This window comes from Misgurnus anguillicaudatus, chromosome 18 (genome assembly GCF_027580225.2).
Source record: "Misgurnus anguillicaudatus chromosome 18, ASM2758022v2, whole genome shotgun sequence".
In the NCBI taxonomy this organism is placed as follows: Eukaryota; Metazoa; Chordata; class Actinopteri; order Cypriniformes; family Cobitidae; genus Misgurnus; species Misgurnus anguillicaudatus.
Window position 1 is genome coordinate 35,990,560 of NC_073354.2, and position 60,948 is coordinate 36,051,507.

The following is a 60,948-nucleotide window of genomic DNA, read 5'->3' on the forward strand; positions in this document are numbered from 1 at the left end:
TTATACACACGAGGCCAGGGAAGTGATTAAAACACCTGAATTCCATGATTTGGAGAGGTGTCCCAAAACTTTTGGCAATATAGAGGTGGTTTCCCGGACAGGGATTAGATTAGTCCTAGACAAAAATAAATGTAAGAGCTGTCCAAACTGAAAACAACTTGCACTGACATTGCCTCAAAATGCACACAAGTAATGTTTTTAGGAAGGCATGTTTGTTAAAACTAGTCATATTTCCTAATTAAGGCCTAGTCCTGGCTTAAACTAATCCCTGTCTGGGAAGCCACCCCATTGTGTATGTCATTACTTTTTTAATCTTAAATTAAGGTCTTCAACCTTTTTGTGAGCAAGGGCTACCACAATAGATAAAACAATCTGGATGGCTACCTTTTTGATAAAGTCTACTCAAAACTTATTTGTCTTACCACCTGCTGGAAAAACAAGCATACCAGCAAGACCAGCATGTGTTGTGTTGCTGGTTTGCTGGTGACCACCAGCACAGACCAGCATAATTCCCTTGCTGGTTTGGTGCTGATATGCTGACCAAATTTATGCACCATGTTTGAAACCACTGTACTAGTTGCTCATTTAATTTTTGTGCATTTGGCAAATGCTTTTACCCAAAGTGCATTTATTTTTCTCACTGGGGATTGAACCCCATGACATTTGCGCTGTTAAAACAATGCCTTACCACAAATGCCACTTGTTTTTGGATATTTTGTTACCTAATGCACTTGACATTTGTGACTCTGCCTGTGAAACCCCAGCTAAAGTCTTTTTTTTTGTGACTTAGCCTACTGTTTTCTATATAATATCACTATAAAAAATATTTTTTGTCAAATCAACATATATTTTTATGTAACTTTAACTTAACAAATTAAGTGAAACAGTTTCCACTTGTTTTTTATAAGTTATGACAACTTATCACAGGTGAAAATAGTAGGTTGAATTGACTTGCAAAACCAAGTTGTTTTAACTATATGCTGCAATTTTTACAGTGTTGGATCAACTTTTAAAATTAAGTTAAACTAAAAGTGAATTTTTAAGTAAAAAAAAACGTACATTTTGTAAGTGTTGTAATTTTTCAAGTTGATCCAACTTTTCAATTTTTACAGTGTACATGTTGTTAAATAAATATAACCTTGATATCTTTAATATTGACTTAGATCATGTCAAAGATTGAAATACAACCTCATCTCATCATTAGATTATGAGACTCCACCCTGGATTTCAAAGTTAAGCTGACATTTATGCATTTTAAGGCATTAAATGTCTCCAAATACTCTTTTGGCCCACTGTACTATTTGAAGAAATCGTAAAGTGATGCTCCGGCCTCGTCTCTGTCTGGTTTCTTAAGGTTTATCAGCTCTGCTGTGAATAAGAAGCTTTATGCAAAGTTTCCAGGAACCACGTGACTTCCAGTCTAGTGCTGTAGAGGTTTTCTATCTAAGACCACATCACACGTTGCTAATTAGGCAGTGTGAGCGAGCGAGCGAGAGCGAGAGAGAGAAAGAGAGTGAAGCAGAGCGAGAAAGAGTGTAGTCTCTACACATTCGTCAGTGGACCGTGATCACTTCACATCTCTCCTCTGAGCACATGTACTCTCACTCGCCCTGAGACACACACAGAGAGAGAGAGAGAGGGAGAGAGGGAGAGACAGACAGATTGACAGAGACGTAGCCAGAAGACAGACGCTGAAGGAGGTCAAAGGTTTCAAGGGGACTGAAGTGGCATGGCTCAGGGTTCTGACAATAACGACACCAGTTACACCAAATCTCCTTCACCAGGCAATAAACAGGTAAGAGAAAAACTACCAGCACTGATAAACAACACCTGTAGATGCTCGGTCTTCACACACACTTGAACAAAAATTAATTAAAAATCAATGATGAAGAGGGAATTTTTTTGCACATGATGCACCGTGCACATAATCTGACCCGAACTTACAAAACTTTTGCATTTTACATTATAATCTAAACCAACTTGAATGTATTTCTATAAAACTCACTATGCAAGTGTGGGCTATGTGTTTGTGCAAGCGTGTATGCGCTATGTATGTGTGTGAAAGTGTATGATTCACGTGTGCTGTTGATTATAAAACTTTGAATCAGAACCCCAGACTGAATCATGCTGATTAGAAACCTATATTGGTTTATAGAGATGAAAATGTGAGAAATATCTTCCATCTCCTGTCGCGTTGTGTAAGCGAGAAGGAGTTTGACAGAACGTTAGCGGTTGTGAAAGTGTCGTTACGATGGCACGAGGCCATGCAGGCGAGATGAAGGTGATGTGCAAAGCTCTCCACATCCTCTCAAACCTCACCGGACTCGACACTTTTATTATCGAGGGGACAACGCTGTAAATTCACTTCTTCTGTTTAAGATACGATGGATGTGATGAGTTTATGCATGTAAATATCAAGTTGCATTTATTTTAAAGGATAAACCACGAGCAGAATGTTTAAGATAAAGTTTGAATGATGAAACAGTAGATTTAGGATGACTGTACATCGTTGAGATGAAGTATTGTGGTTGTCGAATGATAGTGGACTCCTGTGCGAGGAAATGACTTCATACATCCACTAAAAATCATACTGACACCAATCGATTGTAAAATCTTTGGCCTTTGCCACAGCGATGAGGAGATCTGATCTATCAAACAAACATGTTTTATGAAATGAGACTTTTTTTAGATTGAAACAGAGAAGTGCTGATACAGACTAAATTTAGTATGAATTCATATGTAGGCCTAAATCAGCTACATAATGTAAAGATCACTCTGTGAAAATATAACCTTGATATCTTTGTTATTGACTAAGTAAGATCACGTCAAAGATATCAAACATATGCTCTTAATCTCAATAATTACTTTACTTAAGTCTGGATTTCATCAGTCTGAATCATGAATATTTATGTATGCACACGTTCTCACTCTCGGTTCTGTAGGGTCTGTTGTTGTGGAGAATTTGTCATATGGAAAAAGTCTTTTTTGTGGGTTCAGTAAAGAGCGTCATTACATGTCAGCTGGGGCTGCTGGGCTCGTGGGAAAAAATTGCCCTCCATCTTTGAATATATCTCACCTTTATCTTGTACCACATGTGATAAACATGCACTCATGGTACATTTCAACAAAGGTTGCTCTTAAGACTACAACGAAGTCTACAGGGGAAAACTATGTAATCTTATGTGTTTATTACATGTTTAAAATCAGGCAATTCCGTGCAAATGGCAACCCAACGTTTTTAAAACTAAAATCTGGGATGTCAATATTTGGTGGTTAAATAACCTTTGCAAAGTCTCTGTTTAAGTAGGTGTATATTTCAGAATTGTCACCTCCATAACGTTGCTTCTTCGTCATAAAATACACAAATTGAAATAAATTAAATATAATTTGTATTTTTAGAGCCATCCCTCCTTCATTTGTTGGGTATTGATTCTGATTCATGCATTTTAATTCACATAATTCCTACAAAGTATGTTGTCTCCCAAAAACTTGTCCATCACATCCATAACGCATTTATGTTTCCCCCATCTAAAATAGAAAACTTGTAATAGACTGACATTTTTCTAATGTCTGGACTTTATCATTAGGGGTTTAGGAATTTATAAACAGATTGTTCGATATATTGACTTATAAGTCATGTTTTGACTGCAAATGTCACATCCATAATCCTGGAGTTGCTCAATTCTATTCCAGTCAAGATCAAATCCAAATTGATCTCATTTACTTTCTTAAAACACATTCCTGATGTTATGACTTTATGAAAACATTATAACTTGCTTGGTCTCTAAAATGACTTTGCAGGTGAGGCCAGAGAACGTAGGCAGGGAACATATAACAAATACTTTGGCATTGTTGACTTAAAACACTTAATTTAAAGCAACACTAAAGAGTTTTTTTACCTTAAAATAACGTTTCCAAAAAAGTTTCAGTCATTCATCCACTCGAAACAGGGTGAACGGCACTTTCACATTCGCTTTGCAGCCCTCTATCGGCCAAAACCGCACTAAATAACTTTCTTTCGAGTGAAACTACAAAAACTTGCTTTATGGCAGACCTACAATCCAATCAGAGCCAGCTTTGCTGCAGTAGGCTACATTAATTACGACAGTGGTAATGGACAATTCTGCTTCCAACCTGTAGGTGGAGCAAAGAGCAAAAACTCTTTAGTGTTGCTTTAATATAGGTAAAGCAATAACTATGAATTGCAAATATAATGCAAATATCATATTGCTAATCAAGTTTTTCCTGTTTACATCATGAACTCGTGCTGGTTTTCAGGGTTCTACGGACGACGTCAGAAAAGTGATGAGGAGAGAAAAGAACCGGATTGCGGCGCAAAAGAGCCGAATGAGACAGACTCAGAAAGCAGACAGTCTGCATCTGGTAAGAGTTCAAGCATCATCCATCCTGACTATATGTTTCATACACTTCGTTTAAAAATAAAGGTGCGTTAAAGATTCTTTATAGCGATGCCATAAAAGAACCAAGTTTCTTAGAAGTACCGTTTGAAACAAAAAGGTTCTTCAGATGTTCTTCATTTGGGCAAAAATGGTTCTTCTATGACATGGTGAAGCACCTTTATTAGTATACAATCTGAAGTTGAACAAAAGTCGTAAGAATCAGAATTCGTAAGTGGGTTTTTTTTGGCTAATTCGTATGCATTCATACTAAGTGAATCGTACAAAACATATGATTATCATAAAAACAAAAATCAAACCAGCCCCTAACCCCAACGTCACAGGGGGAAAGATTAATACATTAAGAATAAATACAGATTAGCCACCTCGCAAAATATGTACGAATTGCCGTGAGATTGCGTTGAGAATTCAAAACAAATACAATCGCATCCTGTTTTCAGCATCGACCTTATCACTATCAAAAGTTGCCATAAAAACAGAAAATAAGATGTAATATAAGTCCTAAGTGGGCATAGAATGTGTCTGTGAAGTTTCAGCTCAAAATACCCCACAGATCATTTATTATAGCATGTCCAAAATGCCCCTGTTTGGGTGGAAGCAAAAAAAAGCGCTGTTTTAATGTCTGTACCTTTAAATGCAAATGAGCTATTGCTTTCGGTTAAAAATAGATCTGATTCCTGTAAATACAGTCTGAGACAATAGCATCTTTAACTGAATTAGTTCTACAACGTGCTAACAAACACATTTTGGGTAAAATTTCCAGTGAGTCAGTGGCTGTAGGCGGGGCTTTATCAGTGTGACATCACATTAACAAGAGAATCAAAACAGCATGTCTAATGAGACTGCTCTGGATTAAAAAAAGTAGGTTGAATGGTTGTTTATGTCCAAAGCATTTAAGCTAGCCGCAAGCATATGTTTTCAATTGTTTCCAATGGAAGCACTGCGCTTTTAAAAAAGCCAGCAACTGTGAGTGAAAAGCTCAGCTCGTCAATGTCAGTTCTAAATCGGCCGTCCAATCACAGTAAAGGAGAGGCGGGATAAACATCACAACAACCAACCGGCGCATCATTTAACAAAGCCGAAGCAACCAAAGCGCTCAGCTGAAAAAAAGCTGGCGTTTTTAGCCGTATTTAAAAGCTTTGGTGTGCACGGCCCCTAATAAAGTCACTTTGACAATCAAGCAAAAAAGTGACATAAAATATTAGAATAAAATGAAAACAAACAAACAAAGCGTACCAGAGGAAAGCATGTAACATGTAGTTTGTCCAGCTGTGTTTCAGGCTTGATGCTGATCTGCTGTGACTGTATTTACATGAAGCCGCACTGACCATGTGGTGATGCGTCATGGCTTCTGTCGTGTTTCACACTTGTCGTGGCTCTGGTCTTGTTTGCTTCAGATTCTGGCATTAATTACATGGCGTGGGTGAAACGCTCGGATGAATCCTAGTAAAAACTCTCTCTGTGTTTTGTGAAGAACCACGAAGAACGAACAACAATCCTCGTTTCTCGTGACTTGTTCTGTGTACGGCTGCCTAAATGCACTCTCTGAAATCATGCTTGGGTGAAATTTAAACATTTTCCAGGTTCGTTTAAATCGACGGTTGGGTTTGAAACAACCCAGTGCATGAGGTGTAGACATCGTCCTTCCTTAGCATGAGCAGACGTCTGTCTAACAGTCATCAAACCGCTTGGATTAAATTTGGCCCTCACTCAAACGCTCTACCACTTTCATTGATGATCTGTGTTTGTGTGTGTGTGTTATATGGGTGTTTCCTATGGTATTACTCATATGCTTTCATTCCACTGAAGGACCCGACACACAATGTAGTGCATACAAGACACTTATTCTTATCTTCAGTCTTAAAAATAAAGGTGCTAAACGATACCAAAGAAGAACCATTTATCCCTTCAAAGGACCTTTCTGGGAAACATTCAGCCAAAAATGGTTCTTCTCATAAGGCACCTTTTAATATTTTAGTGCATGAGAGTGATCAAACTGTGCATCGTGAACCTACTGAATAGTTTCTGGTTACTACTTAGCTTGAGAAACTTGATTCGCAGAAAACTATTTACTTTTAAAACCAACTGCTTACAGTCATGTTCTGACAGGAAGAGAGAGGTTTGATTAGTTTGTTGACCTGCTGTCCCTCTTTACATTTCCCCACAACAGTTCTGAGTATCTTTATCTGATAATACACGCACATATACACGCACTGACCTCATCTGACTTCCCCTGAATTCAACAGGTTAAACGCAAAGTGGGAGACGCTCCCCCGACTGCCACTTACCAGGAACCGCATATCTTTAAATTTTTGTGGTTGTACAGCTTTTGAGAAAATTACATATAGGTCGCACGTCAGTAGATCTGAAAAGGTTATTAGCGTTTGTATAGATCAGGTTCTCAGGCCCGATAGAGTGATAGTTTAACAGTATTTTTTTGACCTCCTTTATCCCAAACCCATCTTGGGTCAATGTTTTGTAATCTTTCTGGAATTACGCTGTGCTTTAATTTCATCAAAACTAATTACATTATATTATATTTATGCAATTTACAAGCTATACATTTAGCCACTGTGTGTTCCCTGGGTTCGAACCCATGACCTTTTCTGATACTGAGCACACGACCACTGAGCTATACAATAAGTTAATAAGTGCATGAATTAGTCGATCTATTAAATGTTGGTGCGTTTGTCAACTAAAGATGTTTCATTCGTGTACATCAGCCGGTCGACTCGCAAAACTTGGATCACCGCTGTGTCCGAACCTCTGCAACACTAAGATCATGGGTTCAATTCCCAAGATAAATACAAACACATAAATTCAAAATGAAGACATTGCATCTCTGCTTTAAATGTATTGTGTATGAAAGAGTTAATAAGAAAGAAGCAAACAGAAACAGAGCAAAAGGTCATGGGTTTGAATCCAACAAATGTGTAGCTTGTAATGCGCTGTAAGTTGCTTAAAAAAGCGTCTGCCGTATGCATAAATGTAAATATTTGTATATTTGCGTTGTGGTTTGTTAAACACCGGCCAAATAACGACACCAGTGTTGTATACTTAAAAATGCTCAGGAGTAAGTCAAGAGGGAGTCTACAGGCTCTGTGTGTGTCTTCTCTGGTCTACGTTTAGTGTAATACGCGGTTTTGCTCTTCACGGCTATGCTTGATAAACAGGAAGCTGAAATTTCCCTGCGTATGACACGTTTCCTGTAGTGTCTTCTCATGCTGTGTTTTTTGCTGGAGGCCTGCCTGAGAAACGTGGGCCGTCTATTGGAGTGTTCAGCTGTCATTTCTGGTAAGGTGTCGCTATGGGCCCGTGGGCAGATAAGTTGAATGACGTTTGTCTGATGGGTTTTACCCCAGAGTGACTGGAAGGCAGTGGTGCATCTAGCAGAGGAGAAGCTCACAGATCGGTGACGTCTGCGCGAGCGGGAACTATCATGTAAATAAATAGAGAGTAAAAACAACGTTGTGGTGCAAACTATTTTATAGAGATATAAATATGCGTGTACACTATTGTTTAAAGGTTTAGGGTCAGTTCATGATCTAGCAATGATCAATACTTCTACAGCATTTATCAATCTTACTTCATGTTAATTTCAGCATTTACTAATATTTTTTTATTATTAGTTAATGCACAATGAACTAACATGAAAAATTGCATTGACATTAACTAACATTAACAAGGATTAATAAATCCATTCTTAGATCATTCCAGCAAATGCATTTAATAATGTTAACAAATACACATTATTGTAAAGAATGATCTTTTTTTCACATTTTAGTGTAATAGTAAACCTATCACAACTATGGAATAACATGAGAATTTAAAAAAAATTTAAGCAAGTTAAAACTATTATAGTACCAAGAAGGATTAGGGCCAAACTAAAATAAAATAATAAAAACATCTTGAGATTAAAGTCATTATAATGCAAGATTTAACTACTAGTTTTTCGAGAAAAAAGTCAAAATAAATAGAATTACAGAAATAAATCAATATAATGAAAATAAAGTCATAATATTTCAAGAATAAAGTCAATATAACGAGAATAAAGTCATAATGTTTCGAAAATAAAGTCAATACAATGAGAATAAAGGTGTAATATTTCAAGAATAAAGTCAATACAACGAGAATAAAGTTGTAATATTTCAAGAATAAAGTCAATATTACGGGAATAAAGTCGTAATGTTTCGAGAATAACGTCAATATAACGAGAATAAAGTCGTAATGTTTCTAGAATAAAGTCAATACAACAAGAATAAAGTTGTAATATTTTGAGAAGAAAGTCAATATAATGAGAATAAAATCATAATGTTTCGAAAATAATGTCAATACAACGAGAATAAAGTTATAATATTTTGAGAATAAAGTCAATATAACGAGAATAAAGACATGTTTGTTTTAAGAATAAAGTCAATATAACGAGAATAAAGTCGTAATGTTTCAAGAATAAAGTTAATATAACGAGAAAAAAGTCGTAATGTTATGAGGATAAAGTCGTAATTTTTAGAGAATAAAGTCAATACAACGAGAATAAAGTTGTAATGTTTCAAGAATAAAGTCAATATACGAGAAAAAAACTGTAATGTTTCAAGGATAAAGTCATAATGCTTTGTGAATAAAGTCAATATAACGAGAATAAAGTCGTAATGTTTCTAGAATAAAGTCAATATAACGAGAATAAAGTCGTAATGTTTCTAGAATAAAGTCAATATAACGAGAATAAAGTCGTAATGTTTCTAGAATAAAGTAAATATAACGAGAATAAAGTCGTAATGTTTCTAGAATAAAGTCAATATAACGAGAATAAAGTCGTAATGTTTCTAGAATAAAGTCAATATAACGAGAATAAAGTCGTAATGTTTCGAGAATAAAGTCAATATAACGAGAATAAAGTTGTAATGTTTTAAGAATAAAGTCAATATAACGAGAATAAAGTCGTAATGTTTCTAGAATAAAGTCAATATAACGAGAATAAAGTCGTAATGTTTCTAGAATAAAGTCAATATAACGAGAATAAAGTCGTAATGTTTCTAGAATAAAGTCAATATAACGAGAATAAAGTCGTAATGTTTCTAGAATAAAGTCAATATAACGAGAATAAAGTCGTAATGTTTCTAGAATAAAGTCAATATAACGAGAATAAAGTCGTAATGTTTCTAGAATAAAGTCAATATAATGAGAATAAAGTCGTAATGTTTCGAGAATAAAGTCAATATAACGAGAATAAAGTTGTAATGTTTTAAGAATAAAGTCAATATAACGAGAATAAAGTCGTAATGTTTCTAGAATAAAGTCAATATAACGAGAATAAAGTCGTAATGTTTCTAGAATAAAGTCAATATAATGAGAATAAAGTCGTAATGTTTCGAGAATAAAGTCAATATAACGAGAATAAAGTTGTAATGTTTTAAGAATAAAGTCAATATAACGAGAATAAAGTCGTAATGTTTCTAGAATAAAGTCAATATAACGAGAATAAAGTCGTAATGTTTCTAGAATAAAGTCAATATAACGAGAATAAAGTCGTAATGTTTCTAGAATAAAGTCAATATAACGAGAATAAAGTCATAATGTTTCTAGAATAAAGTCAATATAACGAGAATAAAGTCGTAATGTTTTAAGAATAAAGTCAATATAATGAGAATAAAGTCGTAATGTTTCTAGAATAAAGTCAATACAACGATAATAAAGTTGTAATGTTTCAAGAATAAAGTCAATATAACAAGAATAAAGTCGTAATGTTTCTAGAATAAAGTCAGTACAACAAGAATAAAGTTGTAATGTTTCAAGAATAAAGTCAATATAACGAGAATAAAGTCGTAATGTTTCTAGAATAAAGTCAATACAACGAGAATAAAGTTGTAATGTTTCAAGAATAAAGTCAATATAACGAGAATAAAGGTGTAATGTTTCTAGAATAAAGTCAGTACAACAAGAATACAGTTGTAATGTTTCAAGAATAAAGTCAATATAACGAGAATAAAGTCATAATGTTTCTAGAATAAAGTCAATATAACGAGAATAAAGTCGTAATGTTTCTAGAATAAAGTCAGTACAACAAGAATAAAGTTGTAATGTTTTAAGAATAAAGTCAATATATAACGAGAATAAAGTCGTAATGTTTCCTGAATAAAGTCAATATAACGAGATTAAAGTCGTAATGTTTCGAGAATAAAGTCAATATAATGAGAATAAAGTTGCAATATGTAGAGAATAAAGTCAATATAAAGAGAATAAAGTCATAATATTTCAAGAATAAAGTTAATATAATGAGAATAAAGTTGCAATATTTAGAGAATAAAGTCAATATAAAGAGAATAAAGTTGCAATATGTAGAGAATAAAGTCAATATAAAGAGAATAAAGTTGCAATATGTAGAGAATAAAGTCAATATAAAGAGAATAAAGTCATAATATTTCAAGAATAAAGTTAATATAATGAGAATAAAGTTGCAATATTTAGAGAATAAAGTCAATATAAAGAGAATAAAGTTGCAATATGTAGAGAATAAAGTCAATATAAAGAGAATAAAGTTGCAATATGTAGAGAATAAAGTCAATATAAAGAGAATAAAGCCATAATATTTCAAGAATAAAGTCAAAATAACGTGTATAAAGTAGTAATATTTCGAGAATAAAGTCAATATGTTATTAAAATATTGTTATATTACTTTAATCTTGTTTTGCAACGAGTTAAATCTCGTTATTTTGACCTTTTTCAGAAACCTCATGACTTTATTCTCGTTATATTGCCTTTACTATCTAAATATTACGACTTTATTCCGTTATTTTTACTTTATTCTAGAAATATTTTATTCACGTTATATTGACTTTATTCTCTAAATATTAAGACTTTGTTCTCGAAATATAGCCTACTTGTTAAATCTCGCATTATAATGATTTTAATCTCGAGATGTTTTATTTTAGCTTGGCTCTAAACCTCACTGGTACATCTATTATGGGTTATTAAGATGATAAATATTCCAGTCACGTGACTCTAAACTTTTGAACGGTAACATTAAATAGTGTACATATTAATTTATATCTCTGCTAGGCTAAATATGCAGCCATAGACATTTATTTAAATATGTGTCAGTCAGGGAACGACGGGCTCCCCCAGATTCCCCAGCAAGTTTCTTTTGAGATCTTGTCAATCTAAGCTAAATTTTTTACCTCACTCAGGAGTTTCACTTCGTGAGCGCGCCCTTTGTAATGTTTTTGCGGTTTTGTTTGTGTTGCAGGAAAGTGAAAATTTGGAGAAAGAAAACGCGGCACTCAGGAAGGAAGTGAAGAGACTCACAGAAGAAGCAAAATATCTGTCCACCGTCCTCAGCAACCACGAGCCGCTGTGCACGGGCCTGAGCGGCGCGTCCCCGGAGATGCTGTACGGCGCGCATCACGGCGCGTTCCACCAGCACATCAGCGTGCCGCACTACCCTCTCTGACCGACAGAGGCCGCCAGAGCTGCGCCCTCGATCCGCCTATGAACGGCAGTCAATGAACTTTGGTTTAGTCATTGCAGTGATCTAAAAATCGACTACTTGGTAATGACTATGAGAGAAAATAATAATGTTATGATTTTGGTGACAATGATATCTAAATGTCATTTTTTTCTATCATTTTAATAGGCCCTTGTCCTTGAACAAAACTAATGCAATCTTTTAAATGTTTAAATAACATGTGGGTAAAATGCAAACATGTTTTTATTTGTAGTGCGCAACGTTGCAGAGGGTGCATAATAATGACACAATGAATGTTTTCAATTTAAATTCCTTTAGATGCCAGTCGACTTATTCATATGATCAATTATTTTAATCTATTTCTGTGAAATGTTTATGAAATGACTGGATTAGATTCTAAGAAAATGATGTTGAGTATCCTATTCACAAATACTGTGTGCGAATGTTTTTCTATAAGACTCATTTAAGAGATCAAACATTCTGAATGTACTTTATACTCACAATTATAATAGATTGTTTTCAATCCAGAGGTGCAAAGAACTGCTGTGTTATATCTCAAATGTGGAGGAGAGAAAAGATTTGTATTGGTGATCGTCTAAGATCACATGTGAACAACTAAATAAAATATGTACAAAATACAATACCCATTTCTTATGCTGAATGGACTGTGCATGTGGGTTATAGGTTATGTATATCTGTGTGTGTGTGCATGATGATATTTACTTTCATAATGTACAGTTTTGTTTTCTTAATAAATGCATAATCTGTTTAGCATTTTCCAAGTTACTAAATCTCATCAGTTGCAGTTTTTCTCAATTGCTTTGGAGTTGTTCTCGAACCATTTTTAAAATGTGCAAAATAATTTCTCAGAACAATTAGTACAATCTGCACGACATCATGGATTTCCTGCAAAAGCCTGTTTTTTAAGCGTGTAAGGTTTACATTTCAAGGACTAAAGATGTGTTGTCATATTAAGTTTTCCATTCTATAATATGCTTTCATGTTTTACATTTAAAGCTAATTCTTAATCACAGTACTGCTGTTCATCCCTGTGTGCTTTCCAGTGTTTCATTTATTACATTTAGGTTTTTGAAAGTTAATGTCCACATAGTTATATGTACACATGGGGGCAGCAAACTCATATGATTATGTTTATGCTGGGAGTTCATACATAATCTTTACAGTTTTTCTCAGTCGCTTTGGAGCATTTCTCGAATCATTTTTTAAATTTGCTAAGTAATGCCCGTATTTCTCAAATAAACAAACTGCACAACATCATGGATGACTTGGGAAAAGAACTTGTTTAAAATCCTTAGTAAATCTCTCAAAGTACATTTTTACATCAGTTAACATATCAATGTAAGTTCTTATGTCATTGTTCATGAGCAAGACAGCCAAAATGTTTAGCCATGTTGTCAATATAACAATTGTGTACACAATTATATGTGTCAGTATTTTCTGATGTAATCTCTGGACAAATTCACATTTCACCTTCTTTTATGTAAACAAATAACACACATTGTGATTTTGAAAAAAATAATCATATTCTACAGTACAAATAAAAAAAATACAAAATTAGAAAGGCTCACACTGTAGTGTACACTGAAAAACTCAAAATTTCAAGATTCACTTTACAACAATTAATCCATTTAGTTCACATTTACAAAAGGCAAAAAAACTATGAAAAAACATGCTAACAGTGAAGATTATATCAGTGGTTCTCAAACTTTTTCAGCATGCGGCCCACCGTGTGTACGGCACATTCCATCGCGGCCCCCTAAAGAAAATTTATGACAAAACCAGTTCTAAAACTTAAAATTTTAATTAAACAAAACATTTTAAATTATACAAAGTAGTGATGTTGGTTAGTAGTCTTATTTTTTAGGTGTAACTACACAGAATTCATGATAAATTAATGTATTTTATAAAATGTCATAAAACTGGGGCCCCCCAGGCACCATCTCGCGGCCCCCAGTTTGAGAACCACTGGATTATATGACACCAAGGTCAACAATTTTGCATGCACAATGAATAAATTCCTGAATATTTTGAGGTGTAATAATATTCAACAGAAACCAGTATACACTCACCTAAAGGATTATTAGGAACACCTGTTCAATTTCTCATTAATGCAATTATCTAATCAACCATTCACATGGCAGTTGCATCAATGCATTTAGGGTTGTGCTCCTGGTCAAGACAATCTCCTGAACTCCAAACTGAATGTCAGAATGCAAAAGAAAGGTGATTTAAGCAATTTTGAGCGTGGCATGGTTGTTGGTGCCAGACGGGCCGGTCTGAGTTTTTCACAATCTGCTCAGGTACTGGGATTTTCACGCACAACCATTTCTAGGGTTTACAAAGAATTGTGTAAAATGGGAAAAACATCCAGTATGCGGAAGTCCTGTGGGAAAAAATGCCTTGTTGTTGCTAAAGGTCAAAGGAGAATTGGCCGACTGATTCAAGCTGATAGAAGAGCAACTTTGACTGAAATAACCACTCGTTACAATCGAGGTATGCAGCAAAGCATTTGGGAAGCCACAACACGCACAACCTTGAGGCGGATGGGCTACAACAGCAGAAGACCCCACCAGGTACCACTAATCTCCACTGGAAATAGGAAAAAGAGGCTACAATTTGCACAAGCTCACCAAAATTGGACAGTTGAAGACTGGAAAAATGTTGCCTGGTCTGATGAGTCTCGATTTCTGTTGAGACATTCAGATGGTAGAGTCCTGACCTCAGTAGTCACAACAACAATAATCAGACACACCTGGATTAATCAGTTTGTCCAATAATGGCAGACAGGAAACAAGGAGCTGGCTGAAGTTCAGGAAGTAGTGCAGCTGGGCATAAAGCCTATTGGGCATTGTTTAAATGCCATGGCCTACCTGAGCATTGTTTCTGACCATGTCCATCCCTTTATGACCACCATGTACCCATCCACTGATGGCTACTTCCAGCAGGATAATGCAACATGTCACAAAGCTCGAATCATTTCAAATTGGTTTCTTGACATGACAAGGAGTTCACAATGGTGTTCCTAATAATCCTTTAGGTGAGTGTAATGTATTTGATAAAAATGACATAAGCATCGAAAATGTAGTAAACAGCAGACAATTGTACATAATCATCTGCATGATACTATTTGCAATTTGTCCAAGACAATGAGAATTTGCTTTAATGTTGTGTCCAACTGACTTGATGATGTGGAGGTTGAACAAAGTGTTTTTAAAAATCATTTCTGATCTGAGGAATGCTCCAAAGTGACTGAGAATTTTTTTAATAATCCATTAAACATATACACTCATAAAAATAAAGGTGGTTCACAGTGACATAGAAGAACCATTATTGGCTTTCTATTTCACAAAGGGTTATTTTGATTATGAAAATTTAATCATTTAAGAAGAAAAACGTAAGCTGAATGAAACACTGGAAAGCACACAGGGATGAACAGCAGTACTGTGATTAAGCAAGCAATTAGCTTTAAACATGACAGCATATTATTGGATGGAAAACTTAATATGACAACATATCTGTAGTCCCTGAAGTGTGAATCTTCCTCCCGAGAGATCACAGTGTAGCAACCTGGAAAGAGTGGGTTTGGTTACGGCAACACTGTCGTTGAGAGAAAGAAAGAAAGAGATTTATTTGTTACTGAGGTTCAGTGTGCTGTCAGGTTATCAGAGCTCTTTCATGGATTACTTAACAAAACTCCTGATAAATTCAATATTTCACTTTGTTGGGGATGGTGTCATTTTAAAATGTATGTATAATTTTTTCTTTTAAAATTCAGTTATTTTGGTTTTAGGAGTTATTTTTGTTTTATGTTATATATTTGTTAGTTTTATATTAATATGATACATCAGTCTTCAGAGGTCAAAGCTAGCCAAAAGCTATTTTCATCTGAATCAGGTAAGATATTCATTTGATTTAATATTAATAAAGATTTAATTTATTGTTGACCTTGTTAGTGTGGCAATAGCTCTTAAAATGATGTGTTGTGTGTGCAAATTATATAACTGTATTCTGTAGAGGTTTGTGGGCCAGATTGTCTTTGAAGACTTTTTAAACAGCACACATTACTTTTTGAATGTACTTGCGATAGAAATCTGTTTGCTGATCTCTATCTATCTATCTATCTATCTATCTATCTATCTATCTATCTATCTATCTATCTATCTATCTATCTATCTATCTATCTATCTATCTATCTATCTATCTATCTATCTATCTATCTATCTATCTATCTATCTATCTATCTAATCGTCAGCCAGTCTATCTGTCCATCGTTCTTTTTATCCCTTCTTCCTATCTATCTATCTATCTATCTATCTATCTATCTATCTATCTATCTGTCTGTCCGTCTATCTATCTAATCGTCAGCCAGTCTATCTGTCCATCGTTCTTTTATCCTTCCTTCCTATCTATGTATCTGTTTGTCCGTCCATCCATCTATCTATCTATCTATCTATCTATCTATCTATCTATCTATCTATCTATCTATCTATCTATCTATCTATCTATCTATCTATCTATCTATCTATCTATCTATCTATCTATCTATCTATCTATCTATCTATCTATCTATCTATCTATCTATCTATCTATCTATCTATCTATCTATCTGTCCGTCCGTTTATCTATCTAATCGTCAGCCAGTCTATCTGTCCATCGTTCTTTCTATCCTTCCTTCCTATCTATCTATCTGTCTGTCTATTTGTCTATCATTCTTTTCAACCTTCCTATCTATCTATCTATCTATCTATCTATCTATCTATCTATCTATCTATCTATCTATCTATCTGTCTGTCTGTCTGTCTGTCTGTCTGTCTGTCTGTCTGTCTGTCTGTCTGTCTGTCTGTCTGTCTGTCCGTCCGTCCGTCCGTCCGTCCGTCTATCTATCTAATCATCAGCCAGTCTATCTGTCCATCGTTCTTTTTATCCTTCCTTCCTATCTATGTATCTGTTTGTCCGTCCATCCATCTATCTATCTATCTATCTGTCTGCTTATTGTTCTTTTGAAGCCTTCCTATCTATCTATCTATCTATCTATCTATCTATCTATCTATCTATCTATCTATCTATCTATCTATCTATCTATCTATCTATCCGTCTGTCCGTCCGTCTATTTATCTAATCGTCAGCCAGTCTGTCCATCGTTCTTTTTATCCTTCCTTCCTATCTATCTATCCGTCCATCTATCTATCTATCTGTCCGTCCGTCCGTCTATCTATCTATCTATCTAACTATCTGTCTGTCTGTCTATCTATCTATCTATCAATCTTATCGTCAGCCAGTCTCTCTATCTGTCCATCATTCTTTTTATCCTTCCTTCCTTCCTATCTATCTGTTCGTCCATCCATCCATCCATCCATCCATCTATCTATCTGTCTGTCTGTCTGTCTGTCTGTCTGTCTATCGTCAGCCAGTCTCTCTATCTGTCCATCATTCTTTTTATCCTTCCTTCCTTCCTATCTATCTGTTCGTCCATCCATCCATCCATCCATCCATCCATCCATCCATCCATCCATCCATCTATTTGTCTGTCTGTCTGTCTATCTATCAATCTTATCGTCAGCCAGTCTCTCTATCTGTCCATCATTCTTTTTATCCTTCCTTCCTTCCTATCCATCCATCTATCCATCCATCCATCCATCTATCTATCTAATCGGCAGCCAGTGTGTCTATCTGTCCATCATTCTTTTTATCCTTCCATCCTATCTATCGATCTGTCTGTCTGTTCTTTTTGTCCTTCCTTACTTTTCATATTTATATGTCTGTCTGTCTGCCTATTTATCCTTTCTTTGTTCTTACGTATGTTAGTCATTCACCCTGCTGAAAAGGCAGCATCAAACCAGCATGGGAATTATGCTGGTTTAGCTGATGGTCACCAGCGTACCAGCACCCAAACACAACATATGCTGGTCTTGCTGGTATGACCAGCATGGGATGCTGGTTCTAATGCTGGTTTGGTGCTGGTTTAGCTGGTGCTAATGCTGGTGCTGATGCTGGTTTAGCTGGTGTTCACTAGCAAACCAGCACCAAAACACAACATATGCTGGTCTTGCTGGTATGCTGTTTTTTTCAGCCGGGCAGCCAGTCAGTCACTCTATCTTTTCATCCTTCCAATACATTTTTAATAAATTGATGTTTTTTTCAGGTTTCTTATTATGACCTTGTATCACGTTTTCTCTCTGAAGTTTAGTTGTCTTGTTTTTGTTGTTTTTTAGGATGTGGAAGAGCAGCATGAGATGTGTTTGTCATGGAAACGGAGCTCGAGATCATTAAAGAATGACAGACTGAATTTCTCCGGTGTGTTTCCACTGGCATCACTCAAATCTAAACGGATTAATAAACCGTGACGGAAAGCAGTATTATAACTCCACCAGAACCGCAGTATGTCGGCGAACGGAATTCGGGACGGTCCGGTGACCGTATCGAAGGCGCACCCGAGTGGAGGTGCGCACGAGATGAGAACGCGCCGGTCCGGTGGTATTGTGACTCTCCCGCGCTTCGTGCGTTTCACGTTCACACCTGATTCCCTGGAGAATGCATATCAGACGTACTTTCTGCGTCAGCGTCAGGAGACGTTACTGGTGCTGATCGTGTTCGCGGCTCTTTTTAACTGTTTCGTGATCATCACGTGCGCCGTGGTTTACTCTCACGATAAACTCAACACCGTCGCGGTGGCCGCCGGTGGCCTCGCGTCAGATATTCTGCTCTATATACTGTGCCACTTCCGTTTGCTGCCCGCGTTTGTGATCCGGTGCCTCGTGCCGTACGCGCTGTGGGTGCTCATCACGGTCCACGTGCTGTGTTACTACAGTTTGAATTTTGGCGGGTTTTACGCCGCAGGTGACTCGGTTGGATGGCAGACATTCTTCATCTTCTCCTTTTTCCTCACTCTTCCGCTGCCACTCGGGCCCATCTCGCTCCTGAGCGCGCTCTCGTGCGCCGCGCACACTCTACTCCTTGGATTCACTGTATCGGAGAGACACAAACTGGAGATCACTATGCTGATCAGACAGGTGGGAAACACAGACACATACACACATTGCAACACTTGCATTGTCATGCAAAACAAAATGGTTTTAATGATTTCCTACTTTTAAAAGTGTTGAAAACGTTGGACACTCACTTTTACGCACTTGGCACTTTACGCACCAAAGTGCATTCAGCTATACAATTTATCAGTATGATATTAATACCTTGGAATTTGTGTTGCTAATGCAATGCTTTACTCACTGACAACTGACAGCAAACTTAAACTGGCATTCATTAGAGATTTTACGTCATTAACCCGCAGTCTGATGAGGTTACTTTACTGTACATAGTGCAGATTCCTCCTCATCACTACACTTGAATGATGCAAATCACAAAGTCACATGACAAAAAATGTGTATACAAAAGCATGCACAGAAATATTCTGATGTTAAAGTCATGGAGGCGGTCTCTAAGCAACCACCATCTCATAAACTTCATTTAGACTTTTTCCTGTTCTCCATATGTTAGTGTAGGTGCCATGTGTTCAGTATTTTTGCTTTTTGTAGCTTGTGGCAAATCTGATGCTGTTTTTCGCTGCCATGCTGGTGGGTGTGATGTCATATTTTATGGCTGACCGCAAGTACCGCACAGCATTTCTGGAGGCTAAACAATCTCTGGAAGTCAGTCTTACTCTAAAGGAGCAAGGTCAACAGCAGGTACTCACACCTTTCCAAACACATTTCACTTTATACTTTCAAAATGTTTAAAAGTTTTTATTTTAGGCTTTTCTTGTGAGAAACTACTTAAATCATATCTGTGTGTGTGCGTAATGTACAGTTTATGGAGATACTCTAATTGGGCTCTGTGGTGGAGCTCCACTCTGGGGCCCAGGTGTGCTGTTGTGGCACAAGTTAGAGATGAGAACACACTGTACAGCATCTCTCTCTCTCTCTCTCTCTCTCTCTCTCTCTCTCTCTCTCTCTCTCTCTCTCTCTCTCACTCTCTCTCTCTCTCTCTCTCTCTCTCTCTCATAGAGGTTGTGTTATGTTGTCACTTTTATTGCAGTAATGAAGGCAATCCCCAGGCTGTTGTTATTGTGACAGCAACCCCAATAAAGACCCAAGAGTGTAAATTTGTCATCACACATTACTTTTTATTGGTCATACAGCATGTACTAATCCTACTTTAGTGTCAAATCAAAAAAGGGCTGGATTTTAGAGACACTTTAACTATACATAAAAATGTTATACAGAAATTAAACATAATTCATAATTGTGTAGTTTAAACTACCAACTCTTTGACAGTGGAAACATTGATTGTTGTTCGTATGACAAGTGAGTGTAACGTAATTTTCTCTGCATTTAATATTTTCATTTCGTTCATTTATATTTCTATATTTAGATTTAAAACTGTATTTAAGATTGTGTCTGGAAAATAAGCGCTGTGTGCACCCTATGGGTGACCCGGGGGGAACCTTTAGATTATGACGTACAAGGGAACAGGCGACGGAAACAAACAACTAAAAATATAGCAAAACAACAGAGAATGTGATGTAGTTCTCAGTCATGTTTATAATTTACAGCAGGGTTACATTGATGCAGATAACGCTGCTTATTGATCTTAAGGGTAAGGTAGTCAAATACGACACATAAAGATAAACAGCTTTTATCAGCTTTCTTGCAAAACAACAAGAAATTGCATATGTAAACAAGAAAATGTGAAAAAGATCAACACAGTAATTTAGTTTTGGTAAACCATTCTCTGAAAAAATAGCTTATTGAAATTTGTCTCCCCTTGTGATGTCAAAAAGGGATTTTATTATAACAATCCTGCCCCTTAATTTGCACTATCCAAACAGAGAGAGAAGAAAAATAATTGACAGCACAATTGTGTTTAAATTCAACAAACCACTATCATGGCGATCAGTGTTTGCATTTCATCAGCTCATTTGCATTTTAAAGGACACACCCAAAAATGGCACATTTTTGCTCACACCTACAAAGTGGCAATTTTAAAGGAAAACACCACCATTTTTCAATATTTTACTATGTTCTTACCTCAACTTAATTCAATTCAATTCAATTTTATTTATATAGCGCTTTTCACAATTTGGTAATTGTATCAAAGCAGCTTTACATTAATAGAAGCAGTGAAAAGCACAGAAAATCGACAGATAGCACAACATAATACACAATAGCACAAGCAGCTAATTTTGCTGCGGCTATAAATCAACATTACAGCGAATGTATTATTAATGTAACGTATAGAAGTTAAGCCCAAGAAGGCTGCCTCCCCGGGTTGAAAAACCCCCTTGGAGAAAAAAAACCCGGATTTTGTAGCCGGGGAAGTAAAAAAAGTCCTAGGAGGGAAAAACCCTAGGGAGATACCTCCATATATATATATACATTGAAACGGATATGGAGATTAAGCGGAGATTAAGCAGGTTCTGCCGGTGGTCATTGGTCAGGCATCAGCTGGGCATCACATTGAACAACAGCCAGTAGATCAGAGGTGTGCCGACTTTCACATTTACCGGAACTGGATCTGTTTGTCTCATTGTCCTCGGGATGGAGGACGAGACAGGGAGAGAGAAACAAAATCTTAGGGGCCGTTCACATGTAAAGCAAGTGTCACACAGTGATGTGGTTTAAGTCAGCTCGGTTCCGGACAGGCTAACTATTGCTGGTTAAGTGTATTACATATAGTTGATGATTTTAGAAAATTTGTGGGCCCAGGGTGAGTCTATGTATGGGGCCCCCCATATGATCTTTAAAACAGAAACTCGTTTGACTAAGGCCAGAGGCCCCACTGCCGTCGTTAATAACGAATTAATACATACCCATCTTTTTTCAATGCGTGCACTTAATCTTTGTAAAGCACGTCATGAATGTGTTAGCGTTTAATCTAGCCCCATTCATTCCTTAGGATCCAAACAGGAATTAATTTAGAAGCCACCAAACACATGTTTTATTCTATTTACAGACTGTTACATGAGTAGTTATGTGACACATAAGTATGGTGACACAAAATAAAACGTGGCAATTTTTTAAGCAGATAGAAAATGAGAACCATATGGAGGAAGAGCACTTAGTTTGCAGCTTTTCGACTTCGGCGCGCAGTAACATCATCACTCCTCACTACTCCCCCTCTCGCTCAAGGGTATACAATGCTATATGAATTTACAGATTCATAAATTTGGACTAACAATATGTGCTATTGTTGATGTATGTATGAGCAATGGAATTCTACATCACTAACTGCAGTTAATTGCTTTCTGCTTATATAGTCACATGGTCTCCAAAGACTTCTGCCATCCCAGAATGCCACAGAAGGGCTTTAGAGAGTTGAGTGCAGCCAACCAATCAGGGCACAGATGAGTGGTTTGGCTCGCTATGGTAACAGCATCAAAAGACAATTGTTCTCTGCGATCAAACTCCCAAAAGACTACATCACTTTAAGAATTACAGAAACACATCATACGTACTTTAGATGTTGTACACAATTTAAAGATTTACCAAGTTAAATAGCTACGAAGATTAGAGCCAAAATGTATACACAACACCTAAAAGTATGAAGATAATTGTATTGTTTGAGTCTCATATCATTTTTTTTACTCTCAGAGATTTTAATTTGAACTAAAAATTCAACATGAGCATGTAACACAGATGATCACAAGATTCATTATCTACATAAGTGTGTGTGTGTGTGTGTTTGTGTGTGTAGGAAGAGTTGTTGTTGTCAATCTTACCGAGGCATATAGCCGATGAGATGCTTCAGGGGATGAAAAAAGGAGCCAATCAGAAAACAGATGCACAACAGTTCAACACAATGTACATGTATCGCCATGAAAACGTTAGGTAAAACACATAAACACCTTCACGTGTATCAAAGTCTACTACTACACCATGTGCAGAATTATTAGGCAAGTTGTATTTTTGAGGATTACTTTTGTTATTGTACAACTACAGTGCTCTTGGTCAATTCAAAATGTTAACAAACCCTCAAACCTGAACATTTAAGTAGTAAAAGTGAAATTTTGGCTTTTTTAAGAGAATATTTCTATGTACATCATTATTAGGCAACTATTAGTGTGCAGAATTATTAGGCAACTAAATGAAAAACCTTCTTCACCTGACTTAAACCCTATTGAGACCTTTTGATCCCTTCTTAAGCAGGACATTTTCAGTGAAGGTAAACAGTACACCTCTCTGAACAGTGTCTGGGAGGCTGTGGTTGCGTCTGCACAAAATGTTGTTTCAGACCAGATCAAGAAACTGACTGAATCCGTGAATGGAAGGCTTGTGACTGTTATTGAAAAGAAGGGTGGCTATATTGGTCACTGAGTTTATATATATTTTTTATTAAATGTTTATTTGTAAATGTAGAGTTTGTTTATTATTCTAACTTTAACAGGTGAAAAAAAACCAAGTGAGATGGTAAAATCTCTGTTTTTCATTTAGTTGCCTAATAATTCTGCACACTAAGGGCTCAGTCACACCAAAAGCGTTTATGGCAGTTGCAGGCGCCTTTTTTGAATGATATTCTATGGGCAGGGCGCGTTTGCGCGCTGTTTATGCGGGCCGAGCGCCTTGCGGTTTTCTGCCGCCTGCCGCGCACGCGTTTTTGAAGGAGCGCTGAGAGCGGAGGAGCGCCTGACGTCATTCGCGTCTTCTATTGTCCAATCGAATGAGGGGAGAGGCGGGCCTTACGTTGTGGCGAGGGAAGTTTACAGTTGCTTTGAAGAACCGGACTCCACTCGCTCACTCTCTCCTGCGTGTTTGTGCTCCTCTTATCCTCAAACAAGGTCAGAGCAAGCGCCCTCTTTTTAAAGTTTCTGCTAATATGACAGTTAACAGCAAAAGAGCGCTCACGCTTCAATATTTGATTGACAAGACAGCTGACTCGGTGGTTGCTTAGCAATATGAAAAGCCGCGCTGCACTGCTCTTTTTTAAAAAAGGCAGTGCGTCGCGCCTTGCGTTTGCAAGCGTTTAAAGCGCTTTTGGTGTGACTGAGCCCTAATAGTTGCCTAATAATGATGTACATAGAAATATTCTCTTAAGAAAGCCAAAATTTTACTTTTACTACTTAAATGTTCAGGTTTGAGGGTTTGTTAACATTTTGAATTGACCAAGAGCACTGTAGTTGTACAATAACAAAAGTAATCCTCAAAAATACAACTTGCCTAATAATTCTGCACACGGTGTAGTGTGGTACTACTACTAGTCTACTGCCAGTGGCTGGTGAGTTAAGAAGATTTAAGGGGATCGCACACCGGCCGCGCAGCTCAGCGCCGCGCAGCGCCGCGTCGCGTCGCGCCTAGGAGAACTCGGAGGTATTGTAAACCGGAAGTGCACATTAAATAGCGCGAGCTTCGTCAGATAGCGTCTGCTTCAAAATGTAAAATATACGTTAGCAGCCAATGTTAATCATTAATGATGTGGGACACTTATGATGTTATTTAATGTTAAACTATGTGAGTGGCGCTCTGTGGCGCGACAGGGATTAGAACAACTTCCTGAGTCACAGCTGGACGGCGCGGACAGGCGCCACCTGGCGGCGCCGGTGTGCGTACACTCATAGAAAACAATGTGTTACATTTTTTTAGAACGGCGCGGCGCTGCGCGGCGCTGAGCTGCGCGGCCGGTGTGCGATCCCCTTTACGGGTCATAATATTGCTCATGTATTGCATAATACCGGCCAAATATATGTTGTTCATTGTAAATTTATGCTAGGTTGATATATGCCTTTCAGTCCCTCTCTTTATTACACATTCAATGATTTTTTTTTCTCTGTTGACATTAATGACATGTTTTGTCTTAATATTATGTTTAATAATGAACTGAAAATCATTCCCAAAAGGCAAAAATATAAAGTATATATTTTCTAATATATTTTAAATAAATTTCAAAATATACAAAAAATTGCCAAAAAAAAAAAAAAAAAATTACAAAAATATTTTGTCAATAATTTCAAAATATATATTAAGATTTTTTTTTATAAATATATTTAAAAGCATTTATATACACTTTGCATTGGAAGAAAAACTTTGTACAAACCTGTAAACATAACATATTTAAAAATATTCGAATTAAATATATTTTCAACTACAAAAATATAAATTTTATACAAACTTTTATTTTTTGGCCAGAAAAATTATATTTTTGTCGTATGGGTGGTAAAATTAGAAATGTATTTGTTGCCCCTTTTAGTACACACATTCAATGTTTTTTTTTTTTTGCTCTTTTGACATCAATGACGTGTTTTCTCTTAATATTATATTTAATAGTGAACTGAAAATAACTAATGTTGACTTGAAACAAGGCAATGAGCATTCCCAAAAGGCAAAAATATATATTTTCAAATATATTTTAAATATATTTCAAAATATAAAAAAAATATATGTGCTGAAATATATTTTGGGGAAATAATTTGTATTTTTTGGCCATGTTTTGTATATTTTGAAATAAATTGTAAAAATAAATATATTTTAAAGAATTTATATTCACTCTGCATTGGAATAAAAACTTTGTATGTTACAAAACTGTAAACATAGGTGGGTCCTTACACCCCCTGTCCTCTCTGTCCAGTATACTTTTTGCAGATATTGTGGGTTTTACTCAGCTGTCATCTGTCGTCACTCCTAAAGAACTCGTCAAACTACTTAATGAACTCTTTGCTCGCTTCGACAAACTTGCAGCAGTGAGTAAAAATATCATTTTTTTATATTTGTCTAATCATTCACCAATTCCATGATCCAACCTTTGGGATGTCCACGCACACAGACACATTCACAAATGTTTCATCAGAGTTTATCCACTTGAATCTGTGTGTGTTTTTATCAGCAACATCATCAGCTAAGGATCAAGATTTTGGGAGACTGTTATTACTGCATCTGCGGCTTGCCAGATTATAGAGAAGACCATGCAGTCTGCTCCATCATGATGGGTCTGTCTATGGTGAAAGCCATCTCGTGAGTACAAAGGAGATTGGGATGTGCAAAGTTATAGTACGGTATGGCCATTGGGTGGGGGCAGATACAGGATTGTTCAGTCATTTATCATTCAGATCGACTGTATTGTTTTAAAGTTACGTGCGGGAGAAAACTAAGACGGGGGTGGACATGCGTGTCGGTGTGCACACGGGGACAGTTCTGGGTGGAGTACTCGGACAGAAGCGCTGGCAGTTTGATGTCTGGTCAACTGATGTCACTGTGGCAAACAAGATGGAGTCAGGGGGCATCCCTGGGTAAGATCAACCAGAACCTCCTGTCGGACAGGCATGTGGTGTGTATTAAATATGCTCAAGTGTAACGTGTGTGTTGACAGGCGTGTGCACATCTCTCAAAGCACAATGGACTGTTTGCATGGTGAGTTGGAGCTGGAGCCTGGTGAAGGAGGGGACCGCTGTGACTATCTGATGGAGAAAGGCATTGAAACGTACCTGGTGCTTGTGCCCACAAACAGAACTGTGTTAAATGGCGTGAGCAACGGTGCAGTGAGTGTCGTGATATTTACTCTTAATACTGTGTGAGTTGTATTCTGCTTCATAACTGTCTGTCTATCTGTCTGTCTGTCTTCTCTGAAACTGTTTTCAGATGATCACCACCACAGAAACCAGTGGCAGTACCACATCAATAAAAATGATAACTGAGGACACAGAAGCACAGGTGAGATGCAGTGAAATATCTGTCTGCCTGTCTGTCTATTAAACAACTGTCTGTCTGTCTGTTTGTCTGTCTATAAAGCGTCTGCCTTATCTGTCTGTCTATTAAGCGTCTGTCTGTTTGTCTGTCTATTAAGCGTCTGTCTGTCTGTCTGTATGTATGTCTGTCTGTCTGTCTATTAAGCGTCTGTCTGTCTATTAAGTGTCTGTCTGTTTATTAGGCATCTGTCTGTCTGTTTGTCTGTCTATTAAGCGTCTGCCTTGTCTGTCTGTCTATTAAGCGTCTGTCTGTTTGTCTGTCTATTAAGCGTCTGTCTGTATGTATGTATGTCTGTCTGTCTGTCTGTCTATTAAGCGTCTGTCTGTCTATTAAGTGTCTGTCTGTTTATTAGGCATCTGTCTGTCTGTTTGTCTGTCTATTAAGCGTCTGCCTTGTCTGTCTGTCTATTAAGCGTCTGTCTGTTTGTCTGTCTATTAAGCGTCTGTCTGTCTGTCTGTCTGTCTGTCTGTCTATTAAGCATCTGTCTGTCTGTCTGTCTGTCTGTCTGTCTGTCTGTCTATTAAGCATCTGTCTGTTTGTCTGTCTATGAAACATCCTACCCAGTCTCACAAAATTACGTACCTATAGTCACATAATTTTTTGATTCTTTGAGACAAACAGACGCTTAATAGCTTCAAAACATTTTCGCTTCGGTTTAGGGTTAGATTTGGTGTTTGGATTAGGATGTCACGGTAAGTATTGGTTTATACTGTTTTTTCAGATTTATTTTTTATATTTTTTAAAGTTTAAACCTTTGTCACCTGGCGTTAGTTAGGGTTAGAGTTGGGTTTTGGTAAGGATGTCATTTTATGTAAATCTAACCCTAAACCGAAGCGAAAATGTTTTGAAAATAGGACAAAACAGCTGAGTAACCAATACGTGACAATGACACATAAACAGAAATTCGTGATACGATCACGAAAAAACGTGGAAATTCGTGACAGTATCACAAAAAAGAATCAAAAAATTATGTGATAGGTACGTAATTTCGTGTGACTGGGCTATCTGTGTGTGTGTGTGTGTGTGTGTGTGTGTGTGTGTGTGTGTGTGTGTGTGTGTGTGTGTGTGTGTGTGTGTGTGTGTGTGTGTGTGTGTGTGTGTGTGTGTGTGTGTGTGTGTGTGTGTGTGTGTGTGTGTGTGTGTGTGCGTGTGTGTGCGTGTGTGTGCGTGTGGGTGTGTGTCTGTCTGTCTGTCTGTTAAGCGTCTGTCTGTCTGTCTATGAAATATATGTCTGTCTATCTGTCTGTTCACTAAACATCTGTTTGTCTATAAAACAACTGTCTGTCTGTCTATTAAGCGTCTGTCTGTCTGTCCGTCTATTAAGTGTCTGTCTGTCTGTTCACTAAACATCTGTCTGTCTATAAAACAACTGTCTTTATGTCTATTAAGCATCTGTCTGTCTGTCTATGAAACAACTGTCTGTCTGTCTATTAAGCGTCTGTCTGTCTGTCTGTCTGTCTGTTTATTAAGCGTCTGTCTGTCTGTTCACTAAACATCTGTCTGTCTATAAAACAACTGTCTGTATGTCTATTAAGTGTCTGTCTGTCTGTTTATTAGGCATCTGTCTGTTTATCTATTAAGCATATGTCTGTCTGTCTATGAAACAACTGTCTGTCTGTCTATTAAGCATCTGTATGTCTGTCTGTCTGTCTGTCTGTCTGTCTGTCTATTAAGCGTCTGTCTGTTTATAAGGCATCTGTCTGTCTGTCTATTACGTGTCTGTCTGTCTGTCTATGAAACATCTGTCTGTCTATGAAACATTTGTCTGTTTATGAAACATCTGTCTGTCTGTCTATTACGTGTCTGTCTGTCTATGAAACATCTGTCTGTCTATAGAACATCTGTCTGTCTGTCTGTCTATTAAACGTCTGTCTGTCTGTCTGCCTTGTCTGTCTGTCTGTCTGTCTATTAAATGTCTGTATGTCTGCCTTGTCTGTCTGTCTGTCTATTAAGCATCTGTCTGTCTGTCTATGAAACATCTGTCTGTCTATGTAACATCTGTCTGTCTTTAGAACATCTGTCTGTCTGTCTGTCTGTCTGTTAAACGTCTGTCTGTCTGCCTTGTCTGTCTGTCTGTCTATTAAATGTCTGTATGTCTGCCTTGTCTGTCTGTCTGTCTATTAAGCATCTGTCTGTCTGTCTATGAAACATCTGTCTGTCTATGTAACATCTGTCTGTCTTTAGAACATCTGTCTGTCTGTCTGTCTGTCTGTCTGTTAAACGTCTGTCTGTCTGCCTAGTCTGTCTGTCTATTAAGCGTGCGTCTGTCTGTCTATGAAACATCTGTCTGTCTTTAGAACATCTGTCTGTCTGTCTGTCTGTCTGTTAAACGTCTGTCTGTCTGCCTTGTCTGTCTGTCTATTAAGCGTGCATCTGTCTGTCTGTCTGTCTGTCTGTCTGTCTGTCTGTCTATTAAGCTTCTGTCTGTTTGTTTGTTTGTTTACTTAACATCTGTCTGTCTATGAAACAACTGTCTGTCTTTTAAGTGTCTATCTGTCTTTCTGTTTGTCTGTTTATTAGGCATTTCTCTGTCTATTAAGTGTCTGTCTGTTTGTCTGCCTTGTCTGTCTTTCTATGAAAACATTTGTCTACCTGTCTGTCTGTCTGTCTGTCTGTCTGTCTGTTAAACGTCTGTCTGTCTGCCTTGTCTGTCTGTCTATTAAGCGCGCATCTGTCTGTCTGTCTGTCTGTCTGTCTATTAAGCTTCTGTCTGTTTGTTTGTTTGTTTACTTAACACCTGTCTGTCTATGAAACAACTGTCTGTCTGTCTTTTAAGTGTCTATCTGTCTTTCTGTTTGTCTGTTTATTAGGCATTTCTCTGTCTATTAAGTGTCTGTCTGTTTGTCTGCCTTGTCTGTATTTCTATGAAAACATTTGTCTACCTGTCTGTCTGTCTGTCTGTCTGTCTGTCTATAAAACGTCTGTGATTTGTCAGCAGTTTCAGGAGAGCAGTGAGACAGATGAAATGATTTCAGAAGAACAGGATCTGAGTCATCTTCTGAATGAAGTTCTGTTGGACAGAGAAACAGAAGAGACGTAATTAAACATCAACATTTTCTTCTTCAGCTCATCATGATCTGACTTCTCTTTGTCTTGACGCCCGTATTACTTCATCATCTATCTGTCTGTCTTTCAGTGAGGAGGAGAAGAGGACCGGCGTCCTGTCTCTGAGGTTTGTGGACCCTGACCTGGAGTTGCGTTACTCTGCAGAGAAAGAGAGACGGACAGGCCCTGCATTCGGCTGCTGTTGTGTCGTTCTGATCTTCACCTCTGCTATGGAAATCCTTATCGACCCACAGTGAGTAAAACTCTTTACATTACTATGCATGAACGAAAGAGTAATATATGAGTTATATTGACATTTTTGCTCTATAGTGACAGATGTTATCAGATGTCTGTTTGATCATTGAAAGGTTGATCGTGAATTATGTGACTCTGGCTGTGGGTGAGATTTTACTTCTGATCCTGACTCTGTGTTCAATGGCTGCCATCTTCCCACGCGTAAGTTCAATATCACAGATGATTGGGTGAATCTCATGAAAACACATACATGTTATACATTTTCCAGCATTTAAAAGAATTTTCAGCTGTAATTCTTATTAGATTCTCATTGCTTTGTCATAGTTTTTAAGTATTATACATTAAAGGCGGGGTGCATGATCTCTGAAAGCCAGTGTTGATATTTGAAATCACCTAAACAAACACGCCCCTAACCCAATAGAATCTGGATCTTCTTTTGATAGACCCGCTCCACACATACACAATCCAGGCATCAATGTCGGTTAGTAGACACACCTTACTGCTGATTGGCTACAATTGTGTTTTGGTACTCTGCCCGACTTTTTTCCAAAATTATGCACCCCGCCTTTTAAGACAATGCCTCAAATAGGCCTTAGTTATATTACTGTAGGTAGTTTAAAAAACAAACATTTACAAAAAACCTTACTGTGCAAACTGGTAGTGGCACAGATGTATTTTTAGATATATCAGTGCAAGACGTTTTCAGTTAAGACAGCTCAAACATCCATTTTTGTTTGGAACTAGACTTAAGTCCTGTCCCCATATATAAGACACCCCATATCACTTTTATATCTTGGGGTATATTTTTTACATTTTGAGAAATTGAGGGTAAATGCTTTATTTTAAGTAAAATACATAGGTGGAGTTTGGGGGGGTGTCAGGGGGTGCACTGCTCCCAGCCAATTATGATTTTGTCTGAGCTATTAATGAAATAGAAATATGAAAATTCATATTTTATTTGTCTGATCTTAATAATTTAATGGGTAGACTGAGTATTTAAAAACTATGAAGCACTCGCTCATCTCAAAGTATCGCAGTACCTTTGTTTGCCAGTAGGTGCACAAATTTGAAACTCTGCTTATAATAAAATATAATGTGTTAATTCTTTCTACATTTACGTGTTTATATTTTATTCATTTGGCATTGACAGTGCATTCATACATTTTATAATGAGATCAAACCCTTTCCTAAAGCAATGTTCAAAGTCAGCTACAAGAACACATTTGTGGTTTTACAACAAAATATGACCTGGATGTTTTATGTCAGTCTGTGTAATAGCATTTTTGTGTTTCAGGTGTTCCCACGAAGACTTGTATCGTTCTCACACTGGATTGACCGCACGCGTTGGGCTCGTAACACTTGGGCGATGGCGGCCATATTTGTTCTCACCATGGCTGAAGTGGCTGATATGGTGAGAATCCTTTATATATTTATTTTGGTAAAATAATCTAGTCCACATTCATATTCTGACTAAGAACCGATCAGTTAAACAGGTAAGATACATATACTTACCTTTAGAAGCAGGTAAGTATATGAATCCAATTGATTGCGTACATCTCCATCTGTGCCAACTTGTTTGTGTCACAGCTCTGTACATCAATTGGATCTTACTTTTGTTGTTGTTTTTTTTAGCTCAGTTGCGTTCAGCCTCCTCTGGTGCTGTTGAACTCCAGCTCTGGTGTAACTCTTGAGTCTCTGGGTGATGGTGGATGTGCAGAAAACCCCAAATACTACGGTTATATATCCGTGCTGTCGCTTATATCATCTGTTATGCTTGTGCAGCTCAGTCATGTCGTCAAGCTGGCGCTCATGATGTTGGTTACCATAGCAACAGGTGCCGTCAATATCCACAGCTGGATGTATATTTACGACATCTACGATTTTATTCGCTACCTGGAATACAGGTGAGTCAAGCTGCGGTAACGTATTACAGATTTGTGTGCATGTTAAACTTAAATAGTTTTGTAACTTTCTGTTTTTAATATAATATTAAGGGAATAGTTCCCCAAAAATGTAAATTGTCCCATGATTTACTCACCCTCAAGCCATCCTCGATGTACAGTATATGATTTTGGGATGGATGCACTTTTCTGGGCTTCATATCAAAAGCACCATTTATTACCATTATAAAGCTTGGAACAGCCAGGGCATTTTCTAATATAACTCTGATTGTGTTTATCTGAAAAAAATATAATCATATACATTGAGGATGGCTTGCGGGTGAGTAAATCACATTTTTGGGTGAATTATCCATTTAAGTTTTTTTGCTAGAGCTCATGTGATTGGCTGATAACTGAAATGATGATCTTTGTGTTTTAGGTATTCTGTGGTTCCCACCCGATATCTTTTGAGTGTGATGATTATCGTTATGATGATAAGTCTCTACTACTTTGCTCGCCATGTACGTCACTCAATTATTTTTTCTGTTGCTATATATCTGCATACTGATTTTACAATGATCATGTATGGATTTTGTTGCCCTCTCTCTCTCAGGTGGAAAAACAGTCTCGTAAGCTGTTTCTGTGGAAGATCCAGGTTCACGATCAGAAGGAGAAGGTGTACGAAATGAGAACATACAACGAAGCATTGGTCACGAATATGCTTCCAGATCATGTGGCCAAACATTTTTCTTGGCTCCAAGAAACGAGATGAGGTACAAGAGGGAAATTTTTGAATAAATATAACTATTACCAAAAATTTGTCTTAAATAAGTATATTCCTGAATGATATTTAACACAAAACACGAATTATTTAATCATAGAGATCTGCAAGGATTACATATTTTCTTCAGAAACAAGTTAGCATTTGAGCACTTCCGGTTTTTAATCCCAGCCTTCTTTTTTTAAAGTTGCACAAAAGTTTCACAAAATGCCTTCCAGGAATATTTTCTTCTAAAAATATATAAACATACAAATATATCAAATGAAAGAACAGACCCTCTGCTTTCAAACAAATAAAATGGGAAAAAAACTTTTAATCTTATCTATATTATTTTCTCTGCTTATAAACTCTTAAATATGGGTATTTTTCTACAAAAATATTTTTTTAGCAAAAAGCTGAAAAAATTAGCATTTTGTGCAGGAATTTTGTTAGAGATCAGATTCAGAACAATTATCAATACATACACACAGAGTGTAAATCAATAAATAATTTTTTGCTTCAGTTTTTTTATAAATTGGGTAAGTGCGTTTGATACAGGGATCGATTGCTTCTCCTTGCTTCCCTCTGATGTTGACTCTGAATATTTTTACACTAAATTTTTTGAGACGTTGAATTATTTTGCACTGAATTTTTTGAGACATTGAATTTTTTTACACCAAATCTTTTGAGACATTGAATTTTTTTAGACATTGAATTTTTTTAGACATTGAATTTTTTTTACACTGAATTTTTTTAAAACATTGAAAAAAATGTCAGGCAAAAAGCAGTGCTAGAAATTCGATGGCTTTTAAAATTCAAAGTCTGATTTAGAATTCAAAATCCAACGGCACAGATTTCCTTCCATATGAAATGGGGTTTTGTTTAAAGGGGACATATCATGAAAATATGACTTTCCATGTTTAAGTGCTATAATTGGGTCCCCTGTGCTTCTATTAACCTAGAAAACATCATAAAGAACAGCCAAGTAATTAGTTTCGGTAAAGGATGTGAAAAATTAGGTCATTCGGATTTTGCCTGTTTTGTGACGTAGGTAGTGCACTGCAAAAAATTACTTTTTTACTTAGTATTTTGGTCTTGTTTTCATTAGATATATTTAAAAATTCATAAATCAAGATGTATTTTCTTGATGAGCAAATGACCTAAGAAAATAAATAAGTCTAGTTTTTAGACAAAAACTATACAATTTAAGTGAATTTGTGCTTAAAACAAGCAAAATTATCTGTCAGTAGGGTGAGAAAATTTATCTTGAGGGTGTTTAAGAAGAAAGGGAAACTTATTTTAAGATTTTTTTTCTCACCCCATTGGCAGAAATTTTTAAGACAAAAAATACAAGCAAAAAATCTGCCAATGGAATAAGATTTTTTCCTTGAATTTACTATAAGGAAAATTCAGCAAAAAATGTCTTATTCCATTGGCAGATTTTTTTTTGCTTGTTTTAAGCACAAATTCACTTAAATTTGATATGTTTTGCCTAAAAACTAGACTTATTTATTTTCTTGGGTCATTTGCTCATCAATAAAATACATCTTCATTTAACATTTTAGATATTTCTACTGAAAATAAGACAAAAATACTAAGTAAGAAAGTCATTTTTTGCAGTGTGAGTCTTATTATAATAATACCACCCCTTAATCTGCACTATCCAACCACGGCACTGCCATATAGTGACAGCACAATTGAGTTTCAATTTCAACAAACCACCATTATGGCGATCATTGTTTGCATTTCATCAGCTCATTTGCATTTGAACGGAAACACCCAGAAAACGGAATTTTTGCTCGCACTTTCAATGTGACAATTTTAACATTCTATTATAAATTTGTGTGAGGTATTTTAAGCCAAAACTATACATACGCACTCTAAGAGACACTAAAGACTTATTTTACATCTTTAAAAAAATTGCATAATATGACCCCTTTAAAGCAACACTATGTAGTTTCCATTTAAAAATGACTTACAGCTCCCCCATGTGATTGAAAAGCGCAACAGTGCCTGGTATCAGACACTCTTCTGCAGGCAGGGGGAGGGGCGGGGCTGTGTGCTCTACCCTCCACCGCCACTTTCAGAGTGTGCTTGTAGCAGCTAGGAGGCTGCTCAGGTTGCAGCAACAGTACAATTTGTCCAGTTAAAAGTTGTTCTATCACTGAAATTATTTTAGAGACATTATTTAAAGGTGAAAAAACTACATAGTGTTGCTTTAAAGCCTAAATTGTGTTATGGTGTAATAGCAACCTCTAGTGGTAAAAATCTACATATTGTGGCTTTAAGTCGCTACGGAAAAAAGTGTCTGTCAAATGCATGAATAATATAATTTTTGTCATCGTAATTTCCTGATTAAGTCTAGTTTTCATTAGTGCGGTTTCCCGTACAGGTATTATACTAGGCCTAGACTTAAATAAATCTAAGAGCTGCCCAAACTGAAAACAACTTGCAATGACATATCTTAAAATACATCAGTGCCCTTTGTTTTGCCTCAAACTGCACATCATTAATGTTTTAAGTAAGGCATGTTTGTTAAAACTAGTTATATTTCCTAATTAAACTAAGGACTAGTCCTGGTTTTAGCTAATCCCTGTCCGGGAAACCGCCCCATTGAGTTTAGTCTTGAATAAATGTGTGTACTAATGTGTATGTGTCTACTGCAGGAGCTGTACAGTCAATCATACGATGAGGCCGGCGTAATTTTTGCCTCTATTCCGAACTTCTCTGACTTTTACACAGAAGAGAGTATAAACAACGGAGGACTAGAATGCCTCCGAATCCTCAACGAAATCATTTCCGACTTTGACAGTGTGAGTCCCTCTAGTCTCTAACTCCTTTGACATTATTTTTCTGTAAGTGACACTGTTTCTCTTTAACCTCATTTATTGTGGCTTTGTTTTAGCTGTTGGATCGATCCGAGTTTCGCCACATCACAAAGATCAAGACCATCGGCAGCACGTACATGGCCGCATCCGGGGTGACACCAGAGAGTAACACCAACGGATACGAGAACCGCAAGGTCGACTACACAACACTGAATCCCATAATGCTTACTTTAAATGGTGATGTCACACTGTGTGTATTTTATACAGTTGGAGGAGCAGTCGCTTTTAGACCGATGGCAACACTTCTCAGATTTGGCAGACTTTGCTCTGGCTATGAAAGTCATACTTGGAAACCTGAACAAACAGTCGTTCAATAACTTCATGCTGCGTATAGGTAAGCAAACACCTGACTGATTTACTGAATTTCATTACTGCATAAATATGGGTATGAGTTTTATTGGGTTGTTTACATGCCATGTGTGTTTTATTGTCAGGTCTGAATAAGGGAAGCGTGTTAGCCGGAGTGATTGGCGCTCGTAAGCCTCATTTTGATATCTGGGGAAACACTGTGAATGTGGCCAGTCGTATGGAGTCCACGGGTGTTATGGGTAACATACAGGTGACATAAGAACTACATCGTGTTAAAAATGAAAAACACATATGTGACCCTGGACCACAAAACCAGTCATAAGGGTCAATATGGGGTTTGAACGGTACAAAAAAATCTAATACTGAGAAAATTCACTCCCAAAAATAAAGTTTAGATATATTTACTGTAGGAAATTTACTAAATATCTTCATGGAACATGATCTTTACATGATATCCTAATGATTTTTGGCATAAAAGAAAAATCTATTGATACAAATACACCCGTTTGTGTTCCAGGGTCACATATCAGGATTAGACTATATACCCTAACTTATTGACCATCTTTAGGAAACTTAGTTTTCAAATAAATAATTTAAATAAAGTGCATTCAATTTAATTTTTTTATGTTAATACTGCCATCAAAATCATATTATTGTGAATGTCTATTATATATAGCTTTAATACAGACATCTGTATTTATGGTGTTGCTGATCCTCAGGTGGTGGAGGACTGCTATAACATCCTAAAGGAATATGGCTTCCGGTTCGTCAAACGAGGACCCATCTATGTTAAAGGAAAAGGAGAACTGCTCACTTACTTTATGAAGGGCAAAGACAAACCTGTCACAAAAACAGCCGTGGTCGCTCTGCCACATCAGACACTAGACAAATCCTGAGAGGACAGGAGAACACATTTTATTTTGTGATTTTCTACATTTTATGGATAGAGACGGTAGAAAGAGAAACAAGGAAAATATTGAAAAAAGAAGAAGAGTGGAATCTGCACAGGACATCATGCAGACCAAAATCAAACCTGTGTTTTTCAAATGAACCCTCTGGCACAACATGAAATCATTTTAAAATTACATTTTAATGACATAAATGATGAACATAGAAACAGACATTAGAAAGTAAAGGATGCTGATATATTTTCCTAAACAATGACATGAAAATGTGAGCTCGCAGTGGGAATTCTGAAGTGATGATGACATATAGGCCTACTATGTAGCCTACATTATGAATTGTCATTTTCATTGAACAATTTCATCAGGAGATATCAGCAAAACAAAGGAAATGGCAAAAACATCAAAATAATTTGAAGTGGAGAAAAATGGAACTATAAGAATACATGGAAAAATTGTAAGAAATTCAACATGTTAGATGTAGCACAAACTTAAAGGTCACAAAATGTTCTCTTATGGTAGCATAAGCAAAATGCAAATTTTTCTCATTTTTAAAAACATTTATTTAATGCACAGCTTTAACCATGAACTATATGAGACCATATTCATATTGACATCAGGGGCTTTTTTACTTAAAGCTCATAGCTTTGCATTAGTCATAAATTCAGGTTTATCACATTACAGCTGTCTGATATACTTTAAAGGGCACCTATTATGGCTTTTTTACAAAATGTAATATAAGTCTCAGGTGTGCCTAGAATGTGTCTGTGAAGTTTCAGCTCAAAATACCCCACAGATCATATATTATAGCATGTCCAAAATGCCCCTATTTGGGTGTAAGCAAAAACGTGCTGTTTTAATGTCTATACCTTTAAATGCAAATGAGCTACAGCCCCTTACTTCCTTACCTTGGGTTCACACCAGCCCCCTTTGAGGCGTCAAATTTGTGTCTACCGCGTCTAGTTTGCCGCCTGAACATTTTGAGTTTACTCGCTTCATTCATGCGTGACATGTAACGCTGCCCGTTTTTCCGCCAAAGTTCAAATTTTTCAACTTGCGCGTTTCCCCTGGCAACGCTCAATTCGCGCCATTCGCCGTGAGACCTCCAGACGCACGTCAATGTGTCTTTACATTGACTTAAAGGCTCTCTAAGCGAATCTGCGAGACGTTAGTTATTGTTGACGTTTGAAAGTGTTTTCAAACAGACGGAGCGTAGCTAACTCCTCCCCCTTCCCCTCCCTTCCGTGCTTTCATGAACGCGTCCAACCCCCACCCCCAAATCCTGTTTGTCGTTTATTGGCTGGAATACTTTGTTTTGTTATGTGATGCTAGGTTTGGCCACTTGTTAATATTGCCGTTTGTGAAGCCTGGGCTGTCTACAGAGATCGCGTTTTTTACAGTTTGATCAGCGGACAGGCAGCAAGCAGATAGTGAGGAGATGTTTCCGGTATTTAACAAAAAATTTTTATGGTCTAAAACGATTCAATTCGCTTAGAGCGCCTTTAACATTGAAATCACTCGCGCTTGACGCCTCTACCGCGGCTGGTCTGAATGCAGCATTACAGACAGTGAGTGCTTTCAGTTTAAAGAGATCTGATTAATACAGTCTGAGACAATAGTATCTAGTGGACAGAATACAACTCGCTGAGGGTGGAAACTATGTGACCTCACAATGATAAGAGAATCAAAACGGCATGTCTAATGAGACTGCTTTGGTTTAATGGGGATTAAAAAACAAATAGCAGGTGCATTTTTTAATCGTAGGGTGGCTGTGGCAACACAAATTATGTCCAAACACCTTGTAAATGTGGATTTTGCTATTATAATGCTATTTTATCAATTCACATATCACTTGTGGTTATAAATCATGGGTTGTTTCATTTAGCATAGTTCATTTAGCAGCTCTTTGTGCCATCTGCAGTGTTTCATTCTTTGTTTGTAATTAATGTACATTAAACAGAGACAAACTTTAACATCTTTTTGATCGTTTGATTGTAACCATCTATATTAGGTAAAGAAAGTTGGCCAGAAAAAATATTTATTTGAGACTAATATAAAATTGTAAGAAGACTGAATACACCGAGAGACAGACATGCTTAGCAGAAAAATAAATAATAAATTATTATAATTATTAAATATTTATATAAATTATTTGATCAAAACCAACTGTGGTTATAGAAAGTTATCGTTTGCGCCCCCTGCTGGCGATAGTACCGTCCGGAAGTGAGGCAGCGGAGAATGTCCGGTGACGTCAGCACGTCTGGACGCCATTAGAGTTGCAGCTGTTTGGAGAGCAACAACAACAACACGAACGACACTCGCACTGAACGTGCTCTGGACCGCGGAAGCCCGACGCCTCTTTCCCTCCCCCGGGCTTCACCGGCTTCTAACCACGGCCGCTCTCGGTGAGGAAACTCTGGCCTCCGCTTCCTCCTCCTCCGACTCGGACACCGGCGGAGCGTCGCCGCCCCCGCGGAAAAAGCACCGAGCCTCGGCGGCGGAGGGAGCAGGAGAGTCTGAGGCTTCAACGGGCCTTCCGTCAGTGACCCACCTAAGCCGAACCGGCAACAACATGCAGTCGAACGGGACAGGACAGGAACAGAACCACTCGACCAACGCGCAGAACGGAGAGTCTTCCGCCGCCGGACACGCCAACGGCCTCCAGAGCAATGTAAACCCCAGCGGAGCTGGCTCAGGTTCGGGGGCCTCCGGGACTAGTCCGGGCTCCCTGAAAAAGAAGAAGCGTCTGTCTCAGGCGGAGGAGGACGTGATCCGCCTTATCGGACAGCACCTACACGGGTTAGGATTAAAGTAAGTGTGAGGAATCAATCTGGACCTGGTTAAACCTTACTGACAGGAGCGAGCGTTACAAGAACGTGCCCGTTATTGAGCTGTCAGCGACGTCAAATCTTCCATAAATCTCATAATCTAAAGCAATGTACTTTAAGTGTGTATAATAATTAAACCCTCGAATATCAAACGTTTGTGTTAAACTGACACACGACACAAAGAAAGCGATTTGGTTTGAGATGACAGCTGTGTGTGTTTGTCAAATATGTGCCAGGCCCCAAATACCAATTTTAGTGTTATAATGCGGATTGTTTTTGTCATAACAGGTGTATTACTTATAATATTTGTCAGTCTGATCAATGCTTTGTGTGTCAACATGAAAATGTGTATATTTGTGGTTTAAATGGCGGCTGTGGAATGTGTTTGTGTGTGTGTGAAGCAGCTGGTTTACATTAGAATCGAAGCTGGAATCTAAATTTAGTGAAGATCTGCTAAAGCCATCAGTTACCCTCCAGATTCAATAAAACACGAATTCAGAATAGTCAGGACTCAAGGTTAGATTGACTGAAAGATGACAACGAACTAAAACACAAGATCAGCGAGAAACATGAAGAAAACCAAAAACATTCATCCCCTCCCCCTCACATACACACACTCTCTCTTTTGTAATCACAGAATGACGTCATTCCGCTAAGACCCTGCATTCAGGAACAGAAAAACATTTTCACACTTGACAAGAATACCTTCACCTGTCTGTAGGATTGTGATTCATATTAACATCTATGTTGTCAATCAAATTTGCTTAGGTCTATATACATCTATAAGTATGGGATGTCTTGTTATATGGGTGATTAATTGCAGGTACATTTGGGGTTTAGAGTCATTTTTATGGTTATATATTTTTTAAGTCTTTTAATAATGTGGTGTATGCTTTAAGATGTTACAGACCATAACAATATAATATATTTTCTGTGAAAAAAATGTTGTATACAGCTAAAATCAGGATTTTCAGTTCTGTTACTGTCAAACCCTGTTAACGAGGAGTAACAGTGCTGACAGTCATGTATCACAACATGTTACAGACCATAACAATATAATATTTTTTGTGAAGAATTTCTTATATAGCTGAAAATCATGATTTCCTTTCCTCTAAACTAGTCTGTGTCAATTCTGTTACTGTCAAAACCTGTTAATGAGGAGTAACAGTGCTGACAGTCACGTATCACAACATGTTACAGACCATAACAATATAATATTTTTTGTGAAGAATTTCTTATATAGCTGAAAATCATGATTTCCTTTCCTCTAAACTAGTCTGTGTCAATTCTGTTACTGTCAAAACCTGTTAATAAGGAGTAACAGTGCTGACAGTCATGTATCACAACGTTATAGACCATAACAATATAATATTTTCTATGAAAATTTTCTTATATAACTGAAAATCATGATTTCCTGTCCTCTAAATTAGTCAGTGTCAATTCTGTTACTGCCGAGCTCTGTTACCAAGATAGAGTAACAGTGTTGACAGTATATACCAGATCTGGCAATCATACACAGAGAAACACACACATACATGACTCATAGCACCACTGTTACATATTGTCAACACTGTTATTCTACCTTGGTAACACATTTTGACAGTAACATAATTAACACTGTTTAACTAAGTGGAATATATTACACTTTATATATATTATTGTTATGGTCTGTAACAAATTGTAATACATGACTGTCAACACTGTTACTACTCAGTAACAGTGTTTGATAGTAACAAAATTTACACTGACAAATACAGTGGACAGAAAATCACTATTTTTAGCTATATATTACACTTTTCACAGAAAATATTATATTGTTATGGTCTGTAACAAATTGTGATGCATGACTGTCAACACTGTTACTCCTCAGTAACAGGGTTTGACAGTATCAGAATTGATACAGACTAATTTAGTGAACAGAAAATCACAATTTTCAGCTATATATTACACTTTTCACAGAAAATATTATATTGTTATGGTCTGTAACATTTTGTGATCCATGAAGGCATACCAAATAATTAAAATATAACCATTTAAATGAGGAGCAGAAAAAGGTAATGACTTTAGACAGCAAATGTACCTGCAATTATAATAAAATCACACATATATTACAGTCAGTCAACTCTGTTTTAAGCTATTTGATTGTAATTTAAGGGTGTAAAGGACTGAAATGCGTACTAAAAGTAAATGCATTTGGCAAACGTTTTTTTCCCAAATCTACTTACTGTGCATTTTTTAGGTGTAGGGCACAAACTAATGTGGGGTTAATTGAAACACGGCTACTTTACATATTTATACAGGGCTGAGCAACCTGTGCTTGTTTCTCTTATTGTCAGAAGGTGGTCTCCTGTGAATTTGTGAAAAGTTTTGATGTAAGTCATCAAATCCAACCTTATATTATTTGAATCACCGTCTTGTTACCTAAAACATAACACCGTTTTGAAACACGTCACCAACTCCTAGTAACTGATAGCTGGGATTGAAACCATTTTTACACAGCTGGATTAGTTGTAAAGGTGTTACAATGAATCCTCCGGTATACAATGATAATGAAATGAAAAAATGTAAATACTATTCAACAAAATGATAACTGTTAATTAAGTATCAGGGAAAATTTGTGTCTTAATTGTGCAGCCCTTTAAAGTCGGCACAACATTATGTGCATTGATGTGTAATACAAGGATGGTTATGTGAAGGATCATGGGTGGATGAATGTTTGGATATCTATTTATTATAATCAGATATATTAACAATATCCACCTTTAGTATATAGACAGAATGTTATTGAAAAATTAAAACATTTTCTAGCAGGTGTTACAACAAACCCTCTGTTTGTTACAATTAACCCCACCTATGGGGTAAGTTGTAACGTTTGCACTCTTGTCACTTTCAGGGTAATTGTACGATAACGGTATGTCACACAAACAAACTTTAAGTGTTAATTTGTGCAGAGATGTGTATGTTAATCTATCTAACTTAATTATTTTTGAATGATAGAGCCAAAACCAAAAGTGTTACTTTGTGCCCCGCTCTCCCCTACATTATTGGATGCACGTGTCACTATAATGTCACATCTTCTGTTTGTTTCTCTCTAGTCAAACGGTGGATTTGTTAATGCAGGAATCCGGCTGCAGACTGGAGCATCCCTCTGCTTCAAAATTCCGCAACCATGTTATGGAAGGAGAATGGGACAAGGTAAGTTCACTCAATTCACCTGTGTCTTGTCGTAAGAGTCCTGGTTAGGTTATAGACTTGTTTACTGACGTTAGGTTGCCTTAAATTATGCAGGCAGAATGGTAGGGTCTTGGGTCTAGGATATGGGTCTTATGTAAGAGGTCACTGAAACGGTTAAAGGTTACAAAAATGAAAATTCTTTAATCATTTACTCATCCGCATGTTGTTCCCAACCTTTATGACTTTCTTCCTTTTTTGGAAAGAGATTCATCCTCCAAAATGCTGGAGAAATGACAGCCATGTTGTGAACTCTTGACTTCTTTGCACCGAAACTGTCTAATGCTTGCATATTTCCAATGCTCAGGATCTGCATGTGGCACTGTCTACATTCTGTAATGTGTTATTTGCAAATGCAATCTCTATATTATGTATATTATTGTGCTAAATGTGTATTGATGTTTATCTTTACTCTATATTCTGTCTGCGTATGACTGCAATGTGTGGACCTTGCACATATGTGACCCTGGATGACAAAACCATAAGGGATAGGGCAATATTTGACCGAAATCTGTAATCTGAGTGTGCAAGATTACATATCTAAATATTGAGAAATTTACCTTTAAGGTTGTCCAAATGAAGTCCTAAGCAACATGTATTACGAATGATAAATAAATTTTTTATATTTATGGGAGAAAATTTACAAAATATCTTGATGGAACATGATCTTTACTTAATATCCTAATGATTTTAGTGCTGGGAAAAGATTAATAAATAACATAAAAGTGCATTTTTGCCTAATATAGACGGTTTCATCGGACGCACGTGCGCTGACATGTTTTGGTTTCCTATGTAGTCTATGTGGTGTTTTTTTGCTTGTTATATAAATACACTATGTTTAAAGAACTTTGTTGTTATTTATTTTTAGCGGAGTTTACCGGAAGTTACGTGTGGACCACGACAGCCGCTTGTTTGTTGTTACTGCTGAAACCGTCCATATGTGTCTGTACTGTGTGTAATTATTATGTATATTTAAACACACACACACACATACATATAAACATTTCAGAACATTTTTATTTATATATCAATTTTTATTGTTAATATATAATATAGAATATATAAAAATATAAATAAATATATAAACACATGTAAATGTTTCTTAAATGCATACATGAATGTGTGTGTGTGTTTATATATTATGCAAAAAATCCCTTTTATTTTGTATGCGATTAATCGCGATTAATCTTTTCCCAGCACTATTTTTAACATAAAAAATCTATAATTTTGACCCATACAATGTATTGTTGGCTATTCCTGTGTGATTTATGACTATGGTTTTGTGGTCCATCTAAAATGCTCACGATTAAAGCTGTTAAGGAATGTTGATGCTTTTCTTTTGCATTTGGTGAAATCAGACATTGACCAGAGCCCGTCAAACTCCAAATGGGCTAAAACACTCAAAAGAACCATAAATCATTGTCTGAAAATTATTTGTGAGCTATCACTTTTTTAAAGAAATGTGCAATATGAGACAACTTAATAGTATGATATAAATTGAATTAAAATATAATAATAAACAACATACATGTTTCACATTCTCTTTGGGAAAGGAAACCATTTCTTTTGTCTCATCAATCTCTTTCTTTGCATTGAGCTAAAACTTTGAAGGATAACTTTTTGAAGATTTGTAGTCATTTAGTTATTGCATATAATATGCATATTGTGATATGACCATTTTCGGTATTCACACTGAATCCGATATATCTTGCTGTTCTATTTATACGCGTGGCTCCAGAAAACTTGAAATTTGATGCATATGAATAGACTACTTAGAAAAGTTTTTGATTGCTGTATACTTCATTGTACAAATTTTGTGTCGTGTGCAGAAATGCATTCTTTAACCACAAGTGTGATTTTCCTGAATGTGAGTCATTTCTAAAGGTTTCAGATTCTACCCTTACCTTTTATTTCACAATGACAATTAATAAGAAAGCTGGTTAAGAAATGTCTTCATGCAGATAAAATAGGAAGTACAAACAATTCAGTTATTCTGTACTTTGCTCAAGGAGGAACAGGTTTATTTAACCACGTCCTGCTTCAAAGATATCAACCAGAAACAAACATAGGGTTTCAGTGACATGACTCTTATTTGTAGGGTGAGATGCACGGTTTAGGATGCAGGTTGTCAAAGCAAAGCAACCTGTTGTGTAGAAACCGTTTGGTTTGTGGTTTAAGGGCTGTTGGACCACCGAAATTTTTTTTTTTTTTATCTGTAACCTCTACAGGTGTCCTAGCAGAGTTTCCACAGGCCTGATTTTATCATATTAACTTTAATCATTTATTAATGCTGGATTTACACTGCAAATCTTGATGACCACTTCCAATTTTTTTTGACGACCCGCTTGCATCATCATAAAAGCGACTCGTATCTGATATCAGTGTTTACACTAAACACTTGGCAAAACAATTCAAGGTAAACATAGTGACCCGGAACAGCTTAAGCCACAGAGGAAATTAAATTGTCGCGATATGCAATGGACGCAGACAAATTGATTATACAAGATTATGCCGTTTTTTTCCGTACCAAGACAAAACTTTAACATTACTCCAGTAAGCGTCATGTGATTGCAGGAGATATTCACCTGAGTTGACGTCATTTGTCACCGTCATATTTTTAGACGCACGTCTTGACATGCCAATATCCGATCTGTCTGCTTACATTGCGGACACGAATGCATGTATTCGATTCATATCCGGCCTGAAACCTTTCTGTGGCGTAAATGCAGCTGAGGTCATACGTCGTTTACATACACCTTGCAAAATCTGGAAAATTACTTCCTAACATCACTGAATGTTTGTATCTATTGTAATAGTTGCGTATGTGTCTCTTAATTGTGAAAAGATGAATCTCTGTTGTTTTCATTTTGCCTTTTACATCATTTTGATTGTTTAGCATGAAACCTTTTAAAGTCTTAATGGGTACTGATGAACTGTGGGTGATGTTGTTTGTTGTTGTGCAAAATGCTGAAGTGACGCATTTGTTTCTTTGTGCGACACAGGCTGAAAATGATCTCAACGAGCTGAAAGCAATGATGCATTCACCCAACGCTATTGTGGTAAGACCGCCGGATCCAGCTGCTATCAGAACCTTTAAAGATCTCGTCTCACTGTCCAGATTTGAAATTGCAGTGGAGACCCCATAATAAAAATAATAAGCAAACTGAGGTTTGCTGCAATTTAGTTGGGTCTGAAGTATCCACCCTACATCCACACTTTTTAAAAATTAAAATAATGTGTAGGTTGTTTTCTTACCAATTTAAATAATTAAAGTAATAGTTCACCCCAAAATGAAAATTAACCCATATTTTACTCACCCTCAAATGGGGCACTATCCAATGCCATTATAAAGCTGAAAAGAGCGAGGATATTATTTAATATAACTCTTGATTGTGTTTGACTGATAAAATAAAGTTGTATACACCTAGAATGGTTTAAAGGCATAGTTGACTTTAAAATGAAAATTCTGTCATCTTTTACTCATCCTCGTGTTGTTGTAAACCTGTATGAATTTCTTTTTTCTGATGAACACAAAAGAAGATATTTTGAGAAATGATGGTAAACACACAGTAGTAAGAGACCAAAGACTTCCATAGTAGGAATAAAAAAATATGATTGAGTTTAATGGGTACCATCAACTGTGTACTTGCCATCAGTCATTTATCACAATACTTCCAAAATATTTTTTCCTACTGTGGAAGTCAATGGTCACTGTCTGCTGTGTGTTTATAATAATAATATAATAATAAACTTTATTTTCTATAGCGCCTTTAAATGTAAATCTCAAAGCGCTGAACAACAACAATATACATAAAATACACATATATATGAAACAATGCAACAACAAGTCAAACCATAAATAAAGGAATAAAATACAATAAAATAAAATGCAAATGTTCAATTAAAAGCTAACCTAAAAAAATGAGTTTTAAGGCGAGATTTAAAAATGCTAAGAGTATTGGCTTGCCTTATCTCAATAGGTAAGGAGTTCCATAGTTTTGGAGCTAATGAAGAGAAAGCCCTGTCGCCCATTGATCTTAAACGAGTTAAAGGAACAGTTAAAAGGCCAGTTTCAGAAGAGCGAAGGTCACGTGATGGAGTATATGGAATTAAAAGCTCAGCCAAATATTGAGGTGCCAATCCATGTAAAGCCTTGTAAGTAAGCATCAAAATTTTAAAATCAACTCTAAAACCAACAGGGAGCCAATGTAAAGACTCCAGAACCGGGGTAATATGGTCACTCATGCTAGTTCTAGTGAGGATTCTAGCAGCTGAATTTTGCACTACCTGCAATCTGTTTAAGGTAGCTTTAGATGCCCCTGCCAGCAAGGCATTACAATAATCAATCCTGGTAAACACAAAAGTGTTTATCAACCTCTCAGCAACAGGTAAAGACAGCATCGGACGTAATCTCGCGATATTTCTAAGATGAAAGAAGGATGTTCTAACAGTGTTTTACCATTATTTTTCAAAATATATTTTTTTGTGTTCATCAGAAAAAGAAATTCATACAGGTTTACAACAACATGAGGATGAGTAAATGATGACAGAATTTTCATTTTAAAGTGAATTATCCCTTTAAGGGTGAATAAAACATAAACTATTTCTTTATATAGCACAATAATGTTGTTTTTAGTGTCAATTATTACATTTGATACAACATTGGCAAGTAGTCTAATTAAAGGACTAAATCATAAAATAAAAATGAAGAAACTTGTTTATCTGCATGTATTTGATAATAGTGTATATCTTTAACCACAGCCCTTTATGAGTTGGGGGGTTAAAGTTAATGTACACCTTTAAATTAATATAACTTATTATTAAATTATAATTTTTTTGGTCTAGAAGCCTAATCTTGGTCTTGTTTTAAAGACGACACTTTTTACAGAGGTTTCTGTAGGTAATAATATTAAATAAAAACAATGTTATAGCAGTTTACATTTATTGTAATAAATAAAAATAATGCAATAGAGTATATATTTTATACATAAAATTGTCTCAAAAATAAGGTTTGCATTACACTTTTAGTAGTTTTATCAACAACGGCCACTAGGTGTCAACGGTTTGCTTCATACTCACAAATTAATAAATTACTGTCGCTGCATAATTATTACTGCTAAAATGTTTTGAAATATAAAAACTACATTATTTGACCTTTCTATGATATATAGTTTATCGTAATAAATAAATATTGTCATGCAAAATATCGAAGTAAACTCATGGGACAGTGCCAGTTAAGTGTCAAATATGCTTCTCATTCTGTCATCCAAAGTACTACATAAATAAAACTGATTTGACTCGAACTTTGTGTGCTTTGCGTTTTCAATGCATAACTCACACGCACCATGGACCAAATTTAGAGCACTTCGATATGCCTGGTTTGCTCGAAAGATTTGTTTGGAGTGTTCATATAAGCATCCTGCTGACACATACCTTAGGATCGTCTGCCTGTGTGTGATGTCATTAATCTTTTTTTAGATTTAGTTGACTAGTTTGATTTTCAACCATCTCCATTCAGTTTATTGCTTCTGCAACATCCATTATAAGCTCATATCATAAATGCAACTGTCCATTAAATGATCTACAAAAGTGGGCACTGCCAAAACATCCACTACAACATAATCAAATTGCTATGTTGCATAAAAAAAAGTTTAGTTGCTCTCTTGGACAATGAGATGTAAATGTAAAAATCAGCTAAACCAATGTAGGAAATGATATGAGGTTGTCACTGACTGTGAGCTTATACTGATAAGCTCCTTCATAACAGTATTGGGTTACTCAAGAAATATTTTGTCTATCTCTGTCTCTCCAGCGAATGAAGTTTCTGCTGTTACAGCAGAAGTATCTGGAGTATTTGGAGGATGGGAAGGTTCTCGAAGCCCTGCAGGTGCTGAGAGGGGAACTGACGCCACTTAAATACAACACCGACCGCATCCACGTGCTCAGCGGGTACCAAACACAGCACATACATGAACACGATTACTCTCACTGCTAGAGCTCTACAGTCCGGCAATTTATTTGGTGTGTTCTTGCGGCCTCTGAACATCCCTGCGTCTTACGCTTTTTTGCCTCCTAGGTATCCTTATCTGTTCCGGTTTTCAGACTAAACTCTCTTGAACGGATAGTTCGCCCCAAAAAAATAAACCCATGATTTACACAACCTCAAGCCATCCTGGATGTGTATGATTCTCTTTTTTTAGACAAACACACACCTAGAGAATTATTAGGAACGCCTGTTCAATTTCTCATTAATGCAATTATCTAATCAACCAATCACATGGCAGTTGCTTCAATGCATTTAGCGGTGTGGTCCTGGAAAATGCCTTGTTGATGCTAGAGGTCAGAGGAGAATGGGCCGACTGATTCAAGCTGATAGTAGAGCAACTTTGACTTAAATAACCACTCGTTACAACTGAGGTATGCAGCAAAGCATTTGTGAAGCCACAACACGCACAACCTTGAGGCAGATAAGCCACAACTGCAGAAGCCTCACCGGGTACCACTTATCTCCACTACAAATAGGAAAAAGAGGCTACAATTTGCACAAGCTCACCAAAATTGGACTGTTGAAGACTGGAAAAATGTTGCTGGTCTGATGAGTCTCGATTTCTGGTGAGACATTCAGATGGAAGAGTCAGAATTTGGCGTAAACAGAATGAGAACATGGATCCATCATGCCTTGTTACCACTGTGCAGGCTGGTGGTGGTGGTGTAATGGTGTGGGGGATGTTTTCTTGGCACACTTTAGGCCCGTAGTGCCAACTGGGCATCTTTTAAATGCCATGGCCTACCTGAGCATTGTTTCTGACCATGTCCATCTCTTTATAACCACCATGTACTCATCCTCTGATGTCTACTTCCAGCAGGATAATGCACCATGTCACAAAGCTCGAATCATTTCAAATTGTTTTCTTGAACATGACAATAAGTTCACTGTACTAAAATGGCCCCCACAGTCACCAGATCTCAACCCAATAGAGCATCTTTAGGATGTGGTGGAACGTGAGCTTCGTGCCCTGGATGTGCATCCCACAAATCTCCATCAACTGCAAGATGCTATCCTATCAATATAGGCCAGTATTTCTAAAGAATGCTTTCAGCACCTTGTTGAATGAATGCCACGTAGAATTAAGGCAGTTCTGAAGGTGAAAGGGGGTAAAACACAGTATTAGTTTGGTGTTCCTAATAATCCTTTAGGTGAGTGTATATTAGAAAATTTCCTGGCTGTTCCAAGCTTTATAATGGTGGTAAATGTTCCTTCTGATTTGAACCCCATGACGTGGGATGTAGAGAAAGCGCGAGAGCAAAACAAAAACCAGTCAGGAAATACATATCTAAAATGGGGATTTAAAAGAAAATGTCAGAGCATTTTGATATTAGACAAGAAGATATTGTGGGGTTTTTTTGCCCAGCCGGAGTTTGAGCCGGAGCACACCATTATGTCTCGTACGCTACGTCATACACTGACATATTTTTTTCTTACAAAATCTCATCGATGCCCTCAGAAAGCCTTTATTAACCCCATGAAACCATGTGGATTACTTATGTGAAGGATGGATGCACTTTTTTGGGCTTCAAATCAAAAGCACCATTTGCTACCATTGTGGAGCTTGAAACGGCCGGTTCATTTTCTAATATATCTCAGATTGTGTTTTTCTGAAGGAGTTGATCATGTACATCCAGAATGGCTTAAATGAATATTCAGTTTTCTTAAAAGAAAAATCCAGATAATTTACTCACCACCATGTCATCCAGGATGTTGATGTCTTTCGTTGTTCAGTCGGGAAGAAATTGTGTTTTTTGGGGAGAGCATTGCAGGATTTTTCTCATTTTGGTGGACTTTAATGGACACCAACACTTGGCACTTGACTCAACACATAGCAGTTTTTTTCAACGGTGTTTCAAAGGACTATAAACGATCTCAAACGAGGCATAAGGGTCTTATCTAGCGAAACGATTGTCATTTTTGACAAGAAAAATAAAAAATATGCTCTTTTAAAGCACAACTTTTTTTCTAGGTCCGGTCCAGCGCGACCTCACGTAAATGCGTAGTGACGTAGGGAGGTCACGTGTTACATATATAAAACGCACATTTGTGGACCATTGTAAACAATAAACTGACACAAAGACATTCATTAGTATCAGTTGACGTACAACAACGTAGGAACGGTCCTCTTTCAACACACTTGTAAACACTGGGGCGGAGTTTCGCGTTCGTCTTCTGTGACCTCTTGACATCATGACGTTTTAAGTGGGGTCACCTGACGTATCATGACCAGATCTAGATGAGAAGTTGTGCTTCAAAAGTGTATATTTGTTATTTTTCTTGTCAAAAATGACAACCGTTTCGCTAGATAAGACACTTATGCCTGGTTTGGGATTGTTTATAGTCCTTTGAAACTCCGTTGAAAAAAACTGTTAAGTGTTGAGTTAAGTATTAAATGTTGATGTCTATTAAAGTCCATTAAAATGAGAAAAATCCCGGAATGTTCCCCTCAAAAAACATAATTTCTTCTCGACTGAACAAAGAAAGACATCAACACTCTGGATGACATGGTGGTGAGTAGATTGTCTGGATTTTTCTTTTAAGAAAATGGAATGTTCCTTTAAGAGGCTTGAGTAAATGATGAGGTAATTTTCATTTTTGGGTGAACTATTCCTTTTAAAAACCCTTCACATACTACTATATAGATTATTAAAGATTGTAAGCAGTGCACTACGATTGGCTGTGAATGTTGATGGCACACTGTCATTGGCTGTTTTTAAGGTATCTGATGTGCAGTCATGCTGAGGACCTGAAGGCAAAAGCTGAATGGGAGGGAAAAGGGGCAGGGTCACGATGCAGATTACTGGACAAATTACAGAGTGAGTATACAATAAGATCATACGACTTCTTATGTTGTATATATATCATGTATCCTAATCTTAATGTTTTTGTCTTCATAGCGTATTTGCCTCCCTCTGTAATGTTGCCCCCTCGGCGACTGCAGACGCTGCTCAAACAGGCGGTAGAGATGCAGAGAGATCGCTGCCTTTATCACAACACCAAACTGGACTCCAGTCTGGATTCAGTCTCTTTACTTCTGGATCACGTATGCAGCAGGTCTGTTTGTTTACTGCAAGGGTCACAACCTTTCTAACCTGAAGAGCCATTTATGCCACTTTATATAAAAATATATGTTGTGTTTCCTGCAGCTCTAAGCTTGAGTCCTGAGAGTTTGCTTGTTTTTTTTCATGCTCTTTTTGTTTGTGTATATGCAGGAAACAGTTTCCCTGTTACACACAGCAGATCCTCACCGAACATTGCAATGAGGTCTGGTTCTGCAAGTTCTCCAATGATGGCACTAAACTTGCCACCGGATCCAAGGACACCACAGTGATCGTCTGGCAGGTGGAACCGGTGAGCGAAAGCTTTCCTCATACATTGACACTAGGGCTGCAACAACTAATTGATCAAATCAATGCCAAATTAGTTGACATTGAATTTCATTGTCGATTTGTTGGTATGTGATGTCACATCCTCATGCACCACTGTCGGACAGCGCGGACACACGTCTGCTTCATACAGCACAACCGGTGCGCTTATAATTTAAGTCAGGTGCTGTTTCTTCATATAACACAAGCTGTATGTTTATCAGATGCTTCTTCTTACTGCGCGGTCAGCTTAGTTAAAAGCAAGCTACTTTTAAACTGTTTCTGCAGGTTGAGGTTAGAGATGGGAGGATTTGGTTCATTAGTTGTTGGTATTTGGGCTGTAAATAGTCATTGGGATGCTTTTGGACTAATTTTGAATGGCCATTGGGCTGGTTTGTTGTGCAAATCTGGCAACCCTGACAGGACAATGATTGAAGCAAATGCTCAAACAAATGCTGGTTAATGAAGGTTTCATTTCCTTTAATGTAAGTGAATGTGTATTTGTGTAATTGTTGTTGGGCTTTCTTAAAAATAGTAATGAACCACAAACTAAGCTTCTGTTGAAAGTAAGCTGGATATTCATGTTTTCATTACTGTAACAATGCATATATATCACTTTCAGTTTAAATATTTTGTTAATAATGAATAATGTTAATTCTTCTCAAGGTCTAAAGTTAAAAAAGAAAATTAGTTTATTAATCTGTGGCAAAATTTCCTCACTAGCACATCCCTGAAGTCTCAATTTTTAATATTATGACATTTAAAGATGTTTTACTATTTAAAAAGCTGCAAAAAAAAATTTAAGGAGTGGGTATGTGTTAGGGCTCAATTAATTGGACGATTGTTTTTAGATTAATCGACTAATCGGACAAAAACATAAATATTTACTCAATTAGGTTTTTTCAATATTATAGCTAAATAAGGCACTAAATTAGGGTATTCACGTGTAAAAGTGTACTTTTATGAAAATAATCTTTTTTTTAGTGCTGGGCAAAGATTAATCGCATACAAAATAAAAGTGATTTTTTTTTGCATAATATATGTGTTTGCTGTGTGTAATTATTATGTTACTATTTAAGAAACGTGTGTGTGTGTGTGTGTATTTATCTTGTTTCATGTTCTGTATTATCTAAACAATAAAAAAATGTATATATAAATAAAAAAGTCTGAAATGAATATATGTATATGTGTGGTTAAATATACATAATAATTACACACAGTGCACACATATATTATGCAAAAAATCACTTTTTTGTATGCGATTAATTGCGATTAATCTTTGCCCAGCACAAAAAAAGTTTACTTTCATAAAAGTACACTTTTACACGTGAATACCCTAATTTAGTGCCTTATTTAGCTATAATAAGTGAAAAACCTAATTGAGTAAATATTTATGTTTTTGTCCAATTAGTCGATTAATCGAAAAATAATCGCCCAATTAATTGAATATAAAAATGAATTGTTAGTTGCAGCCCTAACACATACACACTCTCTTCTGGGATTTTTTACAATATAAATGTTCTCTCGCTCACAGGAATCTCATCAGTTAAAGCTCTTACGGACGCTGGAGGGTCACGCGTATGGTGTGTCATATCTAGCATGGAGTCCTGATGATGTTTATCTGATCGCTTGTGGTCCAGACGACTGCTCAGAGCTCTGGCTCTGGAATGTTCAGGTGTGCACAGCATCTTCTTTCGGCAGTTTTCTTTTTCCAGATTTCCATCATCTAATGCGGCCTTTAAGCCACGTTGACGTAACCAAACTGTAAAGGGGGACACACTGCGCAGCGCCGTTCTAAAAAAATTTATCACATTGTTTTCTATGAGTATACGCACACCGGCGCCGACAAGTGGCGCCTGGCTTTGACTCGGAAAGTTGCTCAAATCTCTGTCGCACCACTCACATAGTTTAACATTAAATAACATCATATTTGTCACAAATCATTAACGATTAACGATTAACATTGGCTGCTAACGTATATTTAGCATTTTGAAGTAGACACTATCTGACTAAGATCGCGCTATTTAATGTGCACTTCCGGTTTACGATACCTCCGTGTTGTCCTAGACGCGACTCGACACTGTGCTGAGCTACGCATCCGGTGTGCGACCCCCCCTTAAGTGTGGAAACGGCGAGCCCTCGCACAGGACATGGTGCATAATTAGGTTTTAATTGCAAATATTATGTCGATCAAGCTTGCACCGCTAATTTCATTCTGACGTCTATTTTAAAATAAACAATTCCTGTTTCGGTTCGTTTCTTGTTTCAAGTGGTTTGGGGACTGTGTAGACTTGTTCTTAGCTTGTGTAGTGTGTGATCATTCACGTAGTAGTGTGAACACCTCAACTACAGAGAGCAAGTCGTAGTCTGAACAGCACAGCAAAAATGTAGTGTGAACTTGGCATAAATCAAATCATTGTCGCCCTTCTGGTGGTCAGACAGGAGAACTTCGCACAAAGATGAGTCAGTCTCACGAGGACAGCCTGACCAGCGTCGCCTGGAACCCTGACGGCAAACGCTTCGTCACCGGAGGTCAAAGAGGGCAGTTTTATCAGTGTGTAAGTTTGCACATGCATTGTACGTAGGATCGTTTAATCACCCACATGTGCTGGGTCTGTCTTATTTGTGATTGGTTGATTGGGTTCCCACAGGATCTTGATGGAAACCTGCTAGAGTCTTGGGAAGGAGTGCGCGTGCAATGCCTCTGGTGTATGAACGACGGTCGAACCGTTCTCGCATCCGACACACACCAGCGCATCCGTGGTTACAGCTTTGAGGACCTAACAGACAGAAACATGTATGCACGATTTTGGCTTTTTCAAAGTGTTTAATTGCTCCTGGACAACTGACCAGACAGCTGTCCCTTCTGTGTTTCAGCGTTCAGGAAGATCATCCAATAATGTCCTTCACTGTTTCCAAGAACGGAAGATTAGCTTTGTTAAATGTAGCAACTCAGGTGAGTATGTTAATCTTCTCGTGTCCGAAATCCATTGAAAAAATGTGCATAGTAACTTTTGAATGGGAATTAAAAATGTTGCTTTGGTCAAGACATGGTGTGTTTGTGCGTCTCAGGGCGTTCATCTCTGGGACCTACAGGACCGTGTGTTGGTAAGGAAGTATCAAGGTGTGACACAAGGTTTTTACACCATTCACTCTTGCTTCGGTGGACATAATGAGGATTTCATCGCTAGTGGCAGTGAAGGTACAGCAGATATTTGAGACTCATTTTTAGCTTCTTGTTTAGGTGATATAATTTTTGAACTGTACTATAGACGGTTTCATCAGACGCATCTGCGTTGTCGTGGTTAGGCGTCTGGTCGGAACTTAACTTCTGGTCTCTGTTTGTTTAATGGTTTGACTAGTGTCTGAAATGAGCTCTGGAACAAATACCTCGTAGCAAATAACAATTGTTTTGGTTTGGTAAAGACGAGGAGAGACGGCGATCATGGATGATAGCTATGTGAAGGAAGGTTTTGTAGTTAACATTTTATACATTATAATACACATTTTACACAATAACGTTAGCTGAGTGTCGTTTTTTATACGCTTTAGCTATGAAATACTTGTTGTTTATTTAGCTTGTTATCAAAAATAAACTACTATTATAGGACTCTATGGTTTTTGATTTTTTTTGCGGAGTAACCGGAAGTTACGTTTGTTCCACGAAAGCCATTTATTTATGTTGTTACTGCTGAAACCGTCTATAGGGCTGCAACTACTAATCGATAAAATCGATAATGAAATTGGTTGTCAACCAGCTTGTTTAAAAGCAAGGCAGGGTTGCCAGTAGGGCTGGGTATTGGCAAGGGCCTCCCGATACGATGCATATCACCATACAATGCAGTGCGCTGCATGTTGCGATACATTGCAATACTTTTTCTTTTTTTTATCAAAAATGTAAAAAATAGAGCTGAACACATGCCGCTCTTTGAAGTTTTTAAAATATTGATAGTAGAAATTGAAATATCGATACAGCTAACTATCTTGATAGTTGGCTGTGTCGATATTTTTGCACAGTCCTAGTTGCCAGGTCCTCTGGCTTTCTGCAGAGTTCTGAATTGGGCTACTTTCCAATTGTTTCGGCACGTTGATGTTTTTCTTTGAGGTAGAAATGGAAGGATTTAATTCATTAGTTGTGAATAGTCATTAAGATGCTTTTGGACTTTGGCCTTTGGCCTGGTTTTGTTATGTGGATCTGGCAACCCTGAGTGACAGGCTAATGACGGAAGCAAAAGCGCAAAAGAATGCTGGTTAATAAAGGTTTAATTTCATTGTTTAATATAAGTGAGTTTGTATTTGTTTAATTCTTGTTAAGTTTTCATAAAATTAGTATGAACCACAAACTAAATCTGTTTTAAAGTAAGGGGGGAAACCATGTTTTTATTACTGTAACAACGCATGTATATCACTTTCATACAGGGATGGGATGATACATGCTGATATACACTAATAATAACTGGATTAATAACTATTCTGAATCGCACAGTCGATATTAGACCACACCAGGTCTTAGGCGTATGTTTTGATCATCGCTCTGAATCGGATTTCTATCAGAAGTCTTTCACAAAACCGAAATTATCTCAGCTTTTTGCTGTTCTTTCATTTGATATATTGCATTAAACTTTTGTGAAATTCATAAAAATGCTGGTAACTTTTGAAAAATGCCGGCGGGGAAAGAGTTAAAATATCAAAAAGATTATATAAGGTAAACTCTGTATTAGTGTGAGGCTTTTGCACTTTTAAAAGTACACTTCTACATGTGAATACCCTAATTTAGTGCCTTATAGCTAAAATACGTTTAAAAAAAAACGATTAGTCGATTAATCGAAAAATAATCGTCCGATTACTCGATTATTAAAATAATGGTTAGTTGCTGCCCTCGTGCACTAATTCTGTTTTGTTTTATTCAACTTGGATATTTTTTTATGATTGCAACATCTTTCTCTCATTTAGATCACAAGGTTTATATTTGGCACAAACGTAGCGAACTGCCAATCGTGGAGTTGACGGGACACACGCGCACAGTGAACTGTGTCAGCTGGAACCCGTGTATTCCCGGTCTTTTGGCCAGCGCTTCTGACGACGGCACAGTCCGTATATGGGGTCCCGCCCCTTTTCTGGACACACAAGAGCCGGACGGTGTCAATGGTACACGCATACCGTCCAATCACAGCACTTAAAAGAAGTGACTTGATTTTTTTTTCAACCATTTATCTTTTTTAAGCCTTTAAGCAATACACCTTTCATTTGAATTAATGATCTCAATCTTTATTTCTCAGAGATTGGCAGCAGTATGGACAGTTGATGGCAGCCCTGGAACAGACCACATCTTGTTACAAGAAGAGAAAAACGTGATTAAAACATTGTCCTCCTTCACAACTACACAAGTGCAAACATGAAAGAGATTCAGAGCCTCGGTTTCAGGAGTTTAGAGGCAGCAGAGACCTGGCATCGATCTGTCTCCATAACGACCGCTTCCATCATGACGGATCTGATCTCTTTCCTTTCGCAGGATTCCCATCGGGTTTCCAGAGTTCCCATGTTACCTTCCATTAGGCCTGATGATGAGAAGTCCCCAAAATCGTGGGCCACAGTGGCCAGTCAAAGCACTTGAGATATGTCTGCGGGGCGGTGACAAGGGTTCGGCCGGGTCTATAAAATCTTTCTGTTTTTCTCTTAATCCTCCAATGGCAGAGGACAAACACTTTTTTAATGAAATACTTAGTCCTAGCAATTCTTTCGTTCCTTTAACAAATGATCAGTTAGGGGGTTTTGGTGTTAATGATGGAGTGCTGTAGTTTTTTTTTAATCTCTTCAGAACACAAATGCATTTGTTCAGCTCGCGACTCGTGACCGAACCCCCACCCATACCACATCGGCGGGGGTCACAGGTCACCTGGGCCGTTCTGATTTCAAAGTGTTCGACTGAATTCTGCTTCGGCCTCCCTACTGTAGCACAGCCTTGTGTGTTTGTGTTCATATGTGCCTGAATCTATGACTGAGCGTGTGTGTATGCGTGCTTGCGTCTAGCACTGTTTCACACCAGCGAGTGTGTCCCTTGTTTAGCTGTACGAATAATTTTAACAGGATCTGATTGAAGCCCCAGAGACCTTTCATCTGTGGAACAAAAACTTGAGAACCATTTTGTATTTTTGTTTATTTTTTAAAGGAAAGTTATTAGCAACGTTTCTTTTTTCACCATTTACCTTAGAAGTGGCATTCAGGAGAGAGACTTTGTTGTTAGTTCAAAAGAAAAATCACTTGAAATGCGCAATTCTGATCTTCACCGTATTCGCAGATGCACAAATATTAAAACGAAGCCGAACGTTGACAAATGCAACGGCTTTAAAAGTTACTGTGACATTCGAACTGTCAATCAGATATTCCGATTTTATTGAGGAGTTTGTGACGTATAAATGACCTATGCAGCAACATTTGAGCTGAGAGCCCCGATATGATTTCTCGTAACGGCCGTACCAGCATTAAAACAAACCATTTTCATCTGCACTACATATCCGTAAAAATTTCATTCACACAGAAGCTCTGCCAGTATATTCAATGAGATCATTGGTTAACTGACTGAGCTGTTTTACACCAAATTATAGCGTTTGGTTCTCTCATTTTTGGTGAAAAATAAATATTTGCTATGGACTGATATTAAATGTTTGAAAAGAATGCTTTTCTGCCTGTTTTTATGAAAGTTTTTGTTACTTTTTTGTTTTGTTTACATTTTTTTTTTTTTTTTTGGTTGACCTTATCTCTGTATCGTTATATTAAACTATAACCAGATAAATTGTCTCCTCCTTTTTTTATCTTTTGTTAAGCGTTATTAGCATGCTTTCCCTTTTTAAACAATTAATTTATCATTATTTGCGCGCCATCCCCTTAAAGGGCACCTATTATGTTTTTTTTACAAGATGTAATATAAGTCTTAGGTGTGCCCAGAATGTGTCTGTGAAGTTTCAGCTCAAAATACCCAAGAGATCATTTATTATAGCATGTCCAACATGCCTCTATTTGGGTGGGTGCTGTTTTAATCACTGTACCTTTAAATGCAAATGAGCTACAGCTCCTCACTCTCTTATAAACAGACAGTGAGCGCTTTCAGTTAAAATAGATATGATTAATAAAGTCTGAAACAATAGTATCTAGTTGACAGAGTACAACTTGCTGAGGGTGTAAACTATGGTAATGCAGGACTGTAAGTGGGCGGGACTTTATCAAAGTGACCTCACAATGATAAGAGAATCAAAATGACATGTCTAATGAGACTGCTTTGGTTTAATGATGATTAAAAAGCAAGGAGTGGGTTGATTTTTTTCATCGTAGGGTGGTTCTGTTCACACACTGCAAATTTTGGATTTTGCATAATAGGTGCCCTTTAAGCATTTTTAAGTCATAACATGGTGCTAACCGCCTTGATATTTTACTCGCATATAATCTTCAAATGGAAATTGAGATTACTTCCCTTCACATGGTGAAAATTTACTTAAATCTTGATGCTTTTCTAAAATTATGCCAAAACCACAGATTTACCATAAACATTTTATTAGAGATATGTTTTAATAGGAGGGGTTCAACATGGCCAGTGTTTTAAATTGAATAGCTTTAATACTAAAGCAATTACTTGAAAGTAATATTTGCATATAGGACTTTGTTTCAGTGAATAATTCAGTTAATTAAAGATTTTTTAAAAAAGGTTTTGTTTGGTGGATTCACCGATATATATCGGCCTATAATCGGTATTGGCAGATAAAAGCGCATTTGTGTTATCATTTTAAATTTGGTCACAGCGAAGACAGAATTGCAGTTTGTATGCTCTTGCACTTTTTGGATTTTTATGATTATGAAACAAGGCGTAAAAAGCAAAACAATTGGTATCGGTATTTCATTGTAAGTAATCGAATATCGGTATTGGCACAGTAATTTTGTATTGGTGCCTCCCTAGTTTTGATATGTAACAGCTATAGTGGGATCAGGAAAGATTATTAAAATCGGTCATTAACACTTAAAGCAACTTGGGAATAGCTTGGTTTTGGGTTTTGATTGAATTTTGCCTATTACCCGAGTACTGTATTGTGCCATAAGCAAAAAAAATCTAATTGGTTGCTGCTGAAACCAGGCTGAAGCTTGTGCACTGTGATGCATTTTTATCATTTATTAAGCTGACATGAAAGCTGTTTGTCAGTTTATTTAGCTGGTCCTCATTTTTGAAATATAGAAACAAGTCTGAAACAGTAGTTGACACATTAATGCTGAACGTGCTTATGGGGCAGTGTTGTTACTCTTGTTCTGTGGGGTTTGTGAACTCTAACCAAATGCAAGAGTCTCTTTTTTTTTAGCAGGGGTCCTGCTTTTATGTGTGACTGTAAATTTGAAGTGTTATGCCGTAGAGAGCGTGAGGGGTGACTTTTTCATGACAACTCCTGTATCCCAGGGGATTCATTTGCATTATACGTGTTATTTCAAAAGTGATTGTACTGTTTCGTATTGTTGTGTAGGAGATGTGTTATGTATGCATATTTTCAATAAAAAATTCAGGGTTTTTAAACAGAGCAAAGTACTTGAAATTACTGGGGCTCAAGTTACAAATCAATTTCTAACTACTACCAAAAAACTATAAGCAAAAAGGAAGGCTATATATAACTGTCAACAGCATCATAATTAAAATAGACAAAGTTAAATATAAATATAGCTGCAAGCAGCGATGCCGGGGTCAAGCTAAAAAGGGCACAGAATGAAGTATTGGTTGATGACCGTCATGATTTAAGATTTAAGAAGTTTTCAGTAGATTAAGGCAAATATAGCCATTTTTCAAATCTTGAGTGCTGTGTAGAAACAATGGGTTTTGCCTCAGGTCATGTTT

General features: G+C 37.0%; 3 protein-coding genes across 4 annotated transcripts; all 3 read left to right on the top strand.

The window, feature by feature from the left end:
* The first annotated feature begins 1,441 nt into the window (after window positions 1-1,441).
* batf (basic leucine zipper transcription factor, ATF-like) lies at window positions 1,442-12,592 on the top strand. Its single transcript, XM_055186948.2, has 3 exons — window positions 1,442-1,795; window positions 4,279-4,383; window positions 11,662-12,592. The coding sequence occupies exons 1-3, from the start codon at window positions 1,730-1,732 to the stop codon at window positions 11,863-11,865; spliced, it is 375 nt and encodes a 124-aa protein (XP_055042923.1). The 5' UTR covers window positions 1,442-1,729; the 3' UTR covers window positions 11,866-12,592.
* A 5,554-nt stretch (window positions 12,593-18,146) lies between these two features.
* On the top strand, window positions 18,147-36,851 carry adcy3b (adenylate cyclase 3b). Its single transcript, XM_055186902.2, is given in 21 exon segments — window positions 18,147-18,911; window positions 19,434-19,583; window positions 22,591-22,724; window positions 25,456-25,567; window positions 25,711-25,838; window positions 25,955-26,113; window positions 26,194-26,362; window positions 26,463-26,534; window positions 29,506-29,606; window positions 29,707-29,868; window positions 29,984-30,071; window positions 31,165-31,281; window positions 31,503-31,774; window positions 32,190-32,271; window positions 32,364-32,495; window positions 32,497-32,523; window positions 35,177-35,323; window positions 35,416-35,532; window positions 35,606-35,732; window positions 35,833-35,957; window positions 36,427-36,851. Coding segments are annotated over 21 exon segments (3,228 nt in total). The 5' UTR covers window positions 18,147-18,281; the 3' UTR covers window positions 36,604-36,851.
* A 1,993-nt stretch (window positions 36,852-38,844) lies between these two features.
* wdr26b (WD repeat domain 26b) lies at window positions 38,845-58,875 on the top strand. 2 transcript variants are annotated; one of them, XM_055186914.2, is made up of 14 exons: window positions 38,845-39,420; window positions 42,533-42,632; window positions 45,671-45,727; window positions 48,481-48,617; window positions 51,436-51,533; window positions 51,615-51,771; window positions 51,930-52,068; window positions 53,617-53,757; window positions 54,521-54,640; window positions 54,734-54,879; window positions 54,960-55,038; window positions 55,155-55,284; window positions 57,036-57,267; window positions 57,362-58,875. In XM_055186914.2, the coding sequence occupies exons 1-13, from the start codon at window positions 39,182-39,184 to the stop codon at window positions 57,260-57,262; spliced, it is 1,770 nt and encodes a 589-aa protein (XP_055042889.1). In that variant the 5' UTR covers window positions 38,845-39,181; the 3' UTR covers window positions 57,263-57,267; window positions 57,362-58,875. The 2 variants fall into 2 exon arrangements, with proteins under 2 accessions (XP_055042889.1, XP_055042890.2); XM_055186915.2 differs by having other exon boundaries at window positions 39,046-39,420; window positions 57,036-57,230.
* Window positions 58,876-60,948: the final 2,073 nt, after the last annotated feature.

What these genes read in the sequence shown, in the direction of transcription:
- wdr26b (XM_055186914.2), top strand. Translation starts at nt 39,182, where the DNA reads ATGCAGTCGAACGGGACAGGACAGGAACAGAACCACTCGACCAACGCG. An exon ending in ATTACTGGACAAATTACAGA is followed by an intron (nt 51,534 to 51,614) that starts GTGAGTATACAA and finishes TTGTCTTCATAG; the next exon opens with CGTATTTGCCTCCCTCTGTA. An exon ending in TCGTCTGGCAGGTGGAACCG is followed by an intron (nt 52,069 to 53,616) that starts GTGAGCGAAAGC and finishes TCTCGCTCACAG; the next exon opens with GAATCTCATCAGTTAAAGCT.
- batf (XM_055186948.2), top strand. Translation starts at nt 1,730, where the DNA reads ATGGCTCAGGGTTCTGACAATAACGACACCAGTTACACCAAATCTCCT. An exon ending in CTTCACCAGGCAATAAACAG is followed by an intron (nt 1,796 to 4,278) that starts GTAAGAGAAAAA and finishes GCTGGTTTTCAG; the next exon opens with GGTTCTACGGACGACGTCAG. An exon ending in AAGCAGACAGTCTGCATCTG is followed by an intron (nt 4,384 to 11,661) that starts GTAAGAGTTCAA and finishes TTTGTGTTGCAG; the next exon opens with GAAAGTGAAAATTTGGAGAA.